Raw genomic sequence first — 71,499 nt, forward strand, 5'->3', positions numbered from 1 at the left:
CTTATGAGTCATACGATGAAGTTATGGGAGCGGGTAATCGAGCAAAGGCTTAGGAGATGTGTAGACATCTCGGAAAACCAATTTGGATTTATGCCCGGGAGATCGACTATGGATGCGATTTTTATCATGAGACAGTTGATGGAATACCATCGGGACAAGAAGAAGGACTTACATATGGTTTTTATTGACTTGGAAAAGGCATATGATAGGGTACCAAGAGAAGTACTTTGGTGGGCTTTGGCGAGAAAGGGTGTGTCGCGAAAATATATTGACCTCATAAAGGACATGTATGAGGGGGCTAGTGCAAGTGTTCGCACTAATGTTGGGAGAACGGAAGAATTTCCTATTACCATCGGGGTGCATCAAGGTTCCGCACTTAGTCCTTTTCTCTTTGCTATAGTTATGGATGAGTTGACAAGGGATATTCAGGACGACATCCCTTGGTGTATGATGTTTGCTGATGATATTGTGTTGATTGATGAGACAAAAGAGGGGGTGGAGAGAAAGTTGGAATTGTGGAGGCAGACTTTAGAGACTCGTGGGTTCAGGCTGAGCAGGAGTAAGACTGAGTATTTGAGGTGTCAGTTCACTAAGGTGGTGGGATTGAGATCGACAGAGGCGGAGAGTATTATTTTCGATGGGAATGTTGTTGAGGGTTCGGATTTCTTCAGATATCTAGGATCTATTATTCAAAAAGATGGAGAGTTAGACGGAGATGTGGTTCACAGAATTAAAGCGGGATGGTTGAAATAGAAGAGTGCTTCAGGGTTTCTATGCGATAAAGATATGCCCCAAAGATTAAAGGGGAAATTTTATCGCACGACAATTAGGCCTGCCCTACTTTACGGCTCCGAGTGTTGGGCCGTGAAGCATTGTCACATTCAAAAGATGAGTGTGGCGGAGATGCGCATGTTGAGGTGGATGTGCGGACATACAAGGAAATATCGGTTAAGGAATGAGGTGATTAGGGAAAAGGTAAAAGTGGCGCCAATAGAGGACAAGATGATGGAAAACCGATTAAGATGATTTGGCCATGTGAGAAGGAGACCTATGGACGCACCAGTTAGGAGGCTGGAGACTTGGAGAACAGAAAAGGTCCCTAGAGGCAGAGGAAGACCGAGACAGACATGGTTGAGAGTGATAGACCACAATATGAGAGTTCTGGGGCTTGAGGAGAGTATGGTGACGGAGAGGGCACAATGGAGGGAAATGATACATGTGATTTTTTAGTATTTGATGTTTTTTTGACAGATTTAATGTTTTTTTATTTAATTTAAAGAAATTAATTTATTTATTTTTCTCTCCTTTATTACACTTTTTTTTCACCGACCACTTTCTTATAGATTTTACCTGGTTCATTCCGGATCCTTAACTCTATTTCGGTTTTTAAAAATCGTTTTAATCTTTTCTCTCGATTTAAATTTTAAGTTTTTATAAAAGAAAGACGGAATTCGATTTTAAAACCCCTAAGTTCACCTTGACTTTTCATTACATTTTCGTTCTTCCTTTTTGTTTTTCATCTTCCCTTTTTTATTCGCATTTTGAGGCGTGCGTTCACCCATTGACGGTTCGAAAAGATGATTTATGTCAGCCGACCCCAAATCATTTTGGGATTAAGGCTCTGATGTTGTTGTTGTTGTTGTTGTTGTTGTTGTTGTAATCCCATTACAATAAGATATCAATATTCTCTCTCACAAGTAAATTGTTCACTTTTAAGGAATTGATTACCTTGTATCATCATAAATTAACCAATTTATCCATTAAGGGAATTGTTCTTTAGGTGTGACCTTAAGGGATCAACTGACCACCACCGTCACACGACAGTAATGTCAAACTCTAGTCAGCCAATCATTACCGATTAATGACGATCATTTGATTATATAATAAATCATCCCTCACGTATTCTTAATATGGTATTTTAATTATGATATTAAATCATGTGAGCGCACTATTGTCGAGGACACATTTCCCAACACGACCACCACAGCAGGCCATTATCACCAGCCCATAACCGCCAAGCGCCGACAACCACCGCGACGACACCAAAGCAGCAGCAGCCCGCATCTCTTCTCCTTTGAAGTTCCCTCGACATCAATGCAAATGTAAATGTTTCTCTATGCCGGCTCACCGGCAGCCGTCCTCCAACCGGCTGGCGCTACATTAATAATGCGGTCCAATTAATCATTTACTCGCTACCGGTCATGACCCCGGCAACCGGCCTACCGACATACAACACGCATCTCCATCTCGCATTAAAATCTTGTTCTCTATGTCGGTGCCCCGACAGCCGACAGGCCGGCTCCCACCACACCTATGCTAACCTCCTCTGTTTTCCTGAGAATCTCGCTACCGTGACTGGCTTGCCGGCAGGAGCCCCACTGCTCTGTTTTGCCTTGTTTTGACGATTGGATGTCGATGTTTGTTTGTCGACTGAATGATTTATCATTATTATTAAAATTAGAATTATCTTTATTAATTCAATTATAATTATTATTAGAATTAGTATTAGTTAGAATTATTATTATGATTAGAATTATTGTTATTGTAATTAGCCCAATTAGACTTGTAATTAGAGGGTGCTATATAAGGCTCATCTCTCATTTTTATTTAATCATCTCATCTTACATTAGACACTACATTAGATTAGATAATTAGTTTCTCTATTATTCCCTCAAATATGTAAGAACCCTAATTATTTTATCTAATCTATCAATTACTCCTTTAATCAAGTTTTAATCTTTATTTAATTAATCTTCAATTCCTCTTTATTTTATGCAAGTTCTACAATTATCAATAGTTTACATTTAGATTAGTGGGTTGTAATTTGAAGGGAGAAGAGATTCATCCTTATTATTTTCAATCAAGTTTCCTCGTTTAATTAAGATTGGTATAATCCTTCTCTTAATTCCTCTTCTTCTCAATTATTTACATGTTTATAGGTTGCTTAATTACTTGCTTTTACATCATGTTTGTTCTTTTTAATTTGTTCATCCTTTGTTTCTATTTCCATTAATATGTTTGAGTAATGTATTAGGGTAAGGAGGAAGCTCTTGTGGGATTAATGGGTTGAATTTGAGTCTTATTTAAATGCTAATTGTTATGGGTAACTTGTCTATAATCTCATGCATGTCAAGTGTTTGTAGAAATGCTTAAGTGAGAGTTCGAGTCTTCTACTCTCCATTTTGGCCATCCTTTGAAGCGGGAGCTTGAGATTGGTGAGTAGATTGCTTGTTTTTATTAGGAACCGGTCTAACAAAGGGGAAGAGCTCGCTAGACCCGACCTAAGGAATTTTTTAGACCGAGAGGTCAAGACTCTCCCTAGACAACCACCTATATTCTTAGCTTCTATATATCGACTTAGACTAGACCCCTCCTACTTGGGTGACCCCAACACCCTAGTCTCTTCTCATTGTGTTTAACTTCCTTGTTTATTTACTTGCTCATTTATTTCATGTTATTAGCTTAGAATTTAGCATATAAATCATTCCAATCTTCTTGACCGATTAGACTAAAGCAAAGACCGAGACTTATAACCCATTTCTATCACATCATCCTTGTGGATTCGACACTCTACTTCCCTACTACATAGTTTGGCTGTATGGTTAATTTGTTTGATAGGCTTAGGCGACAAAAGCTGCTATCAGGGATGGACGGTGAGTTGTGACTTTGTGTACTCCACTGATGCATGGCATATTCTTGTTCATGTGTCATGTCTCGAGTATTTGTATTATCGAAACTGGCGTGTGTTGATTGCGTGTAATTTGTCACCTGCTTTAATTGGGCTGGCCTATGTTGGAGCAGTTTGAGTACAACTTGCTTTTGTTGCCGAACAGGACATTGGGCCGAGCCACGAAGTTGAAGTCGAGATGCATAGTCATATGATAGATGATATAGCTTTAGTTGAGTTGTATCACATGTGATCACTTGTTTTATTCATCCATTTCATTTATTTGTTATGTAGTTCACTAAACATGTTATTTATACAAGATGTTAATTAATTTTAGTTCCGATTTCACCGCCTCGGAAAACCGAAATGGTGACATCTCTCGATTACCTTGGCCGGGTAAGAAGGGGGTGTTACATGACCTTATTTTAATTAGACATTGGATATAAATGACATGTTTTATTTGGGATAATGTGGGCAACAAAGTTATGAGATTATATGACTAAGAGTGATTTTTCTTGTTTTATATGACGTGTTTGTGTTTACTCTTTTTTGTTTTTTAAGACGAGTTGACATGACTTTAGAAGTAGCTGTAGCGATGTGGGAGAATTATTTCAGAATTGGGGGAAGGACTCGATGTGTGATGACAATTTGTTCGGATTTCTACAATGGATCACAATTATTTTTTTTTCCTTTTTTTAAAGATAAATAAATTAATTTTAAAGAAAGAAGTTTTTTTTTTTTTTTTTTTTTTTTTTTTTTTTTTTTTTGAGAATGAACAAAAAAAAATGTAAACTAAAATAAGGCCCTTAAAAAAATGAATTATACACAAAAAAGAAGACTTTTTTTTCTTCGAGAAAGCCGATAATAAGTTTACAGGGAAAAAAGTTAATTTTGCTTGCATGATTGTAGTATACACTAATATGCTAGAGCCTTCATGTCGATAAGCTGCTAGTTCACATGGACAATGCAATTTGTGTGGACTTAGTGCTGAAAGATCAATTGGCTAGCAATAGTATTCGCCCTCTTGTGATCCGGTGCAAAGACCTTATTCGCCTTCCAGGATGGCGAGTGCACATCGAGCATGTATTCAGAGAAGCTAATCGGGCAAGTGATTGGCTTGCTAATCAAGGCGTCAACGCTCCCACTGAAGTCACCTTCATTGACGATCCCCCGGATACTCTTAGGACTATTCTCCAGTTTCGGGCTTATAGCTCTCTTTTGTACCAAAAAAAAAATATGCTAGATTGTTGTTTACATGATACATATGAGGAAACTACCAAGTTAACTTACGATCAGATTTTTTTTTTTTTTCCAGGAAAATGTAAGCTCTTACGATTTTTAATTTTTTTTTTATTTTCTTCTATTTTATCTTTGGTCTGGGTGGGACTGAGGGAGTAATATAATTTCCTTTAGTATTTTATAATTTTTTAAAAAATAAATAAATTTAGTTAGATTAGAAGTTGAGTAAGGGAAAATAATATAGTGACAAAACGAGTTCTTAGACTCAACTTCGAGCCCAGCTGAGCAAGACCTTATTATCAATAAAAGCGAAAATTAAAAGTGATCGATCAATCAAGTGTCCGACTTCCGTCAACAGTATACTACTCTAGTTCATCAACCACCAAAAAATGAGCCGCTACGACTCTCGCAACGCCGACCCCGCTTCCTACCGCGACCGCCGCAGGTATTTCCCCCAATTCCCGTAAACCCTAATTAATCCCTCTTTTTTACTCTCTAATTTAAATTTAAATTTAAATTTAAATTCAAATTCAAATTACTCGCTGTTTTCAGCGATTATGGCGCGTCTTCCGCTGGCGCCGGCGGTGGTGGCGGACGAATTGGAGCTCCGGCGGCGAGAAGGGATTCCTCGCCGCAACGGAAGTTGGATTTGGAAGGATTGACGCCATTCGAGAAGAATTTCTATGTCGAATCTCCTTCTGTTGCTGCCATGTCGGAAAGCGAGGTTGAGGATTATCGTCTTTCTCGTGAAATTACTGTTGAAGGTCGTGATGTTCCGAAGCCGGTTCGTAGTTTTACTGATGTTGGATTTCCAGGTTTGATTGAGCTTTATTAGGTTAAATTTGGTTAGTTTATTGTAGTGTTTGGTAATGACTGTGGAGATTATTGTTTCGCCATTTTTGTAGCTTGCTAATTTTGTGTGTGGGTTCATGATTAGTCAAATTTGAATTTGTGATAGATAATAGGTTGTTGTGGACTTGTGGCTATGGATGTTCGCTATAATTTACGAGGGTAGTGGCGTAGCTAGCAAATTAGGGGAATTAGGTTGGAGTGTAAACTCGAGAACCATCAGCATCAGTGTATAGTGGGGTTTTACATGCCAAGATCACTCAAAATTTACGCGCTTGTATAAGATACAGGGAGAGTAAAAGAACTTGTGTGGTCTTGAGGCACTACTCTCCAAACCTACCTCAGCCGCTGCACTAGGGCTATGGCGTAGCTAGGAAATTAGGGGAATTAGGTTGGACGTTGGAGTGTAAACTCGAGAACCATCAGCATCAGTGTATAGTGGGGTTTTACTTGCCAAGATCACTCAAAATTACGCGCTTGTATAAGATACAGGGAGAGTAAAAGAACTCGTGTGGTTTTGAGGCACTACTCTCCAAACCTACCTCAGCCGCTGCACTAGGGCTATGGCGTTCACTAGGGATTTGGTGATAAGACTGATAACTTACTCTCGTAAAGGAGTTTTGTTTACCTTGTTGCTTAAGGAAGAATATGTTACTCTAGTAGAAGAATCCCATTTCCCTCGTTTTCTTGCAAATATGAACTATGTTACTCCGATACTTCACTTAGTTAACTGACGTGTCTCGTGTTCGACACGTGTCGGACGATACAACACGACTTAGACACTTCACTTTAGACCAAAAAATTGAAAAATTCACACGAAATAGCCGTATCCGACACTCCGTGTCGCACACCGTGTCGAAGAGTTTTGGGAACACAGAATATAAACAAAACAAGGGAAACAAGAAGGAAAAACTGTTTTCACCAAACCTAATGCACTACAGTGTTCACACATCCAGTTATACCTATTTGCTTATGGTGTTTTCCTATTGTTTTCCTGTTAGTGGTGTAGCTCATAATTGGTATGGATACTTGAAATGAAATCATACTCCGCAAGTTAACTCTATATTACTTGTAATATTCGTATTTCTTCTCAATTGCAGAGTACGTCCTAGAGGAGGTTAAAAAAGCCGGCTTTACTGAACCTACGGCCATTCAGGCTCAAGGATGGCCTATGGCATTAAAGGGTCGTGATCTTATTGGTATTGCTGAAACTGGATCCGGGAAAACCCTGGCGTACTTGCTACCTGCCATAGTCCATGTTAATGCTCAGCCAATTTTATGTGAGAATGGCACATCTTACTTTTACTTGCATGTCTTTGTTTAACTCAGTCATGGTGTACTCCCTTACTGCCTAAGATTGTGCTGTGTTTTACCCAAGTGCTCTAATTTGTGTCCATATCATTATTCAGCTCTTGGTGATGGTCCAATTGTGCTAGTTCTGGCTCCAACTAGGGAACTTGCTGTACAAATTCAACAAGAAGCCACGAAGTTTGGTGCTTCATCGAGGATTAAAAATACTTGCATATATGGTGGGGTCCCCAAGGGACCTCAAATTCGTGATCTTCAGAAAGGTAGGTGCTGCTTGAGTTTGAGATGACTTTGTCCATCAAAAGAGACACAAGGATATTTGAGATGCTTTGCTATCATGTTGCGACATTCGTCGTCTGCGCTTCTTGTTTTAGGTGGTACTCATATTCATGTTACATAATATAATTTGTATTCAGAATGTGACCACGTGATTTATCTGGGTTTTTTACATGTATTTTCTGCAGGTGTAGAGATAGTTATTGCAACACCCGGGAGATTGATTGATATGCTGGAATCTAACCATACAAATCTGCGTAGAGTGACCTATCTTGTTTTGGATGAGGCTGATCGGATGCTTGACATGGGATTTGAACCGCAGATTCGCAAAATTGTGTCTCAGGTACAGTATATTTGCTTTCAAAGTCCAGCCTTTCTCCTCTCTTGTGTGTGCACCCTCCGTCGCTTGTGCACATATTCATAAGCCTGCAATCAGATTTAGACATTTTGGCAATATCATTTGTAGGGATTGCTGGGATGACATGCCAGCCTTCCTTTGCCTTTTCTTATATTGAACATCTTAATCTCGTCCTAGCTTGATAGACCTCGTAGGTAGACTGCTTTTTCACTGCTCTTTTTTTCTCTCTGACATACAATGTATGCTACTTTTGCTGGACACAGATACGACCTGATCGTCAAACTCTGTACTGGAGTGCGACATGGCCGAAGGAGGTTGAACAACTTGCTAGGCAATCTCTTTTCAATCCGTATAAAGTAAGATTTAATTTCCCTGTTCTTTTTTGGGTGGGTTGGAGGTCTTTTCCCAAAATAGCCATTATAGAAAAACTATTTCCGATATTAACCATTGTTTATAACTATTTTCCAAATTAACCATTTTCTATAACTATTTTCCTAACTAGCCATAGTACATCATTAATCGTAAGAAATCAAAAAAGATTAGTAACCAGTAATCTTCACCCTCCCTGAAGTCCTGCTCTTGTTGCACTCATCTTCATTCATCCATTTCTCTTCTTGAGCCCCTTTCTACCAATAAACTAACATTCTCAGCAAAACCCTCATCCTGCCTCTTTCTCTTTCAAAACCAAACTAATTCATCGCCTTTCGATTCAATGGAGGTAGTGGTGTGATGATGGACTAAATTTTGATTATAAACCATTCTTAGGTCAGCCTGGATGACGATTATCATCGGTAATTTCTGTACTAAACGAGTACTCCGTTTGCTATTAAAGTGACGTTATTGATTAAGAAGGTTAGCCATTGGATGGTTTTGATTAGCACACAGCTACTATTCCCTTTTTATGCTACATTCTACCAGTAAAGACTAAAGAAGCAGAGGAAGAGAGCTAAAGAGCGGTTGGAGCCGTAGAGTTGTAGTAGAGGAAGGGAAGGTCTAAAAGAAAAGGATTTTTTTTTTTTAAAATAAAAAATTAATGATCTATTGTAAGTTACGGTTAACATGGTAAATAGTTACAGCAAATGGCTAATTTGGAAAATAATTTTGCCGCAATGGTCGTTTTGGCAAAAAAATCCTCTGCGGTGGGTGGGGGGACCTCTTTAATGCTTACCTTTATTATTTGCCTGTGGAAAGTGGAAGGCCCTTATGTAGCTCTTTATTGTAATTTTATAGGTAACTATTGGTTCCCCAGACTTAAAGGCCAATCATGCTATTCGCCAGATAGTGGAGATTCTTTCTGAAAATCAGAAATATAAGAAGTAAGTTATCCTTTTGTAAAACGTTTTACTCTTGTGCTGCTTGCCTTTTCCTAGAGTTTTCTGAAATTGAATTGTCGTGTTGTTCAGGCTGGTGGATTTGCTTGAGGATATTATGGATGGCAGCCGCATTCTGATATTTATGGACACTAAAAAGGGGTGTGATCAGATTACTCGGCAGCTTCGTATGGATGGTTGGCCTGCTCTTTCGATTCATGGGGATAAGAGCCAAGCGGAAAGGGATTGGGTGCTATCAGAGTTCAAATCGGGCAAGAGTCCGATAATGACTGCGACCGATGTTGCTGCTCGTGGTCTAGGTACGTATGCTTCGGATGTTATGTCAGACGCTGAGATCCAGCCATTAATGTTGCTTTCGCTTAGGGTGACTTTATTTCTTCATTCATTTCTGTGATACATATAGAATGCTGTTACCGACCATATTTAGGCAAAGAATAGAAAACACATAATAGTCTAGTATGAACATTGTTGAATGCTGAGGGATCCAACAGGCTGGATACATAGAGACAGAACTTTTCCCCTCTTGAGCGAGAAACTTTATCCCAATGACCCTTATGCCATAAGGAATAGTTTTTGTTTGTGGTTGTTCATTAGGCATAATTATTGGGTGTCGGGCCTCTTTGGGTCAGTTTCTGTTCGGGTTTGGGTCGGACAAATTGGGTTGTTTATTTTTATTTACCCTTTGTTATGATGAAAGGATTTAGAGGGAAAGGGAGGGATACCATTTCCCTTGTTTGGATAGCAAAACGAGTTGTAGGGAGAAAGGTAAAGGGATACACACGGATACATTTTCCCCCTCCCAAAAGACAAATAGAAATCCCTCAAATAAGGAAAAAATTAAAGGGAAAACCTACTTTGCTCCATCCCTCCTCCCGTCCTCCCTTTCCTTACCCTACACCCCTCCCTTCCCTTTCCCTCCTAAAAGATATTCAAACAGGTTATTTAAAATGGTGAAATTGAATTGCTTATGCCAGCTTCACATGGTGTGTTTTCTACTTGGGCACATTTCATCCACCATTGTAATCAAATTTGCATAAAAGTTTTAAAGCAAAAAAATAAGGTGCGAGAATACCAATTTGATAATGAAATTTTGATGAAAATTGGTCAAGATGAAGTTAGCTGAGTTGTGATTTCGTAGTTGATTTACTGTGACTTTGGAAGCTAGTTACCTATTTTCATTACTGCGATTGGCAGCCATATACTCATATCTGTTAATCTCCCTGTTCTATTGCAGATGTGAAAGATGTAATGTTTGTGATAAACTACGACTTCCCTGGATCACTTGAAGACTATGTTCACCGTATCGGTAGAACTGGGAGGGCTGGGGCCAAAGGAACTGCTTACACATTTTTCACCGCTGCCAATGCCAGATTCGCGAAGGAACTTATTGCCATCCTTGAGGAGGCTGGTCAGAAGGTCAGCCCTGATCTGGCCTCTATGGGTAGAGGCGCTCCACCTCCTTTGGCGGGTAAGTTTATTATCTGAAAATTCAATTGTCAGTAGCCAGTTGTGCCAAATCATTTAGATTTACCCTTTGAAAGTTTGGCTTCCAATATTAGGACGGAAGGGAAGTGAGAATGGTATTAGACTTTAGTGAAGGATTCAAATTCGCTTGTCCATCCAAAACAGTATGAATCTATTGGCAAATTAATGAGCAAGTGAGAAGGAACCCATGAGGGAAAAAAATTCGCCTTTTTAAAAAAAAAATATTACGGACTATTTTACTAGGTATAGAAAGGGCTCAATTATTTTAGGATGGACCAAAAACGAAACAGGGACAAGATAGATTAGATGGAGTGAATGTGAAACAGTTATGCTAGTCTCAAAACTACTAGCAAAATACTTGTTCAACAACGTTCCTTGGAAAAGTGCTCTGTATTGTTAACACTGTTTTGCTCCATCAGGTGGTCACCCCGAAAGAAGAAGCCGTTACAGTACTGGCCGGACATGGAGCTAGTCGAGTTGAAGTTCTGGATATAACATGCCGCTGTTGATAAGCCCTTATTTAAGTGGGGTGGGGGTCGAAGAGCTATTGTGGGATTGTATTATTGGATTTTGGTCTCCCACTTTTTTTTTTTTTTCTAGAGATCATGTAAGTCAGATGACTGATAGATTTATGAAAACTAGTTTTCTTTTCGGATTGCTAGAAACATGTTAAATGCAGTGGCGGAGCCAGGAATTTAAGTCAGCGGGGGCGAAACGATAATATTATAAGGGGGACTCAAAAAAATTCGGAAATTTTAACTAAAAATTTCGCAATTTTCAAATGCCAGCGGGGGCAACCGCCCCTGCTAGCCCCTCCCTGGCTCCACCACTGGTTAAATGGATCATGTATCTAGTCGGTCTATTTGAAGGGTTCCTGCTATCATTCAACCAGATTTCTTTAATCAAATTTATTTCCCAGCTGATTAATGTAATGCAATGGAATCTGGCTCCATCATATATACACGTTCTTTCCGATCCAGGTATTGATCAAGGGTTTTTGGTTATGAGGTGAATTGTGAATGAAGTAATGTGGGGAAATTATGAGGATCATGGTGGTTGTTTGGTTCCGAACCAAACAACCACCAAGCCACACCCTCTGTTACCAGCGCTGACGACATCCCTCTGTAGCTGGATGCCCCTACACGACAACACTCTTCTTCCTTTCTCCGCTTGTCCCAATTCCCATATTCAAAATTCTACTAGCTCAATGAAATTATCAAACCGTTTCTTTAAATGAATCATTCTCTTTCCAATACGTCAAAGTCGAATTGAATGAAAAAAAATAATCACACTTTTTCATAGTTATTAGATTACGAATCGCAACAAAAATTTATAACTCACGTATACGACTGACAATCCTATCTCCATTTACCATCCCTTCGTTTTAACTTATAACCGTTTATAAGTAAGACTAATCGAAAACCAAATTTTCACTTTTAGCAACCATACACCATACAGCACTTGCACATAAAGTAGACCGGACAGGTAAATCGGACCGACTGGTCCGGATACAATTCGGTCCAGTCTCCGGTCCGGTCCAAGCAAAAAAATCACCTTAAAAAATAGAAACGATCCGGTCCAAACCCAGAAAAAACTGGACCTAAAGGGTTCCTGCCTGGTCCGGTCCGGGTTCCCACCTAACCGGTCCGGTCTCCGGGTTTGGGATATAGGGTTGTCCGGTCTGCGGGTCATTGCAGTCCGATCCGGTTCTGAACAGGTAAACACAAATTCTCATTTGTGACGTGAGACAAAGAAGTAAGTGAAAGAACAAGTGGGAGAAGGCTGAGAAATCACAAGCTTGTCACGGTGACAAACCAGACTGACTGCAACCCAAACACAAAACCAAACTACCCACCCTATCCAACTCTTGTTTCATAAATTGATAACTCAAAAATTTCAAGAACGATAACACAAAAATGGCGTTAGCAACAAGTAGAGTAACAGTAAGAGCATCATGGGACACTCAACAAAGACTTCCTTACAATCGTAATTCCCCTCGCAAAACTCACAAACCTAAATCCCTTTTCCTGTCTCCTTCTCCTTCTAAAACTCAATCAATTAATAAAAGCTCTCAGTTACAAATTAATGTCGATGAACTTCTCAATTTCAATGCTATAGCTCCTCGCCAAGGTACTTAAGAAACCCTCCATTTTATTTTTCTTAGTTGGTTTTTAGAAGATTTAGTCATGTGGGTAGGGGGTCGAATTGTGTTTGCAATACAAAGAGACTATTTTCGAATTCCCATAAATGAAAATTGCGTCGATGTCGTTGTTCTGTCCAATTATTATTAATGTATTGGTGTCTTTTTTGTGATAATGTTTATGAATGTGTGTTGATTTAAGGTAATTTGAGTGGGTTTGGTTATAAAGTTTGTTAATTTCTGAAATTGTGTGCTATTAGTCTCCCTTAAGACGGTCTTAACTTCGCACGAGAATAATGTCACCATTTTATGATTAAAAATGATCATTTAATGATAAAAAGTGATAACTTAAATAAAAATGGTAACATTTTATCCGTCTGAAATGAGAATTTGTGTTTCAATGCATTTTATGTAGCGGAATGTGTTTTTTTTCCTCATTTGGTTAAAAGGGTAGAAGCATTTTCTATTGAATTTTTTTAGTTTAATGGTTAAAGGAATATGTAATGATATGTCATATGAGGATAAAAGGTTGTTTCTTTAAGGGATTTTGGATTTATTTGGTTATAAAATTGCATTATTTGTATGCAGTTTCATCTTTTGAAGTGATTTTCATGCTGTATTTACCAGTGGATAACTTTTGACTGCGCGGCAGTCGATTTTTTATTGGGGTTTTTCAATCTTGGTGTTTTAGGAGCTTAAATGATCAACTAGAAAGTATGAAAGTTGCTTGCTTGATGTAATAAATGTGATCATTGGGGCATATTAGTTTCTAGGGTGTGGTTTATTATCATGTCTTGGGAATTCTGGTGATGATAAATTGATTGCTATCTAAGTTTTTTTGATGGTTCTGCAAATCCGAATTTTAGAACCAGTGAACTTGGACGAGGAGACATACTTGGGTTATGATAGATGGTTGCCAAGACCTCCAAAGTCAGAGAAGCCACGGTCTTCACACAATGCAGCTGCTTTGGCATATATTGGAGATTGTATATACGAGGTATTCGTGTTTTGTTAATCTTTCTGTCGTCCTACTAATTCATCTGTTCATGTATGAATATATTTCTCGTCATGTGTGTTTTGTGTTGCCTGACTTGCATCTATTACCTTTTTTGTCATTCCATGAACTTAAATGTCGGTTTCTCAATGAGACCAGCCTACATGCATGCGACCAACCTTGGTTCCCACAGGTGGCGAAATTTGTAAAAGGCTGTTAGATGTCAATAGAGTAACACACAGAGAGCACACATGCCGCTGAGTGCTGAATAATCAGTAATGTGTTCAATTGGTAGGACGATAGGAACTGAAAAATTAATATGACATGTTCTTTTGAAGGATATACAAAGAATAAATTTCACGCATGATGAACTTTGCTGGTACATCGCCTAGTGATGTAAAAGACACATTACCAACCTGACTCCTGGCTTCCTGAGTGCCGCTCAGGCGCTCACACTTGTTCAATCTTGGACCTCCTTTGCATAAATATTCAAATTCTTTTGTAGGAACGGTGGGTGGATAACAAGTGTTAACAAGTAGCCATTTTTTTGGCCTTATTTTCTCCCTCAAAATGGGAGAATAGACAACGACTATTGTTCTTGCAAAGGGTTTTGATAGTTTTAAATGGTTATTTTTTACTGTTAAGAAAAAGGGCTCAAAATCTCATTGTTTTCAAGCACACTCAAGTTGACATAGCTAAGCTTAGATGAGGATTCTGTGCATAGCCAATATGTGTTCTACAATCTATAGTAATGAAATAAGACGCGTGCTGTAGTAATTAGTACTTTGGTCTGATCTTTATGTATAAGAACGCCAAAGTTAGCTACCAATAGAAGTATGTTAAGGCCATTACTAAATGCATCTCCTGCAGAGGCCAGTCGGTCAAGCTGTTCGTTTTAAACTGTGACCATATGTTATGTCTTGTGGACGAGCTAATCATCCACTAACATTCATTGTTTTCATTAAATGTGTTGTCACTAATTTTCTTCTAACATACACAGTTGTATGCTCGAAGACACTTTTTAGCTCCTGCGCTAAATATCGAGCAATATAATGATCGTGTTATGGCAGTGGTACGGTGTGAAGCACAGGTATGCTCTTGTTATAAATATGATTTTCATTATTGCAGTAGTTTCATGTAGTATGATAGAATGTAGGCCTGTGGCTTCCATTTTTTTTGCTTTTTGTGAGGGTATTGATTTATGAATGCTTTCATTCCATTATCATGATGAAAAGGTTCTCCCCTATAGAACCGTATGGACATAGTTTATGGTCGAGCTGTCTTAAAAAGAGGCAATCAGCCCAAAATTAGTAATCACTCATACATTCCCCACTCCTCACTCTACTGCCACCAACGCCCCGTAACAATCCTCTTCCCCTATTTGACCACCGTTCGCAGGCGACCTCACCACTGCACCACCTTTTTCATGCCACTTTCTTCTCCTATGGTCAGTTGTCACCCATCAATAAATTTCATTTGAGCTGTCTAGCTGTATTGCCTACTGCCACCCTATCCCCGTAATCTTGTATAAACGAAGTGTTCATTGTTTGATTTCTCCTCCATATTTTAATACACAATCAAGACCCCAATATGTGTAGAGTAGCATTGCCTTAGTTTACTCCGCACAACATCTACTATATTACATTCTTGACGATGTTCGTAAAGTTTAGTTTCTAGTCTGTTACTTGCCTGGAGATACTCTTTTTCAGACAATCATACACGCGTTTCGTTTCTTGTGCTTCAAAATTTTTCGGCTCATAGTCATTGTCTGCATGGTACATTCAGCTCCTGGTGTTTTAAGATGATTTGGCGTTGATGGTTTTATTTTCTTTTGACAGTAAGGTTGTTGATAACTTAAAACAGATCTGATATATTGTATCATGGTTTATACATGACAGGATGCTCTGCTTCAAAAGCTGCTCAGCGATAACTTCTTGTCAGCAGAAGAAAAGTACGAAACCATTCGTCTCTTTAGTGTTGCCAAAATCTTAGATAACTGTGCTTTAAATTTCCATGTTCTCACATGTACGGATTCGTTGTAATAGTACTAGTTAGCAAATTTCCGCATAATGGGTGGCTAAAACAGTGGAATTGTATTATAAAAGTATGTCCTTGAGGCCTAAACTAGTCAGCAAATTTCTGCGTAATAGGGAACTAGACACTTTCTTTGGAGATTAGGAGCAAAACACCAGTTTATTAGACCTATGTTTGAGATCTTCAGTTCGCTGCTTACTAATATAGTGCTTGTGTTTTGACATGATAGGGATGTCCTTCGGTGGGGAAAAAACATTGGATCGGCTAAAACACGGACTACAAAACGTGCTGGTGTTGCCGTGTACAATAGAGCTTCGTCGCTTGAAACACTGGTCAGTGGCTACAAAATCTTCTCCTTGCTTTAATATGTCAGTAACTTGAGACTGAGGGCCGGGGAGGCGGGGACAATAGGAATAGGGCACTGAAATCTAATTCCCTTCTCCTTTTTAATTGTATAGGCCGCGCACCTTGGATCACAGAAGTAAGAAAAAAAATGTAGCGAAACTGATCTTGTCATCAGCTTATTTTTCATATTTTTGTGAAAATAACTAAAATTTGACTCTGTGAGTCTGATAGGTACCGTGTAAGCAACATTTTCTTTACTGCTGGCAAAAATAATAAAAAATAAATAAAAAATAAAAAATAAAAAAATCGACTTGAGTTAAAATATGTACTCTTAGGCTCTTAGCACGTAGTTGTCCTGGGAAACATTTGATTCAGGGCTATTACGGCCGTCCGGGTCAGTTACAGTTCAGGTATAATTTCAATTATCACGTTCGGTTGGGTCATTTTGGGCTTTTGTATGTTTTGCCTGTCATTATTAAGATTTAAGGAGTAAGATCACTTTTTCGCCTTCAGGCCATCTAACCCGGGCAGGATCGTGTAAATTCGGGCTCGTTTGTTTCGGAAAGGGTTATGGGTCGTGTCAAGTGTGGTTGATGTTGATCGACCCGGGGTCAATTTTCCCAAGTCTAATTTCATATAGACTATTGACGGTTTTTATTTGTCCTTCTTGTAGATTGGTTACCTTTATCTGACAAACCCCCAGCGCTTGGAGGATATGATGTCCAGTTTGGGATTTTCGGTAAATATTTCAAACCAGACGATTCTGGAGGATCTGAACTGTAAGCATCAACTCTCTTAACTACATTCAATTATCGTATGATCTCAAAATCATTGATCGTTCGTTACCTTCTTGCATCTTTATATGAATATATGAATCTAAAACGAACACTTCTTTTGACAGTAGAGTTGCAGAAGGCGAAGCTAAAAAAAGTCGGAGATAAGGTGCCTCAGCCAACCTGACCAAAAACACCATCAAGCACACTATTGAAGCAATACAACTTTTTTGGCCCGAGACTAGAAAGAAAATACTTATTCCTCTAGGTCACGCAGAGAACAGATTGCTATCTTCGGACTATCGTTTCTAGCCGTGATTATGGGATCGGTCGCTGATATCCAAAATGCTTGGTGTAGCATTGAGTAAGATCTTTTGCAAATCCGGCGTTGCCTCTAGGCCAGTTTTTAATTACATGGTTCGAACTTTTTAGACTTTTTTTTAATGTAATAATAAATGTAGCGGTTAAACTACTTTTACGTCGACGTAGTCTTAGTCGAGGTAATCAGTGCCACACCATGTTCTAAATCATCTCTTGAGATCTGCGTTCTTGTTATCAGTATGGGTAAGGGTGTAGTTTTCCTAATGCTAACATTGCTCAGAATGTTGGTCCAAGAATGATAAAAATCATCGTATTTGAATACCGAAAATGTATATTGTAACATACGAGGATTTTATACTATCCGAAGACCCGTCTTAGGAAAACTCTTCGGATTTATAAAACGCTCGTATATTTTTATTTTAGCAATGTAATATTCTTATTATTTAGTTTTCAAATAAGGCGGTCTTATAATAAATAATAATTACATCGTCTCGGAAAATTAAAAAATAAAGGGTAAAATGGTCAAATAATAATAGTATGGAGTGTACAGGCGGCATAAAGGCAAACCTGACAATGCATAATTGGGTGTTCATTTGTTTGGTCAGAGATAAATGGACGGTTTGTGATCTAAGCTAAGTCGGTGCAGAAAGATGGCGAATCATTCCACTCTTTGCTTTATCACCTCTGTTTTTCTCTTTTTGTCTCTTTTCTTTGTCCCATTTTATTACTTCTTCCTGTTATTTGGATCCCGTAAAAAAAATTGTGGAGTTTGGAATTCGTGACTAAGAGATATGGTTACTCAAAGTTTGTTCGGCAAAAAAACATTAACGTACAAAAGCTTCTAGCCATGGGATCCAAATACAACAATTTATTTTTTCAAATCGTAATTCTCGGAAAGATAATCGATTTGAAAAAAAAAAATTATCACTTTCTGAACTCGTAGACACAAGTTATAGCCTCTTAAAGTTTTCCGGAACAAAAAACTGGGTATTTCGGACAAAATTTGAAATTTCAAGTACACTGCGTACATTTTCCCCATTTTTTTCCTCAAATAAATTTTGGTTGACCACCTCCTAAGGAGGAATTGCGAGGTCCTGGGTTCGATTCCCTAGATGAACACTTTCCTGGGGACCTGACGTCCGGAGAGGGAATAATCCCCGCGGAAAATAACTCACATGGTACAGGCGCCTAGCAGGGTGGGATCCTGTATCCGGGGAGGATCTAACCTCCTCGTCATCAAAAAAAAAAAAAAAAAAAAAAAATTGGTTGACCATATTAGTCACGAGTTTTAAACTCGACAAATTCTTTTTTTTTTTTCTCAATTCGTAGTATTAAAAAAGATGATCAATTTGAAAAAAAATAGTCATCACTTTTAGAACTCGTAAATACGTATTAATGTATTATAACTTTTAAAAGTTTTCCACATAAAAAAATTTTAATATTTTATACAAAATATCAAATTTCAGGAATATCGCGAGAATTTTCCATTTTTTTGGGTGTGAAATACAGAAATAGTATGGCCCCGTAATGTGTTGTCATAACGAAGGGTAACATAGTTTGTGGAGTAAGATGAAGTCAAGTATGAAATACAAAGAAATAAGTTTATATATCTGAAGACCTTTTCAGTATCAATTGTTTTGGAGTATATAGATTGTGTCATGCACTCACGTACCATGTTAGGTGTATTCTTCATAATCTTTACCCTAGAGTTGAAATTCTATATCTCATTTCCGAATTTCTTTTTCTTATCGCATTTCATTTATCTTACGATACATGTACTTGATATACAGAGTATATAAAACTCTATCTTTCATATACTCCATGATATAGAAATGATAGTCACAAGGAATAAGGAAACACGAGATGGAATATAAAATGAAACAGAGAATCCGCTTTTAAAATCGTAATAATTATTTTAACACGAAGTATTTGCAATGCCTTAGTGGGAAAATTGTAAGAAAAAACATTTCAAAAGTGTAGTTAAATTGGTAGTTACGATGCAAAGAATTGAACATCATAACAATGTTTATATAATGTGAGCTTGAGTTTATTTCAATTTTTTCCCGGTTTTAAAATCCATCTAATACATTATACAATAAATTAACACGTAGTTCTTAAACTAACATAAATATCGCAATTCCATAGTTCCAAGTTTTTGTTCAAAAGAAAATGCTAGTCGATAGATACACCCGAAGTTTTACCCAGTGCGCACTGAAGATAACGGCTGCATGGCCTCGTCACAAAAAAAAAAAAAAAAAAGACCTTACATCAAAAGAAAATGCTAGTCGATGGGTAGATGATAATCTAGAAGATGACTATAAAACGGTTTTAAAACTTGTTAAGAAAATAGGGTAGACTGTAGAGTACCTAATACGATATGTAAAATAGCCAAACTCAAATATTTTATTGATCAAAACTCAAAACACCTAAATTTTTAGGTATATTTTGTATCAGATAATATATTTTAAATCAATAATTTACACTTTTGAATTTAAAAATAACACCATTCAAATTTCAATAACTCTATAGCCGTATCTGAAATCACAAAATCCCAAAATTCTTAATCAAAGTCTTCAAAATTTGTTGGAGAGTGGAACCCCAGATTTGATTCAGAGGAGCATACTATATACCATGAATTAAACATTTTTTAATTCAAAATTCACCAACTACCAGTAGTATTTCTTCCCTAATTTACATTTATATTTACATTTATATACTTATAGACAAGAATCATCACCCTTTCTTTCACTATCTCTCTGTCATTTTCTCTCTCTAATTCCTCAATTTTGATCTTTGTCCCAAAAGGGTTCATTCAGATCACAATTATTTTCCACCAAACCCTAGAATTAATGGGTATTTCTCTTCCCTCTATATCATTGATTGATCCAATCTAACTGAATTTGGTATTTTACTTTAGTTATTGCCCAATTTATGGGTTTTTGCTTGGTTTAATTGGGGATTTATTGTGTTGTTTTGGATTTTGATTGTTTTTAGTTATTGGGTATTTTTTGTTTTTACCATTTGGGGTGATTTGGGGTTAGGAAATGTAGTTTCTGATCAGTAATTTTGTTTATAGCTTGTGAAAGTTGCAAACTTTGTGATGATATGCTGATTAATTTTGTTATATTCAGTATTTTGGATCTTGAAATGCGTGTTTTTGGTCAAATGTGTGGAAGAAAAAGGGAGAAGTTTTGATTTTCTGAGTTCAGGGATTTTACTGAGGTTTTAAGGGTTTGTAGATGGATAGTTTGGTGTTTGTATAGTTGAGTTTTGAGCTGTTTCTGGATGTGTAAGTTATGGTCAGGCCATAGCAGCTGCAGGAAGTCTGGTGTTTTATACCGATCTTGTGAGTTGCGACACTCGTTCCTAGGCTGGTAGTCAGGAAGCTTTGCTAAAATGTATGATCGAATAACGAAAATAAATTGGTATTGCTCAAAAAAGGATCTATGATGACTTGATGAGGGTTTGTTGGTGATTTGTGGATATAGTGTGTAGCTGAATTTGAACTGGCTTTTGGATTTGATGAAGATGAGGTTCGCTTATATACTCGTAATTTTAGTTATTAATTGGGGTTGCAGGAAGTGGGTTGTCATCTGTAATAGAAAGAGTTTTCTAGCTGGTTAGTAAAGTTTGTAGCTTGGCTGGAATCCAGGAGGACTGGTCATTGACTAAAATGAGTTGGAATGATGAATAAGGATTTCGTCTTTTGAGTTGGGATCTTTATACATACATACTAAGTTACTAACACACGTGGAAATGGAACACGTGCGAAGGTTGTATTTAGCTGAGTTTGAAGCTCCTTTTGGATGACATTGGTGATGGGGAGGCAGATTTTAGAAAACTTGTTTTTGTCTAATTGTATGATAAGGAGTCCAGAGTTGCATGTAATATGATGAGACTCGTGCTGCTTACAAGTTTGTTAATTGGTTCTGAATGATTTGCTCTAATGTACACTGAATGATTTGCTCTAATGTACACGGAAATGAGATGCAACATAGTTTTGTTTTCTTAAGCTATGCTTTTTGTTTCAAGATGTCTTCGTTGTACAATTAGTGTAGCCGAAGATGTAATGAAGCAGGGGCAGGATTGTATATATGTGACATTGTGTGCTTGTCCAGAAAGTTGTTTCGGTTGGCTACTTAGCGATTTTCTTGATTTCAATTCGTAAAAGGAAAAAGCAAGAAGCTAAACTTTTGTCCCTGAAATCCTGAATACTAGTTCTTTTGGAAGAAGTTCATTTAGAAATCCTATCTAAGTTGTTATCAAGGATTGTTTTATCTAGAAATGTTGTTTCTTCTTGTGCTTAAAGTGTTGATAATTTTTTTTGACTTTTAGTCATGAATATGCCTGTCTGACTTTCAGTTATGAGTTTATAAAAGTTTGCTGATATCTCTCTCTTAATTTTCTCAGAGAATGATGATGTATCCTGTTCTACACAACTGATTGATGGAGATGGAGAGTTCAATGTCACTGGAATTGAGAAGTTTTTGAAAGGAGTAAAATTGGCAGAATGCGGACTTTCATATGCCATAGTCTCCATCATGGGTCCGCAAAGCAGTGGTATGTAATATTTCTTTCCCCCTTTGTTCTGGCCAAGATATGGTTGCTTTTGATAGTTTTTTTTATGTCTACACACATTCACATTCTCCATCACACAAAACATGTCTACTATGGAATTGTAAACTATTGGCTTGGATGGAATTATGGACCTAAATGGAATGTGTAAACAATTAGCTGGAAGCCTGGAATAGAGGGAGTATTGTGTTGTGGCTTGTGAGTGGTTGCAAGACTAAGTATTGACGACCAGTCTTTTTATAAGACCCATCATATATCTCTTGCCAATTGCAGGGGTAGATTATTGTTGAAAGGCAATAGGGTGTGTGCTTGTATGCCCCCCCGCCCCTCTCTAAACTACCTGCTTCTTATACTCTCCAAATGCACTGCACAGCTGTAGTAGTATTCGGAGTTGAATGGGCTTGAGGCGGAATTGTTTCGCTTCTTTCTAAGTCTATTTCTTTTAGTATATTTTATCTACTGCGACTTGATTCTCTGCACTTTAACGGTAGATGACGAATATGTGAGTTATTGCTAGCTGATGCTCTTGTTTTGTGTTGATTTTCTTCTTTGCTCTTGCAGGAAAAAGTACTCTATTGAACAATTTATTTAGAACCAACTTCAGAGAGATGGATGCGTTCAAAGGAAGGTAATCGACTCATTTCGACTTTGATTCATTCTTAAAAAGTAAACGAGGAAACATTTGACAGCATTCTACTTTTCCAGGTCTCAAACCACCAAGGGCATTTGGCTGGCGAGATGTGTTGGAATTGAACCATGTACACTTGTAATGGATTTGGAGGGTACTGATGGCAGGGAAAGAGGAGAGGTGATTACCAAGCTTTGTATCTCGCTAGCTTTGTAAATCTCGAGCACTTCGTTTGTCTAGAAAGGCGACACAGTTATTTTAGTTCGTACATTTGTGGGGATCTACACCTTTGAGTCTTTGACACACTCTTCTATGTATTTCTCATACTCCCTCCTATTCACTAACATCTTTCACACTTCCTAAAACGGAAAATTCATAAAGATCTTCTACTTTCCTTATTTGTCTATCATTTGTGGTTAATATAACATGTAACCCCACATTCTCTCTCCTACTTTAATTTTCCTCCATATAATACCACTCCATTAAATATATGTCCAAAACCAATATGGAAGATCATATAGAATAGGAGGGAGTAGTATTTATTTTCTTGTGGTGAATTACAACCAAATGTTAGTTCATGTGTGTGGCCGTTAGCCAGTTATAGAATTCTTCTGTGGTGTGATATCATCAATGATAATGAAGGTCATTGGTTACTGGTTTGCTGTCATAAATGTAAACGGTGGCTGTTTATGTGTCAAAACTTAAGCTTCCATTGTTATGTGTCTGTGTTTCTTCTCATAGTAGAGGGGTTATAGTTCGGATTGATTTTCAGTATTCCAAAGGACACTGGAAGAATAGAATATTGGCTCAATCTGCATTATATTTATATTAATCCCAGCCATGAGAAAAACCAATGAGGGTAAATAACACACCCTGGCACCTATGGAAATGAAGCATTTTAGCCGATCCAGATTCAAATAAACCTATATAACTGCCATAAAGACTTTGCTAGTGTGTAAATTAGTTTATAACCGTTGCTTTATAAACTTAATCCTTATATTGCTGTTGCCTTACTTTTCAGGACGATACTGCTTTTGAAAAACAAAGTGCTCTCTTCGCTCTTGCTGTTTCCGATATAGTGCTTATAAACATGTAATTGAAGAACTATCTTTTTATCTTCTCTTTACACCTTTTTGATTCAACTCTTTGTTAACACTGATATGCGAATTTTGCCACGTAGGTGGTGTCATGATATAGGACGTGAACAGGCAGCCAATAAGCCTCTTTTGAAGACTGTATTTCAAGTAAATCTTCCTTTCTCTTAACATTTTTATCTTATATTATTTTTTTCTGGTGCAATGATGGTTCAGTTTTTGAAACCATGATAGTCATTTCTGTTGCTGTTTCTGTTTAGGTAATGATGCGATTGTTTAGCCCGCGTAAGACCACTTTGATGTTTGTAATTCGTGATAAGACACGGGTGAGGTTCTATTTTCGTCTCCCTACCTCTCTTTTTTGTGTCTTTGCTTATTATCTGGGAGTATTTTTATATCACTTTCAATACTCGTGACTTTTTTGTGAACTTGACTGTTGCACCTTTTGCTTTGTTCATATAGACACCTTTGGAAAATTTGGAACCTGTCCTGCGGGAAGATATTCAGAAGGTGAGGTTGGCTCTATACCACCTGATGTTGACTACTATATTGATTATATTTGACTGTTTACTCATTTTGTGACCATCAGATATGGGATTCCGTTCCTAAGCCACAAGCACATAAGGACACTCCTCTAAGTGAATTTTTCAATGTAAGATAGTCATTCTTACAGATGGCAGAATGTGGTTTATACCTGTTTGATTTGGTCGTTGAGGTTCCATTTTTAAATTTACTGTCAACTTTTTTCAGGTTGAGGTAGTTGCTCTTAACAGTTATGAAGAGAAGGAAGAGCTATTCAGAGAGCAGGTATGCTTGAGGTTTCTTTTTTCTCTTTTTCTACTTGATGTTCGATATTTTACGTTATGATGGTAGGTACCATCCACTTCATTCGTGTTTTACCCTGTGATTGGTACTATCTTTCAAATTCCATAGATCTTACTTAGGGCTGCAAATTGTTGTTTTTTGCCCTAGCATTATAATTTGGGGCCTCCGCATAATAACTGTGCTTTGCTTACCGTGGATGGATGAAGGTTGCTAATTTGAGGCAGCGATTCAACCACTCTATAGCTCCTGGTGGACTCGCTGGAGATCGACGAGGTGTTGTTCCTGCGTCAGGTTTTTCCTTTAGTGCTCAGCAAATTTGGAAAGTCATAAAGGAGAACAAGGACCTTGATCTTCCTGCACACAAGGTTAGTGCTATAATTAATAACTTAAAGAAGTGACACATTGGAATTGTTATTCATGCTGCAAATTTGTTACAGGTCATGGTGGCGACTGTTCGCTGTGAAGAAATTGCGAGTGAAAAATGTAGCGACTTTACCCAAAACCAGGTAAGATGGTCAATTATTGTGTATGTATTTGTGTGTATTCTTCCTTTATATCCCTAATTCTTTACTTATATGGCATGTGCGATAATGTGTTCCAAACTTTTGCAGGATTGGCTTCAATTGGAAGAGGCCTCACAATCTAGTCCTGTCCCAGGTTTTGGCAGAAAGCTCAGTTCAATTCTTGGAAGCTGTTTCTCCGAGTGAGTAACAACCACATATGTTAATCGGTTTTTATGTCATTATCGTTTGTGCGATTGTTCTAAATGCATAATAAATATGCAGTTCTACTACTGTTTGCTCTGGAAATGTGCTAATGGATTGAACTATATTGATTAGAGGAGCACCCTGTTATAACTTTAGATGATGTACATCTCTTTTGCCTAGTTCATCTTCCTACGGCTCCTTTGCATCCGTTAATATTAAAATGTTTATATTATGGCTTGTGTGGATCAAGTGAAGTATGCCCTAGTCTGGGTTAGTTTTAGATTAGCTTAAGAATAGAGTTAAAATGACTTTCTTCTCAAACAAAAAAATCAGTACTTAAATTCATTGTATCATATAAATTCTCTGTTAAATTTATTTTCTTCTTGCTTATATGTCTCTTTTGCATTTAAATGCTGGGTATTAAGTATAGAAATAGAAAGTTAAGTACTCCCTCCTTCCTTCTATGTTCTTTCCATTTCATACAGAAACATATTGAAAAACATAAAAGTTCAGTCATTGAAATTGAAAACATTAGTATTCATTATTCAAAAATCTTTCACAAAATAATATTTTTGAGGAAAAAGAAAAAAAAATCTATCATATAAATGGGAAAAAAAAAGATGGTCAAAGTGCTGTGTTGGAGACTGCGCAATTGTTTTCACAATGGGTATGTTTATGTGACTTACGACTGTTAACGAACTTAACGTGCTTCTCTATACAGGTACGATGCAGAGGCTATATATTTTGAAGAGGGTGTGAGAACTGCAAAGAGGAAGCATCTGGAAGAAAAATTACTGCAGGTATAGTCGTATGTTGTGTGGAAGCTTTGTAGTTATAAGGTCTTTGATCTAGCATCATCTCCTGCTTATATTCTTTTATTGTGGAACTGTTTTGGCAAACAAAAGCTTTGCTTTGTGTCACTGATGTCTTGTTTCACTTTGATTGTTCTTCACTTCTTCTGATAATGGATATTTTCCCTTCTTTTTTTATGCTCTATTGTATCAGGTTGTTCAACCTGCCTTTCAATCGATACTGGGACATGTGCGTTCTGAAGCTTTGGAAAAGTTCAAGGAAGCATTTGAGAAAGCTTTGAATGGGGGTGAAGGATTTTCTGATGCTGCTTGCAGGTGCAAGCAGTCTGCTTTAGATTTTTTCGATGTGGGATGTGCCGGTAATTTTTTTTTCTCCATGACCAAAACGAGAAGGATAAAACTTCTGTTTGTATAAGGGTCCTGTTAGGCATTTACTATATGCTCAACTCCTCTTGTATATGTTCGAATTTTTGACGGATTCAAGTAGTCTTGCAAATTCTTTTTGATAATTATCATGTGCAAGAGGCCTCTTTATTGGTGTCAGTATATACATGTAGTAGGATCTCATTTGTTTCAAGATAAAAAAATATTCTCTTATCGAGTTCATATTCTCCCTTGAAACTGTATTATTATATGGATTTTGCCATGTTGAGCCATTAGAAGCTTATCGGATGAGAGCTTTACTTTCCCTGCGCAGATGCTGTGGTCGAACAAGCAAATTGGGATACTTCTAAAGTGAGGTCGAAGCTTGTCCGTGATTTGGATGAACATATCGCCTCTGTTCGTGCTGCCAAGCTGGGTGAACTTACATCCCGTTATGAGGTATGTAACTATTGGTTCAGTGAGGAGTGTACCTTGATTGGTTCAGTGAGGAGTGTACCTTTTCCGTCTTCCTCTGACTGATGATGCATCTTGATTGTGTTTGTGGCACTAAAAAATGTTTGATGAGTGTCATGACAGACATTCATTTATTGTTTATTGGAATTTGGATGATATAAATGTGATTTAGTTGAAAAAAGAGAGTAAGTAATCTGTATTTGCTCAAAATCCTCAGAATGAAGCATAAAAATGCCCAAAAGTAATACTCGTTCTTGATTTCTGACAACTTTGAGTAAAATTGATAGGTGGCTTTTGCTACTTTCCTGGTTTACTAATTGTAAATCAGTTTTGGTCTGAAGAGCTCGAGAAATTTCTTTGCTGTTTAAAGTCTCTACCTATATATTCTCTTTGTTTTGAGCATGTGTCTCTGCAGTCTGCACCGTCAATCCGTCACCCTTCTATAAATATCCCCTTGTGTTTGAAAATTGAGTCAATAGGGTCCTTGTGTTTGAAAATTGAGTCAGAGTCTGACACTTGGCATATACCCTGTCCGACACCGGTATCAGAGTACTGGTAAAATTGCTCTTTGCCATTTACCAATTATTAAGTTAGACTCTTTCCTGTGTTACCATGTACCCCAATCCTCCTTTTATTGGCATAGATATTGATGACTATTTGTCGGTGTAGCACTATTCACTGTTATCAATAAACCATCTTATTTTGTTTTTATTCCTGAGCCATGAGCTGCTTTGGATGAACTTGCCCTCATGGATTAAAAGAGCCATTGACTGTGTACACCGCCACTTCACTACTTTGACATTGCTTTGAGAGTCATGACATGCATATTAGTTTCGGTTATGAGATGCGTATAGTGAAAACTACGTTAGATATTGCAATTTTGTTTGAGTGATTGTCAGGTAGTGAAGGTATAAGCCACATTACTCTTTAATTAACACTAAGAAAACTATGCAGGCAAAATTAAACGAAGCTCTTTCAGGGCCGGTCGAGGCTCTACTGGATAGTGCGAATAATGAAACATGGCCATCAATAAGAAACCTTCTTCAACGTGAATCTAAGTCAGCAGTTACTGGTCTTGCTAATGATCTGTCTGGTTTTAACTTGGATGAGCAAACCCAAGACAAAATGTTAGCAAAGCTAGAGGATTACGCAAGAGGCGTAGTTGAGGCAAAGGCCAAAGAAGAGGCAGGAAAGGTCTTGATGCGTATGAAAGACAGGTAGGAGTCCAAACTCCACATTATGTGCAAATACAAAGTGTAACTATTCATTTAATTTCAAGAGTACTAATTCCGTACTTTTCTATAGATTTACAGCATTGTTCAGTCGTGATTCTGACTCAATGCCACGGGTGTGGACGGGAAAAGAAGATCTTAAAGCAATTACAAAGTTTGCTCGTTCTTCGGTAGGATTATGAAGCTCAGTTAAATGTATATTATTGCTCTCAAGATTTTTTCCGCTCGGATATAAACTGATATTCATTGCTTTTGCAGTCTCTCAAATTGCTCTCAGTCTTGTCTGCCATTCGGTTGGATGTTGAATCAGATGATATTGACAGAACATTGACTCTTGCATTGGTGGAGAACAAAAATAATAGTACTAGTACTGACAGGAATTTGACCGTAACTGATCCCTTGGCATCGAGCACCTGGGAGAAGGTGAGTTTTGCTACTCCAAATAGCTTTCTTGTTTTCTGGTGCCACGTCAAGTCTTTCCTCAATGTATCTTCAGTTATAACTTCACGTGCATGGTAAATTCCTCGAGGAAGTACACGAGCTTAGGAATAAAAAGCTTTCTCTAGATCAAAACCTTTTGTAGTTACTCCCTCCATTCTAATAGGTAGTTTACGTTTTCCTTTTTAGGCAGTTCAATAGGTTGTTAACAATTTTATTCTAGGCTAGTATGTTCACAAAAAAACAATTTCGTCCCTGACCACCCATGTGGCCATGTGGGGAAGGGTTCCATTTTAATTATTAATCACAAGGGTGTGAAAATAATTCAATTGCAGAAGATTCCAGGACTCCTACTTCCATCTAGTCCTAAAAGTTTAAAACTCCGTTGCAAAAGCAAATGTGCGAATGTGAACTACGTGATAGAATGGAGTATGTTTCCGGAAAAGCTTCATTGCTTTTTTTTTTTTTTTTTGCAGGTCCCATCATCAAAAACATTAATAACTCCAGTGCAATGCAAATCTTTGTGGAGGCAATTCCAGATGGAGACGGAATATACTGTCAGCCAGGCCATAGCTGCTCAGGTAGAGTCTCGCCTTCTCGAGTGTTTTTTATTTAGGGACTGATTTTCTTGATCTATACCGTATTTGAATGGCCCGACATTGGAGCTTCTCTTAGTAGGCGTGTGTTTAATTTTTCAGGAAGCCAGCAGGCGTAGCAACAATTGGTTGCCACCTCCATGGGCAATTGCCGCCATGGTCATTTTAGGTTTTAACGAGTTTATGACGCTTTTAAGGTACGTTCTTTTTCTGGTTTCTATCTTTTGTTGTCCTGTATATTGACTTCATGTTGATGTCATTTACAAATCTCTATCTCGTGCAGGAATCCTCTTTATCTAGGCGTTCTCTTTGTTGGGTTTCTAGTAAGCAAAGCATTGTGGGTGCAGATGGATGTAGCTAATGAATTCAATCATGGCATTGTGAGCATCCTTTTTGTGTTTTAAGTTATCAACTTTGACTTAATGTTACCCTATTCTTGCAATGCTCTGACCTCGTAATATTTCATTCACAAAATCTCAGTCGAGACCTCTTAAGCTTAAGGCCGCCGCTTTCATGTTATGTGATCATTATATGCTAGCTTAAAACAAGCCTATAATGACTATATTGTAAGCTTAAGACGGTCTTAAGCAAGATTAACTCTTCAATTGCACGAGTATTATGGCTTGTACGAGTAAAAAGAAATTTCCACATAACAGAAGCTTTTTCACCTTATGATGAAAGCTACTAACTTTTTCTCCGTTTTTGTTTCCAATTTTTTTTGGATCTCCTAATTTTAATCCTCTGCATACAGCTTCCCGGACTTCTATCATTATGCGCAAGGTTTGTGCCAACTGTGATGACCTTGTTGAGTAAGTTGGCTGCTCAGGGAAATATACCAGCAACTAACGGTGGCCAACAAAACCCGCCTCCCCTAGCAGCAAATAGTTTCCGTGGTGGTGCGAGCTCTGGAGGTTTTTCCTCGACTGGTTCATCTCACGTAACAACAAATGAAAATGGAACCGAATATTCAAGCTCTTCAAAGGACGAGTAGATGGATGCACCTCACACCCATTTAGGTTCAAGAATGGTGTGAATCATACACACGTGTATATCGATAAACCAAACCCTATGAGAAGCTGATTGAGAATATGATTGGTCGATTGTCGAAGGCATTGGTTTTATCTATGTACCACATATGTGGGGGGGAATGAGTTCATTGTAAGAGCCACCCCTTTAATTTTTTTTTCCTTACCATTTCCTCATTTTGATATTCTTCTGAGGGTTGTCGGGTGATGTTGAAAGCGGTGGTTACGGATTTAGCTTGTCATTTTTGTATGACAAAGTGTTGTAGTTTTCGATGGTACAATTGTATGCCCCCAACATATGGTATTATTGATATTTGAGAACGATGAGCAAATATACGAGTGGATTGGTAAATTGGATTTAATGGACTTCTTATCAAAATGTACTTTGGTTCTTTCATGTCTCGGATTAGAAGTCAATTTTCGAGAATCGTTGCCTCTTTGTCCCTCGGTTGTGCCTCGGAATGATTCGGTTTGCTAAGCTGATTAAGACAACAATTGTTAATCGTCGACAATGATAATTAGTAACTGAACCGAGCTTGTTGAACCTACCCGACCCGACTCGAACATGACCCGTAACTGAATTGACCCGAAAATGACCCGATCCGAAACAACCTAACTCGAAAAGGACCCGACAAAACATAACTTTAATTGAACCGAAAGGACGTGAAATGACTTTTTCTCTCTTATTCATTGACCCGGTCCGAAATAACCCGATCCGCTTGATCCAAAACAGACCCGACCAGCAAACCCAAAACAACCCAAAATAACGCAACCCAAATTGGCCCAACCCAAATCCGACCCGATTAACCCATTTGCCAAGTATAATCCAGCCCATGATAGTTTGGAATCGATAAGGGAATCGGTAAGTAGGGAACCGAGTCACCGACTAACCAAGTAACTTTCCAAATTCGTTAAAAATAAGAATATAAAAACATACGCATCGCCTTCTAATCCAAATTCCCAACTCTTTCACTACAAAACCCGAAACCCTAACTTTTCCCCCAAATCAATTTCCCCAATTTCTTCAAACCTCAACCTCCGCAACAATGTCGATCAGTCTACGAAAGGCAAACACACGACTACCACCAGAAGTAAACCGCGTACTCTACGTACGTAATCTTCCATTCAACATAACAAGCGAAGAAATGTACGATATTTTCGGAAAATACGGAGCAATCCGTCAAATTCGGGTCGGTACTAACAAAGATACTCGCGGTACTGCTTTCGTCGTGTACGAAGATATCTACGATGCGAAAACCGCTGTTGATCATCTTTCTGGATTCAATGTCGCTAATCGGTATCTCATTGTGTTGTATTATCAGCCTACTAAGATGAATAAGAAGTTTGATCATAAGAAAAAGGAGGAGGAGATTACTAAATTGCAGGAGAAGTATGGTGTTTCGATTAATGATGATGATAAGTGAAGTTGCGGAACCAGGATTTACAGTTACGAGAGGCGGTTATTGCTGTGTTAGTAAGCTTTGAACTTCTAGTTTTCCGATGCTAGTTTCTTTAGTTCTGGAACTGATAACTGATATAATGTACTTAAATTTCTGTGTATTTGGAGGTTATTGTTGTGTTAGTAAGCTTTGATTGTTATGTTTTGTTGACGTTTGATCGGAATAATGTGTTGTTGTTAGGGTTTCGTATCGATTTGAATGTTTGCAGGAGCTTTTTCGGTGTTGTGTTTGTTGGAAAGTATGTGATAAGTGATATATGTACTCAAGCTTTTGTGTATTTGGAGTTACTGTTATGTTAGTAAGCTTTGATTGTTATGTTTTGTTGACGTTTGATTGTTGTATTGTGTTGTTGTTAGGGTTTCGTGTCGATTTGAATGTTTGCAGTAGCGTTTTCGGTGTTGTGTTTGATAGAAAGTATGTGTTTTTAGCTGAATGAAGTTGCAGATTGTGGTTTGTGAATTGTGATTGCCCTGTTGTTTGTGGCTTTTGGTTTGTTTAAGAGCTAACGTTTAACAAATACGGAGTACGAAGTATGATTGAATATAACAATATGGCTTATTTGCATGTCTATACTTTTGAAGTAAGGATTGGACAATGTAGCTTTGGGCGTAGTTTTCCTTATGGATCATACGAGTTAACCTGTTGGCTGTCAGTAAGGCTTCATACCCTTTACGCTACTGTAGGTGGGAGTGCCTCTAAGGCGCGGTAATGATGAAGTTGGAATCCTGCATATATGTTTTTAAGATTTTGTTCTTTGGAGATTAGATAGGGATTACGAGATTATTGATGAACCTACAGGGTGGAAGTTTTCTTTTGCTTTTTGTCTTAGGTTGTTTTCATGACATTGAAATCCATACGAATTGACACTTACATTGCTATTTACTTGAGAAACATGTAGGATGTAAAATTGTAAGGAATGTCTATTTCTCTGGTCATGTATGAAGTTGACCTACGTACGCAACCTCATACCCCTAGAATTGTTAGGTATGCAACATCATACCCCTAGAATTGTTGGGTACGCAACCTCGTATCCTTAGAAGCTATGCTCTCCACATAGTGGCTAGTGCCATCGTTATGAAGAATAGATTTCATGAGGATTTAAGCTTCATGTGCGCAGTTGAATAAGCACTTGGATGTTGTGGGTATAGTCTAGTATGAGATTAGCTAGCCAAGCCCGAAGTCGGAACTCATGCTTTTAGTTTTCTGTTGGGCGGGCAAGAATGATTTTGAGCGGTCTTTTGAGCCCTGTTTCAAGGTTTCCAGATTAGGCAGAGTTCTTGGATGGTTAGAAAGCTTAATTGTTTTTTTTTTTTTTTTTTTTGCAGCCGACATTGAAATATGTTTTTATTTTGTTGCTGGTATGCCAGTAAGAACTTCTCCTGTACTATTTTGTGGTATGATATATTGAACGTTACGATGTTTTATTTCTTCCTGTCACTAGAGTAAGGTGTAGATAATGTATTACTCCCTCCCATCCAGACCAAAAGAAAAATGGGTCCATGTTTCCTTTGATCTGGATGAGAGGGAGTATGATGCTTAAGGGATAGGGCGATAGGCCTAGTAAGTAGTATGTAGTATCTGTAGATTATGTAATTCTAAGATAACAGTTTGCGTGACTTGCGAAATTTCATCATAAGGTCTGATGTAAATTGGGTGGTAATTTTGGCGCCAGAGTGATTCCAAGGCTCAGCTGCTTTAGGTAACTAATGAGGCCTACACTCGTCTCCCTTACCCTACTATTTGCCCATTTGTCGGAGTCATTCGTGTTAAGTAATGTTGTTGTGGTTAGAAAACAATGCTCGAATGGAATGTGCGAGGTGTGCTGCAGTTGTATTGTCTGTGTTTTTTAATATCGTCGCTTACTAGAGTGCTATGTACAAAATCATTGGCATACTCGCTCTGTATTTTTCACTTAGCCGCATTTAACACAACAGAAGTGATATCGAGCCTTTTGGGCTTTGTTGAATCCGTGTCAAGAATCTCAAGATCAAACTAGGAACAGTAGCTGCACTGAAATAGGCTATGCTTGATCCATATTGATCTAGATCTTTTGCCTTTCTGTGCATCCATAACTTCGGTACTGTGCACGATCAATCACATGTCTGAATCTCGTCCTCGTTTATTCTACTGTCGTCCTGACTTTGGACACCAGATGAAAATCAAGGGAAGAAGTTGCGAACCAAATTCCTCATACCGGAGGGTTCAAAATGTAGACTTGCATATTTTTGAAGGACGATTTTATTCAAATAAGATCCTCAATTTTTTTTCTCTCCATTTTCTCTGACAAACCCATTTAATAATATTTTTCCATTTATCCTCGATTAATCCTTTAATTATATGCATAAATCTTTCACCGTTTGATGCAGGCAGAATGCAATCTCGACCGTTGAGAGGAAATGGACTCTCCATTTCTTTTTAGGAAATGGAGAGAATGTTGACTCGATTTTATTATACAGTTCGTAGAAAATTGGAACTGTGGCCTACGGTCATTCTTATTGTGTACTAACAAGTATGTCTCACGCTAATTTAGTATAAGACGGTTACTAGGAAGCAGTAGCGGGGTTGTATTTTATTTAAGTTTATCTTATAAATTAATTGTTCACCCTTGCTGGAATTTTTCGCCCCAAAACTATAAATTCTAGCTCCGCCCTGTTTGGAAGACTTGCTCTCCAAAGTAAATTTTGGTGAAAAGTTGATCAAAGCGTCTTGCTTGTGACGGACATTATCCGTCACAATCTGAAGACGGATAGTGCTCCTCTCACAATAAGGCCACTTGCCAAAGGAGCACTATCCGTCTTTAGATTGTGACGGATAGTGTCCGTCTTCAATGAGAATTTGTGAAAGTTGATAATAACCCCATGATCAGCTGTCATATAATAAGTGACTATAAATGTTGGTAGCAATTAACCAACCATGAAATCAGAAATTTATACCAACATGGTAAAGCATGGCTTTGCTTGACACCGTTTGAGTAATTAATGTAAAAGTATCCGAAAAAGGTAGCCATTTATTATTAACCATTCAAGTTAAAATTAATATTTACCGACACACCACCAGCTTCACCGTCAGACAATTCATTGTTCTATATAGTGTACGACATTATACGAGTACTACGTACGAGAAACAATGAATTTGTGATGAATTAATGTATTCGGTGACGGTAGCCCAGATTTATAGTTTGTGCGGTAAAATATTTAATCAAATTAATGATACAAAAGTAAACTCGAAAAATAGTTTAAAAGTCTTAACTAAACTGTTGTAGTTTTAATTTTCGGCAGGGACGAGCTCCCACCATTGAATAAGTTTTTGTAAAATAAATGTTGATGTACTCGGGTTATGAAAATTTATACCACCATTGATCTGTGCCTCCTAGGCCTGAGTAAAAAATCCGATTATCCAAACTGATCCAATATCCGATCTGAATCCGATCCGAATTTTTGGATATCTATCCGAAAGTTAAGTTTGGTTTGGATATCTGATCCGAAATCTTTGGTTTTGGTTTGAATATGGATATTAGAATTAAAACATTTGGATATCTAATCCGATCCGAAACTATAGTTTTCTAGTATAACTTCGAGAAAATAAAATTTTATTTGATACAACAACTTAATTAATGTTTAAAATATTAGAGAAATATCTAAGTGGTACTTAAATTTTATGTCGAGAACATTGGAGTAAGAACTAAGAATATTAAAGAAAATTATCATGTAAGACTATGAATATAATCGTATTTCAAACCTAAGTTTAAAGTAAATTCAAAAGTATGGATATCCGCATCCGATCCGATTATTTTGGATACCCGAACATTGGATATCCGAAATATTTGGTTTGGATATTAGATATCTAACTTCAGGATTTCTAATATGGATATCCAATCCAAACTAGCACTTTGAATTGGATAACCGATCTCTACTCTACCTAGTGCCTCCACATATTATCGTATAAATGGTGTACTCGTCCAAACCTGTACATAATTTGCATCTTTTGTGTATCAAATATTTATATTACTGACATTCATGCATTTATTCAAAGCATGTAACTTGTTAATCATGGAATCGAAATTCGACAATTCAATTCTATGGGTAAAATTTTATTGATTTTTAAGGTATAAGTTCTTGATTGCGTTAATGATTGTACGACTCAAATTTCTTGGCCGCGCCATTCGGTCAAGCTAACAATCATGTTATTTCAGGTGCATATCAGTTTAAGCTCGTGTTATTTCTGTTTAAACTTATTTCATTCTGAATGTTCACGACTTTACGAGTTGAGTCATTCTTATCAACATTTAAATGAAAATTGTTCGAGTTAATATTTATTACTCGTAATTAATACGAACACTAAAAATTATTCCATACACACTAAAAATTGTTCTATATTATATTACTCCGTATAAATTTGTGATTTGAAAGAAGCTCTAATCCAAGTAGTTGTAATAGGTTGCACCTAAAGTTTAATTTTCCTGCCAAAAAAAAGTTGTATTTGAGCTAAAATTAATGACCCAAATCTAGAGAACCGTTTTGCCAGCTGCCAAGTACACTGGTGTAACTATCATACTTCATACCCAAGTACCCAACCATATATAAGCTTGTGACGGATCAGAGAACTATAACCACTTTATGATAAAATGATAAAATGTAACTATTGTTTGATCAATATGAATTTAAGTTAAGGATGGTTATCTTTTATTATAAATGTCACATTTCCTCTGCCATAATTTGTGACATGTCACAAGGGACTAACGGAGACCAACTGGATAGATAATACTCCTGCAACAATTATGTAAAACGGATCTATTACATACAGATGGTGACCCTTTTAAATAAAAAAGTTGGTTACTTAAGGCCGGCTTACACAAAAATTTGTATCAGAATTAGCTAAATACACGGTTTTAAAATTATACTCATACTCAATTTTTTTTAACCATAGATGAGAATTTTTTTTTATCTATTTTACCTCTCACTTTGGGGATAATGGCGAATATTTATGGTTCTTATAATAATCGGTGTGTGTATATAATGAATCAGTTATATGTGATAGTCTTTAAATCATTTCTATCAGGATGATGCATTTTTTAACTTAAAAAGACATTGTTTTAGACCAAATTGATTGGCAAATGTTTGAAAGTGAGAGCCTAAGGTAAACTTTTTTTTTTTTTTTTTTTTTTTGGGACGAAAGGAACAAGGTTAAATAAAAGTCAGAAAAAGAGTTAAAGTTTACATCACGGGGGCGGGTCGGGGGAAAGAGGCACGCAGGCCAAAACAGAGTCTAAAGTACAAAGATAAGGTAAACTTTCATCTTCAATAATTTTGCCTAAACAATAACTTTCATTTAGATCCATCTATTATAGACTAAAACTTTCTGAATTGAACAAAATTCACTTAAAAAAACTGAACCAATGAACTCAACTTATATTAAAGTAACTTAACTTAATTTAGTTTTTAACAAAATAATTTAAATTAACTAAACTTAACTACTCTGTATAACTTTAATTGACTACTTAACCTAATTGAAATGAGCTTAATAAAATTACGGTTTTGATACATACAACCCATAGGGCTGTATATAAGCATTAAATTTTCCTGGTAATTAAAGCTAATTTAAACTTTTAAGAGAATCTAACTTAATACTTATTATACTAATTAAATGCTAATTTAAACTTTCAAGAGAATCTAACTTAACACTTATTGTAAATAACATGTAAGATTCCAATTTACATGGAAAACATAAGAGAATTTTAATAAAATTTAATGCTTATATACCGCCCTTATCAAAACCGATAAAATTAAACCGAAATTAAATCTAAAAGAACAAAACTTTGCATTCATTACTCTCACACTTCTAAAACAATTTAACATAAGATTAACTAAATAAAACGAGAAAAGAAAGAAACAAGATTAAGAGGTCATCATCAAACAACCAAAATTAAATGATCCAATAATAATGAAGAAGAAGAAGAAGAAGAGTTAATACCATATTAATAACAATAGATGCGTCTATGTGGTCACACATACACAAACTACTTACGGAGTTACGGAGTATAAGCCATGCCACTTGGTCAATAAATTGGCTACTTCAAACGAAAATACCTTAGCTTTTTTGTGGCTACCAATTATTTTGGGTCATGTAATTCAATTGATGTAAGAGTGTCAAGTTTTTTCCTTTTACCCAAAATCTATTAGTAATACTCCGTAATATAGATGTAGATGTTAGCTAATTTGGATGTTAAAGTTATAAGAAATGACACTTATAATTTGGGTTTAATCTCATCAGTAACATATTGCCCTTATGTGGCTTCCTTTGCATTAAAAAACATTCTGTTAGCAATGAGTTGGAAACAATCACTTAATCAGGCTACAATAATCCGTAATGGTCTTAACAAATTATGGAGTATTTCAAAAGACTGAGAGAAATTTAAACCGATATTTAAAGTCATGTATGTATGCGACTTTTAAGTAACAATAAATAGCCCGTTTAATAGTTGTATTGTACTCCAAATACATGGGGTATCTACTAGGGCATTAGTAATAGACGAACCCTAAATGATGTATCTACTATCTAATACCACATCAGTCAATACTCAACTCATAAACCTATCTAAGAACAAATCTCTATATAACAATAGAAAACCCTCATAAAAATTTGCTTTTAATTTATTAGGTCGATTATCACTCACAATTCACAAGGCACGACTAAAACACAACCCTGTATACAAAGTTTTAACCTTTCTATTTCATTCTTGAACTTATGAACCATTATTCAGCAATAAAGAGATTTGTCTATAAATCCCTCAAATAGTTGATAAATGTCTTTAACAAACATATATTGCTAACAGTTAGTCTTGCTATAGACGGATATATTTGAAGACGGGTCAAATAGCTTGAAAGTGGTGACATTTTTTGCTCCCACCACCACACTTGTTGCTTGTCCTATTAAGAATGTGATATTGTATTTGACCGTCTTTAGTTATAGACGGATATGTGCCGTCTATAATGAGATTTTGTGTATGGCTAATGCCCTTAAGACTAGTTTTTGGTAGGTTGTTGGTCATTTTTTTTTGTTTTTTCTCATTACAAAACTGAAATTGTCCAAACAGTCTAATTCTTGGACTATGTAATCAAGAAGGGGTCTATTTTTCATAATAACATTGTGGGTGTGGTGAGGTCAATTCAGAATTTGATATTAGGTGTTACAAAAATAACCAAGTAAAATATTTTAGAATAATAGGGTGATTTTTTTAAAAAAATAAAGTAGAAAATTTCAACCAAAAACTTGTCACATATTAAGCTGAGTTCAGTTCAGCTCTATTTATCTCTCAATTAATTTTGATTCAGTTCAACTTTATTTAGCTTATTTTACTTCAATTCAGCTTAATTTTATTCAGTTCAGTTCCATTCAGCCCAAAAATCAGGCATAAGTGCTAGCTTGTCATGCATATTATTTCATAACTATATAGGAGTGCATAGATTAATAAAAACTTGTCACATTACAACTATTATAGGAATCACAAAATCTCATTATAAACGGAAACTATCCGTCTATAACTAAAGACAGGTCAAGTAACATACCACATTACGCATAAGACAAACAACAACTTGCGTGATGGGGCCGAAAAATGTCACCATTTTAAGGGTATTTGACCCGTCTTTTGCTATAGACGGATATATCCGTCTAATAGGTTAGTAATAAGTGTCATTTAAATTTGAAAGTCAAGCCTAAGATATAGTACTAATCATTTGTTACTAGCTAGCTAATCTTTCATTAGTCAATACTAACTAACTTCCCTCCCAACTCTCTTACTCTCACCAATCACCATCTTCTCTAGTAGGTGTACTTTAAGAGTTATTTTGACTTTACACAACTTTTTGTTTAATTAGTTGATCTACATAATAGACTAATTTTTTTTACATCACTTTTTTTCCATATTTATTTATTTTCTCGTTGTGAATTATGTTGGTGGATCCCTTAAGCTAATGTAAGGTAGTTTACTTGTGCACCACCCTACTACGTATGTTGTTTTTATTTCTACAAATAACTCTACATTTAAAATATTGTCATCTATACATGTATGAGTGAGCCGTGGGGATCCTCTGTCCCACTTTTGTGTCACATTGTGTGTATCATACCACATACATTTCGACATATCACTTGTGGCAAAATAAAATATTACAATATATATATATATATATATATATATATATATATATATATATATATTAATTTGTTGAGGTGTTGGAAGCTAAGTAGTGTGGCACACACAATGTGACATCAAATGGGACAGAAAATCTTCACTGGTGTGTGAGGGAGCCACGTAAAAATTATTTACTATTTTCACTCCAGGCGGAATCGGGATTTCCAGTTAAGGGGGTGAAAAATTTCAACGGGGAACAAGTAATGCCTTAATCGATTGAAAAAAAAAGTCGAAATTTTAACTACAATGTGTCAAATTTCCACTTTTTAACGAGAATGTGCCCTTATCGGCCCTCTCTTCGGTCTCCACCACTGATTCTGCACAGTGGTGGAGCTAGGTGGTTAGCACTCTTAGCAGGGGGCGCTCGCCCCTGCTGACGGATGAAAATCGAAACTAAATTATTAACTATTTTCACCTATTCGCTCCCGTTGAAAATTTTCACCTTCGCTTAATTCAATTTCTGACTTCACCACTGTTTTATACGAAGTACGTTATACGGAGTATTTCTTTCTACTACGCGATACATAAGAAATTCATATATCTACTATACTTCCTACTCCAACTGTAACATTCATTGCAACATTTAACATCTCCGCATTTCTTTATGCTTTCGCATATTTATTACTAAGGCCAACCTCTTCTATGTACTCCTCTTTCATGTTTTTTAAACTATACACGTTAGAGTATTATAGTTAAGCAAAATGAGCAACACAAATAAAAAGTTTTAAGCTTTCTTGCTTAACCATTTGGAAGACTTTTATACGTATCTTAAATTGGTAGTAAGTAGCTCAAATGGGCCCACAAAAAAAATCTACCAATTAAAACAACACTTAAATATTTTTAATTTTTTTATTTTATAGGTAAAATAAGTAAATGTATTAATTAAAAGAGTATTGTGGAAGGTAGTTGACATATGGTGTATTTAAACCACAACAGTATTTTGTAGCTTAAAAATATTCTAGCTTGAAAATCTTATGTAAGTGTAAAAGTAAGTAAAGTAAGAACTGCAATTTGTGAATCTTCTTAATAGTATTATTATTATTATTATTATAATATTATTATTATAAAAGATGAATATGTACACGAGAATACAAATATAAAACCGCTTTACATGATACTAACTCGTATGGGATAAAAATAAAAAACACTACGGTTTAGCTGGATTTGGAACTCGTCAGCTTTAATTTGGTGGTTTATCTCTTAGTTGATGTCAACTTCATCACATGCTACAATTTAATGCAAAAGTATTTCTCATTTTCAGTTAGTTTGCTTTTACTGGTCTAGCTTCCTCCACCCTTATCAAAAATTGAATATGTACCTATTTTAGACGTAAACTATATAAAATCGGCCGCTGTATATGCTCCCTTCGTCTCAGTTAATAATTTACTATTATTTTTTTTACCTTTATAAAATAAAAATAAATATAAACTATTTACTGAAATAGAAGAAATATATAACAAGTCTCTTTTCTTCTTGTATTTTACGTATCCGTACAATTAGACCTGTACTCGGGTCGGGCTGGCCAGGGGGCGGGCCAGGCTCTCCTGGTCAGACCCGGGCCAGCCAGGGGGAAGGGCGGGCTTGGCCGGGCTGGGATTTTAGGACCAGCCCCGGGGCCAGTACGAGCCATGATCGGGCCGGGCCAAGTCATGCCAAGTTGCATAAAATAACGGGCCAATACGGATCGGGTTCGGTCCGGGCCGGGTCAGCCCGTGCTGATGGCCAGCTCTACGTACAATAGTACAACATAATTACACAAGATTATTGCCTTGTTTAATACTGATCAACCACATGTGTACAGTGTACTATAGCCTAACATGAATATTTTGACCTACACGGACAAGCAACAAGCAAGAATAACCTAGTATAGTTGAGACATACTAGCACACACCGACCTGTTTGATCACATGCATGTACATTTAGGGTTACTGAATTCGCTCGGGTACCCTTACATATATTCAATAATTCATTTTATACTTACTCATATATACTTAATACTAATAACTAATAACTAATAAGTCGAGTATTTCAATCCAACGACGATACATTCCGTTCATGGACAACTCTATTTTCATTTATGACTGAAGTAGACCCGGTAAAATTTACCCGGCCCAATTCTAACCTATTCAACCTGACCAAAATATTTATTATCGCATACATACTAACTATATCCCAAAAATATTGATAACTCACCCAAAAATGACCTGACCCAACCCTACCCGGTTCAAATTATTGCAAACCAAACTTAAATTGACTTGATCCAAACCCGATTCAATTGACCCGTTTACGAGATCCATTAGAAGCACATGAACCACACACTTGGGCTAGGGTGAACACAACTACTTACACACTAGTCACATCATCTCAAAGGATGCACATAACTCATACACATACATATTTATAAATAGAGTGAAGAGAGTTGGCTAATAAGAGAGAGCCACAAGTCATAATTTTTCTCATTTTTATTTTCTCCTCATTTGTTATCTCTCTTCATTGAGTTATCCATATCATATTTCATAGTCACTTATACTTATTTCTAGGCTTTATATTAAAATTATAATATGGCCTTTGTTTCTCTAACAAAGTTTATGAAGCTATACATCATTTTTCTTTCTTGTATTCTCCTCTTCTTCAACTTCTTGGCATTTGCTATTTCCACTGCTTGTTCCCAAGGTCAGTTCCCTTCTTTAATCACATACGGAGTAATTTTTATACAAATGAACCGTCTTACACAATAATTACTGTTTACTCCTTATTTAACCTACTACTGTTTTAAAACAATAGAGTAATTTTGTTTTCAAAACTTACACTTGTACAAAAGTTAAGTCAGTAAACACAATGTTAACAACTAACTGCATTAAATTATCATAAGGCCTATGTTACTATTTGTTACTTATGGCCTCTTTATTTGTTGAAGTAGGTAGGAGTGTAGTACTATAGTAAAGCTCTAGAAGCTTTCTTCAATTCTATCTAAGGTAAAAAAATAATAAAATTATTTTAGTTCATTAACTTATTTTTTTCATCATTGTTTGAATTTTTTTTTATTATTGTTTTAATTTCCTTATTATGGCCTTTTGTAAATTTTATCCCTTTTAATGTCAAACATAATAAAAATTTACTACAAATTGTAATATGAGTTTATAACATTTTTTTTTCATTGGGGTATTAGGTACTATATAACAAATTCTCATACAAATATGAATTTTATCCTTTTTTTTGTTAAAATTATAATTTTTCGAAAGATACTAGTAACCTTGTATATTTGTCAAATATATAAGGTTAAAGTTGTTGACCTTAAAAAGTCAAACAGAAAGATAATAGTGAAATGGAGGAAGTATTAATTTTATTTTATTTACTATTTTATTACATTATCAGTTCATCCTTAATATTAATTAATTTAATAAAAATTCAGGTAGTTCTTCATCATCGGATCAATTCAAATACCCGTTTATCAAACGAGCTAGTACATTTTCATCATCGGGTGGCTTACCGGAAGGCGGATACGACTACATAATAGTAGGGGGTGGCACGGCAGGATGTCCATTAGCAGCAACATTATCACAAAAATATAAAGTATTAGTATTAGAAAGAGGAGATGTACCATTTGGTAATTATAACGTGAGTTACATGCAAAATTTTCACATTTCTTTGGCTGATACTTCACCTACTTCTGCCTCTCAACAATTCATTTCTACTGATCGAGTTTTTAATTCAAGAGCTAGGGTTTTAGGTGGTGGTACTTGCATTAATGCTGGTTTTTACTCTAGGGCTAGCTCAAGGTATGTTCATTCTTTTTAATTCACAAATTCTTGTTTAACACGGTCAGGTCAAATAGGATATACTCCGTAAAAGACAAAAACGGAATGTCTATGTACTATCAAAATATTTGTATTATCTTTTTACATGGGAGTCTGATTGACCTGTTTTAATCTTAAAATAAATATTTGTTTTTAATTTTATGTTTTATTTTTCTTTTTTAAAAAAAGTTATATGGAATTGGTTTGTTTTAACTTTCTTTTTTCTTAGAGAACGAATTTATTAATAGAACAGCATAATGCATAAACTGTCCATAAAAAAATTAATAATTAGATATGTTTGTTATATGTCATTTTCAAATATCGATTATATGTGACTAAAATCTCGATTGTATTTAATTTTTATTTATTTGTATAGATTATTTTGTGATTTTAATTAATGGGATATGTGTTAAAGTTAGTAAGAATAAAGGATGAGTTGGTTTACCCTACATTGAATATGACATTACGTTACATGTCACACTTTAGAGTAATGTTATCTCTGATTTTACAAGTACAATGTCGTGGCAGAGTGAAAAGGGTTTACTTGTAATTTGACCATAAAAAATTCATAAATTGCTAAATATTACTCCTATAAATTTAATATTATATATTGCTCAAAATAAAAAATTTAAAAGTGTGTTTTATTTCTAACTCTCTAATTGATGCTACAAATTGTTAGTTAGATGTGTATTAGGTACGAATAAGACGTTGATTATTCTGTGACGTAATTATCATTAGTCAACTTATTTTAAGCCGGAATTGATAAGTGGTATTTTTGTACATGTTTACTTGGCTTTTAGAAAATTAGATTTCCTAATAGTTAAATTATTATTACTATTTAACTCGTTTTAAGTTATAAGAGGATATGTCCATCTTAAAAAAGTAGACTAACTGATATGTGATCGTGATACAATGTCGCAGTCAGTCTAGTACTGATCTCGACATGATGATTTAAGGGTGTACCATATCACCATACATCCTAACTAACAATAAACCTCTTTTTCTGTTCTGTTTAGATTTTGCTTAGTTGTTTACGGCTAATATTAATTAATTCAATTCTCTTATTGGTTGGGGTATACTCCTGAGTCCCGACGGACATAATTATTTCTTGTGAAAAAAATAATAAAAATAAATAAAATAACAGCTAATAAAATTGCCATTTATATATAGGACTTCGGTGAGCTTTAATTACAAAGTTCCCTAATATAGGAAGGATCACGAGGGGTATATAGAAATTAATATATAAATATATAGTCCTTAAATTAAGTACATGTTCAATTCTTTGATGACAATTTACAACCTTTATCAACAACCACCTCTTCAATTTTTTGTACAGCTTGTACTACCACCTTGCTACAATTTAATTGTGAGGCCCACATATATGTAACAATATTATATACTACTTGGAGAAATAGAGAGAGACGATATTATATCGCGGTGAGTACTATAATACGACATGGTGTGTCGATATTGGTCCAGTCTCGTCCGAACTACCTAGCTGCATATGTTTATGCTAGAAATTGAACTCGGCCTTGAGCGAGCGAGCCAAGATAAGGTTTCAAAGTCGAGTATTATTACTTTTTTTTTTTTTTTGATGACGAGGGGGTTGAATTCCCCTGGGCCCATGCATTCCCGCACCACCACATGGACCATGTAAGTCACCCCTTTGGGGGGCTGCAGTGGCCAAGTGATCATCGCCCCAGCTAGTAGTCGAACACAGGACCTCTCAACTCTTGCATTTCTGCAAGTTTCAAGGTTTAACCCGGCTACCACTGGAATAACACCACTTGGTTTGAGTATTATTACTTATATTATTACTCCCTCTGTCCCGGTCATTTGTTGTCCTTTTCCATATTGGGGTGTCTCAGTTATTTGTTGTCCTTTCTATTTTAAGAATGAACTTGATGAGTAATTTGATCATTCTCATTCAATTTGTTCCACTTGTCATTTAGTTATTGACCCTCTCCTCTTTCCTTGTTCTTTGTGCCAAAACGAAAGGACAACAATTGACCGGGACGGAGGGAGTACTATTTATTAATATGCTAGAAATTGACCTCGAGCTTGAGTGAACCAAGATAAGGTTTCAAACGTATAACCTAATTTAATTTGCTAATCCCTTTATATTATGTTTTTGTTTTATCCATCTTATTTATTTGACCTATTTTAAGTAATTTTGTTTTAGACATTTGTTTGTCAAGAATTGATATCATTCAACCACTATATACTCTTTTGTCCTTTATCACTTTTCAATTGTCGTCCAACCACAGATTCCTACTACATCACTAGTTTGTCTAGAAACTTAATTTCGTTAAGATGGTTAACTACACAACAAAACAAAAAAAAGGATGATGTGATATGCCTTTAAGATTTGATAAATCCAACTACTATTTACACTATTTAACCTAATGCTTTAATGTCAATATGTCTTGTTGTTTAGATTTGCTTATCATTGTCCCCCTAAAAATAGTACAAATTAAGTGTCGGATTCGGCTAATTTAATAGATCATTTTCGTGGGAGTTTGGGGAGAAGGAGAGGATGTTGTTCCTTGTTACATGTTGGGTTTTATGGGAGAGGAGGAATAGGTTGGTTTTTGAGGGGGGGAGATGGGATGTGGGAGGGATTATGAGGAGGATTTGGGGTATTGTCTGGGAGATGGAGGCGGTGCATGACGATAGGACGTCGAGTATTGTGGAAGGGAGTCGACTGGGGAGTTGGGAGCCGCCGATTAGTGGTGTGTCTAAGATCAACACGGATGCAGGGGTCGTGGAGGGGGTGGGAGTGGGGTTGGGGGCGGTTAGTCGGAACTGGAAGGGTGAGGTTGAGTGGGCGGTGGTGATGGAGCGTGGCTCGGGGTGTGGAGTAGATTTGGCGGAAGCTGAAGCGATATTGTTGGGTCTGCGCGAAGCAAGAAGGATGCAATCGAGAAAAGTTGTTATCGAGAGCGATTGCCTGATCGTGGTTGATGATTTGACGAGGAATAGACGTCGTAGAAGTGAATTATTTGCGATTTATGAGGAAATTAGACAACTTAGTTTATTTTTTGAGTCGATTGTTTTTAAGTATATTAGTAGGAATTTAAATAAGTTAGCACATATGTTAGCACATGCTATGCCATGGTTTCATGGTAGTCGTTTTTGGACGTCTGATTTGCCAGCTGAGTTTGGTGTTGTAGCTGTCAATGATATTAGCAATATAATTTAAAGCCTTTATGGTTTTTTACAAAAAAAAAATAGATCATTTTCGTGGTCTTAACCTTAAACAAGCATCCGATATATCTCAATTGAATAATTATTTATAATTCATTTTTCAATAACACGAAGATTTAGCTTTTACATTAACCCCAATTTGGCAATGTCAAAGTAGGTTAATTGGTATAGTCATGAGCTGTGATAATCATGACATGTGTTCGAATCCCATTAGCATCAATATCTGTGACTCACGTAACATTAAAAAAATTAAAGGTAAACAAATGATTGAAATAAATCGAGTAATCAATTGTTTTTCTAAACCATTTACATTAGCATGATTATTAAACCATACTGATATAATTATGTAAATAATATATGCAGTTTTGTGAGAAGGGCAGGGTGGGATGAGAAGCTAGTGAATGAGTCTTTCCCATGGATTGAGAAACAGATAGTTTACGAGCCGAAACTAGGAGAATGGCAAACAACAGTAAGGGATGCACTTTTGGATGTTGGAATTTCTCCTTTCAATGGATTTACGTATGATCATAAGTTTGGCACTAAGGTTGGTGGCACTATTTTCGAGGACAATGGTCGTCGTCACTCTGCTGCCGAGCTCTTAGCATCCGCCAACCCGGCTACGCTTGATGTCCTTGTCCATGCCACTGTCCAAAGAATCACTTTCAACAGTGAAGGTATACATATGTATGATTATTATAAACTCAATGTCAAGTTGGTAATCTGGTGAGTTGGGTACGGTTTAGGCCGTGTCAATGCGAGTTTAGTCGTATTGGTTCAGGTTTTTTCGGGTCAGTATCACCACTTCACCCATTTGTTTGGGAAATAGGTCAAATGTTGTACCAGGCTTCGGTCGAGTCAGTCATCAGTCTAGCCTTGACATTTCACTTTAGACAAAAAAAGGATATTCTACGTGGTAACTTCATTTTCACCAAAAACGCCTTTGAGTGGCCATAACTCACAGCCCCGAGTTCCGAAAGCGACGATTTGTTTTCCAAATCAAAGATATCATTAACGCGGTCAATTTGAAAAAAAAATGTCGCATTCGGAACACGCTACAAAGAGGTACGGTCAGTCAAAGTTTAAAGTTTGACTGGCCGTAATTCTTGCCACAAGTTCAGAAACTGAATTTTTTTTTTCTAGATTAAAGATCTCGCAAAGCGGGTCAATTTGAGGAAAAAAAATCGCCGCTTTCAGAAGTTTTGATCGTGAATTATGGTCAGTTAAATGCGTTTTGTTAAAAACGAGGTTACCATGTAGAAAAAAAAAACACGAGGTTATCACGTAGAATATCCAAAAAAAAATCTGAATTTACAGCCGAGTCAGAGTAACATGGTTTCAGGCAGGTCGAGTTAGCATCACAGTAGCAATCAATCTCCAATATTGGCTAATGACTTTGTTTTAATTTCGCCAGGACGGAGAAAGCCAAAGGCGAAGGGAGTGATCTTCAAAGACGAGAACGGGAGAAGACATGAAGCATTACTATCACAAAGAAGAGGAAGTGAAATAATAGTTTCAAGTGGTGCAATAGGTAGTACACAGTTGCTACTTCTTAGTGGTATTGGACCTAAGAAAGACCTGCAAAAGTTGAACATTCCTGTAGTTGTTGATAATCATTTGGTTGGTAAAGGTATGCAAGATAATCCTCTCAATACCATCTTTGTTCCTTTCAAGAAGTTTCAAGGACAGTCTTTGATTCAGACTGTCGGGATTACGAAGAAGGGTGTGTATATTGAAGCTAGTAATGGGTTCGGTCAGTCTACTAGTAGTATTCTTCGTCACCATGGGATCGCTTCTGCTGAGGTTGGTGTCTATAGCTCTGTTATTCTGATCATTTTGTATTTAGCCTGTAATGATTTATTCCACCCGAATGACCCGCTTTTCGAGTCTACTCTGACTCGGCTGGAAAAATTGACCAGGCCCGAATAACTCGACCTGAATGTTTATTGTTGCATACTGATTACCATCCATATATAGCTTGATAATAGTTCACCAGAAAATGATCTGAACAGGAAATGACCGGCCTGACCCGTCCTGACCTGAATTTTTGCAAACCCTAAATTGACCCGACTTGGATGACCCGTCGGTCTAGACTCAGTTGCAAATCGATAATTTCTGTGATCTTGTATTTAGCCTGTTAGGGCTGGGCATTATCCGGTCCGAACCGGAAAAATAGACCGGTCCGTACCGGAATATAGTGGACCGGAACCGGAATTAAAAATTCCGGTCCGGTCTCCGGTCCACCATTTTCCAAGATTCCTGTTTCCGGTCCGGACCGGTTTGGTCCGGAATGCCCGGAATTTTTGTTATTTGCATTTTTTTTCTTAAAATTGTGTTTTAATTCCGGTCCGATCCGGTTCAATAGACCGGAATTTTTGAACCGGAATTTGAAAAAGTGGGTAATTCCGGTCCAACCGGTCCGGTCTGGTCCCGGTCCATGAATTTTGTCGATTCCGGTTCCGGTCCGGTCTGGTTTTGGACCGGTGCCCAGCCCTATAGCCTGTAATGATTCCACCCGAATGACCCGCTTTTCGAGTCTACTCTAACTTGACTAGACTGGCAAAATTGACCAAGCCCGAATAACTCGACCCGAATGTTTATTGTTGCAAATTGGTTACTATCCATAGATAGCTTGATAATAGTTTACCTGAAAATGATCCAAACCCGAAATGACCGGCCTGACCTGTCCTGACCTGAATTCTTGCAAACCCTAAATTGACCTGGCCTGGATGACCCGTTTGCCAGGTCTAGACTCGACTGCGAATAATTAATTTCACTGATATTGTCTTTGATTTGGGCAGATTGGTCAGCTGTCAACAATCCCTCCAAGACTGAGAACACACAAGGCAATCCAAGACTACAAAGACAGGAAACAGGACTTACCCTTTGAGGTATTCAATGGAGGATTCATCTTAGGAAAGATAGCGAGACCAAGATCCATAGGACATCTAAAGCTGATTGACACGAATGTCGACAATAATCCCGCTGTCACCTTCAACTACTTCAGTCACCCACATGATCTAAGAAAATGTGTCGAAAGCATAAGGATAATTGAGAAATTAGTCAAATCCAAGCATTTTGTAGATTACACTGGAACTGATGAAGAAATCACTCAGAAGTTGCTGAATATGAGTGTGCAGGCAAATGTTAATCTCATTCCGAAACAAACTAATGATACTCAGTCTTTAGAACAGTTCTGTAAGGACACTGTCATCACCATTTGGCATTATCATGGAGGTTGCCAAGTTGGCAGGGTAGTTAATCATGATTATCGGGTTCTTGGTGTTGATAGGATTCGAGTCATTGACGGGTCTACCTTTACTGAGTCCCCTGGAACCAATCCTCAAGCTACTGTCATGATGATGGGAAGGTAACTAAATATACTGTCTGTACTCTGTACGATCATGAGTTCGTGACCTGTGTTTGAATCCCGTCAGCATCAAATTTCTTCAGCTAGTTTATTTATGATGTGCAGGTACATGGGAGTGAAGATCCTGAGAGAAAGACTTGGAAAAGGAGCTAATGTATAGGGAGTTTTCTGCCAATGATTAGTTGTTACAGATGATGAACTAAGTAGATTTTGTGTGATCTTTGTTTATTAATTTATTAATGTCTTATCTTTTTTATTAATTTTATAATTAATTATTGTCAAGTAATTGTAGAGAAATAGGGTAGCCAAAATGGTAAATGTATTGGTTGTGACTTGTTGTGTTAGAAAACAATTCGCTTTTCTTCATTATGGACCATCAGTAGACGAACCCTGTCTATTTTAAAAAATCGACTAGGGCTTGTCTGCTGAGATAGTTAGAACAAAGACTTGCAATCATCAGCAGATTTGCGATTTTCATTATGGATCATCAGCAGACGAACCCTATCTATTTTAAAACTGTTTTCATTTACTACCGAACATCATTGTGATAGTCAGATAATGCAGTTGTTGACTGTATACTTCTGAACCGCCTCGTGAGACTCATGCTCTGTAAGTATGTAGTTTATAGTTAGAAAACAGTTCAGTTTTCCTACTGAACTGTACGGTGATGGCATACGAGATAACTTGCGACGAGATCATGCATGCTTGATTCGATCTCTAAAATGCGAAAAAACATATTATAAATCACGCAATAGTTTACTCAAAACCTAACAGATGTTATATAGATGAAAGTGTGACTTGCACATACCTACAAGGCTACAATGCCACTCGCCTCAAATTTGCTACCTACACGATCGCTAAGAAACGGACGGATCGTTTTTTTACCGATAGAAGGTTCCGTCCCCGTTGCCTTTTTTTTTTTTTTTTTTTTTTTTACATTCATAAAGAATTTTACATAGACTAGTCTGTTGACCGCCCTTGCTCAATAGTTGAGCAATGAATATTTCAATTTCAAACATGAGATCAGAATTTCGAACCTAGCCCTGGTATATAGAGTTCTCTCAATGAGATTCTTGCCAAAGACGTTCGCGCATGCTACCTTTATAAAATCTTCCCAATCTCAGCCAAAATGGTCTTTTCCTCGAGAGGACCGACTTTGCATTTCTGTTCTCATTTTCGATATCTTCAAATTGGGCTGATGCACTCACCAAATCCACTGCTGATAATGATATCTTGGCGTCAGGACACGATTCATACCCAAATGCAGGATATGGACCTCCAAGAAACTCTCGGAATTCACTTACAGGATCCATTATCATTTCTAAACCCTCATTGCTTGCGAGGAGTAGCTAAATGAGCGGATTGTCTTTAAGAGTAATATTCAAGATGATTTTTACGTAATAGACAATGGCTAAATTTGTATCCTCTAGTTTATGGGGAGCATTTACTGTCGAATGTGTATATTACTCACCGGCTGATTTAACACATATGGTAAAAAAATCCATGTAGGCCTTTAGGGGCCTTTTATAACTTCAGCTAGTCTTGCTTGTGACGGGTTAATCCCGTCACAAGCTTGTGACCTCTCACAAAAAGGGAGAGGGGATAAGGTGGGACACCCTTCATGTGCTTCCCACTCATCTATCAATGGGTATTTTGTGAGAGGAAACGGTATCTATCACAAGCTTGTGACGGATATCGTCCGTCTTCAATGAGATTTTGTGTTATGACTTACGCTGTAGGAATATTTACGACTAAATTCAGTGTGGAGTGATCGTATAGATGTGTTCTAACTTTTCAAATCCCATGAATTGGCTATTTGGTTGGATTTATTTTCTCTTTAGACCCCGATGTGTTTCAAGATTCTATGATCCAACGAAAAAATCAAAGAAACAAATGACTTGGTCCACCAAATTCGCTGCCATATTTGAAAAGTTGGGAAGCACATTTGTTGAAAAAACCATTTCTCTAAGCAATCAAAGATTATATCTCCTCCCAAATCTGATGCCACAATCCATGTCACCGTGACATGAAAGAAAATCACTGGTCTAATTAATTAAGGAAGATGACCAGAATATTGGGGTTGAAAATGAAGATGGAATCCATGAAGGTGTTGGTAAATTTAATGAACATGATATGTTTAACAATAGTCTTGACCCATTGTTCTTATCACATGATACAAATGAGAAAATCGTCAAAATCATTGGCGATAACTTGAGGAAAACGAAGATGACAAGCCCATTCTTATATCAAGCTTGTTTCAAACAAAGAAATCAGGTTCGAGGAAAAAAAAAACGATCTCTACAACAGTCAAGGTAAATGTTGCATCTGGTACTTTATCAATTGGCTAGTGATACCATGAAGTCTCATGATGAACTTGAGAAATTTCGAATTTTTAATGGAGAATTTTTGGAGCGTAGGCAAACATTTGAGGGGAAAAGTCACAAGGATATTGATGATGCTTGATTAACCCCATTTCTAGCCCACTTATCCATTACCCTAACCCATTACCCATAATCTTAACCCTTTTTGGATTAATGTTCATCAAATTCTTTTGCAAACCATACTTATTTTATTTGTTGAACCTAGCCTTGTTGTTATTAAAGTAATGTCAATGTCAAATTGTGTTCGTCACTATATTTATCATTCCTTGATAATGTCAAGAGGTGGAAGTAGTATAATTATGTTGCATAGATCTGCTGTATTTCTTGTGAACTTACAATTCATTAAGTTTCTCAAGTTTGTACTTAATAGCTCTTACTTGTGTTAGTATATAACCAAGTAAAGGAGAAATTTTTTAAAAGGTAAACCTAATTCACCCCCTCCCCTCTTAACTCTTCACACCATCATCCACCAAAAAAGTGTTGGTTTGGATGGATTTATATTTTCGTTGTAAATTATTCCTGTTATCAACGGATATAAATAAGAATTTGTGATAAGACATACTTTTTGTCAACATTTTTTTTTAAAAATAAAATATACTCCATATTGTGTGATAGATACGAATAGATGTTGTCATTTTATACTCTTAGTACTTGCGAGAATCCATGGATTATATTCGAGCCGTTCACATATTTGATACACGTTCTCTATGCTTTATATTACTCATCTCGCCCTCACAAGTCACACCGTTCTCTCAAACGGTTTCAATCTCATTGCACTTCCTTTTGAGTCACTGTTTTTATTGCACGATAGAGTGGTGTTGCATACATCGGAGTCTTTCGGGATGGCCGGTTTTAAGGCGAAAATTAAAGGCAATGAGAACATGTTGCATATATACTCCCTCTGTCCCGGTTATTTGTTGCATACATCGGAGTCTTTCGGAGTACAATTTTGAACTTTGAAGACGGACTATTTGAAACGTTATTCGTCATGTTTTGAGATGAGCAAATAAAAATACACACATCTTTGTATTGAAAGTGCTCCTGCTTCATGTTTTGAGATGAGCAAATAAAAGTACACACATTAGTAATATACATAATAATCACTATGTATATTAACGAAGTGTGATAGCGCGATGGTGATCAAAACATGTTTCAATTGCCCAAGCCACCCGGTCGAGCCTTGTCCTAACCATTTTTATTTATTTTGTTTGTTTTATATGCTCTCTTTTGAAAAAAAAATATCTAAAGCATCTCGGAAAATTTTGAGGGCCTCCGTTTTCATTTTGCACGGGCCTCCGAATTATTCGAGACGTACCTGTTAGTTTGGGAAAATGTTTTCAACAAGCACGACGAAGAAAGAGTAGGATAATAGAATCCGTTTCTAAAATGAGCGATTTTCACTAATTATTTAACTAATAGGTCGATTCCCAAAATAATCGTCGAAAATGGGTCCACGTAGGCTTGGAATTTACGAAGCTATGGTCAAGGGTCAAATCGCCACGGCGCTTGGCGACTTATTTCGAAGACATATTTCCGCGACTCCCCTCCCCTTCCCGGTTTCATAGCCCCAAATTAGGAAAAAAAAATTTAGGCCAAGTAGCTAGCCCCATGGCTACTTTAGGCCAAATCGCCACCCCATGGCTACTTGAATCGAGACATACTCGGCTATTTCGTCAAAATTGGCCCAAACACTGCCCATTCAAGTCGCCAAGGTGCATGACGACTTTAGGCCAAGTCGCCAGGCCCCATGACGATTTTATGCTCAATTATCATAACAGCAAAATTTAGGTTTGGTTGCAATTTGGGTATGGTCGCCGGCCGAGATGGCGATTTAAATACAAATCTAGGTTTGGGTATGACGTGGATCCATTTTGGATAATTAATTTCAATTTCGTTAAATAATTAGTCAAAATCGCCCATTTTAGCAAAAAATTCAGGATAATAATATAAACAAGTAGAACGTAAATAGAAATTAAAACATTGGCCTTTATATTTTATTATAGCAGAAATTAAAAAGGATATGACAATGAGTCTACGAATATGAGGTCGATATATAACGAACACCCACATTAGGTAGCTAACTCAAAGTCTGGGATTGAACCATAAAAGAACATAACATAACATCAGACTCGGAAACTATATATCCTTAGTAGCATAAAGGCCAGTTAGTATGTACGATGCATTTTACACGAGGCATGAAGCGTCATCTCCGTCTATTGTGGCCTATATAACACCAATAAAATTATATATCAGTACAAGTATTAGCTTAATATATATAATTATATATATATATATATAGAGAAGAGATCAACTAAGGTCCACCTTTATTTTGAGTCCATAAGTTCTATTATGAGCCATTGGATGGAGGGAAATGGAGGGATGAGATCAACCCCAAAAAGTGTGTTTATAAAGCTAATCTCACCATCTCTCTCCTCCTTCACTAATCCACTCTAATTAATCACTAATTTACTTTATAATTCTTTTCCACTCATCCATTTCTCTTTCATCTTACACATTTCATTTCTCTCTTCTCTCAAACTCCAAAAAAAAACCCAAATAAATAAAAAAAAACCCAAAAATCCAAATAAATAAAAAACCCAAAAATCCAAAAAAAAATCAAAAAACTCAAATAAATCATTCATTCCTCTCTTCCTCATTCACCACCACCCACCACCACCCCACCCGACACCAAGTAACCACCCACCACCCCACCGCCGCCACCCCACCGCCGCCGCCCACCGCCACTTTTTTTTTTTTTTTTTTTTTTTTTTTTTTTTTTTTTACTTTTTTTTTTTTTTTTTTTTTTTTTTTTTCGTTTTGTATTAATTTGTATGTTTTTAGATGTTTTTTCCATTTATTATTTTTTTTGTCTTTTATTTTATTTTAGTTGTCTTTTATTTTGTTATTTATCATTTTTTAGTCATTTTCTTAAATCAAATAACAATAAAAAAAATGTATAACTCTAGTCATACAATGTATAACTCTAGTCACAATTTGTATAACTCTAGTCATACAATGTATAACTCTAGTCACTTTGGTTCATTTTTGTATAACTTTAGTCCAATTTTTGTATAACTTTAGTCCATAGTTGTATAACTTTAGTCCATAATTGTATAACTTTAGTCCATTTTTGTATAACTCTAGTCCTTCATATGTATAACTTTAGTCCATATTTGTAAAACTTTAGTCCAAAATTGTATAACTTTAGTCATATAATGTATAACTCTATGCATATGATGTATAACTCTAGGCATATAATGTATAACTCTAGGCATTTAATGTATAACTCTAGTCACAGTATTTATAATTCTAGTCAAAAGATGTAAAACTCTAGTCACAATCTGTATAACTCTAGACATACAATGTATAACTCTAGACATTTGATGTATAACTCTAGTCAAAAAAAAAAAAATAACAACAAAAAAACAAAAAAAATAATATGAAAAATCTAAAACAAATCTAAAAATCTAAGGTCCATTATATATTTGAGTCCATATTTTTGTATAACTTTAGTCCATAGTTGTATAACTTTAGTCCATTTTTGTATAACTCTAGTCCTTCATATGTATAACTTTAGTCCATATTTGTAAAACTTTAGTCCAAAATTGTATAACTTTAGTCATATAATGTATAACTCTAGTCACAATTTGTATAACTCTAGTCATACAATGTATAACTCTAGTCACTTTGGTTCATTTTTGTATAACTTTAGTCCAATTTTTGTATAACTTTAGTCATACAATGTATAACTCTAGTCACAGTTTGTATAACTCTAGTCACAGTTTGTATAACTCTAGTCACACTTTGGTTCATTTTTGTATAACTTTAGTCCAATTTTTGTATAACTCTAGTCATACAATGTATAACTCTAGTCACAGTTTGTATAACTCTACTCATACAATGTATAACTCTAGTCACTTTGGTTCATTTTTGTATAACTTTAGTCCAATTTTTGTATAACTTTAGTCCATAGTTGTATAACTTTAGTCCATAATTGTATAACTTTAGTCCATTTTTGTATAACTCTAGTCCTTCATATGTATAACTTTAGTCCATATTTGTAAAACTTTAGTCCAAAATTGTATAACTTTAGTCATATAATGTATAACTCTATGCATATGATGTATAACTCTAGGCATATAATGTATAACTCTACGCATTTAATGTATAACTCTAGTCACAGTATTTATAATTCTAGTCAAAAGATGTAAAACTCTAGTCACAATCTGTATAACTCTAGGCATTTGATGTATAACTCTAGTCAAAAAAAAAAAATAACAACAAAAAGACAAAAAAAAATATGAAAAATCTAAAACAAATCTAACAATCTAAGGTCCATTATATATTTGAGTCCATATTTTTGTATAACTTTAGTCCATAGTTGTATAACTTTAGTCCATTTTTGTATAACTCTAGTCCTTCATATGTATAACTTTAGTCCATATTTGTAAAACTTTAGTCCAAAATTGTATAACTTTAGTCATATAATGTATAACTCTATGCATATGATGTATAACTCTAGGCATATAATGTATAACTCTAGGCATTTAATGTATAACTCTAGTCACGGTATTTATAATTCTAGTCAAAAGATGTAAAACTCTAGTCACAAATCGTATAACTCTAGACATACAATGTATAACTCTAGACATTTTTGTATAACTCTAGTTTTTTTTGTATAACTTTGGTCATAAAATGTATAACTTTAGTCATAAAATGTATAACTTTAGTCATAAAATGTATAACTTTTGTCGTAAATAGTAAAATAATCAAACAATAAATATGAAAAATATGAAAAAAAAAATAACAAAAACCAAAAAAACTCATAATAACAAAAACAAAAAACCAAATAGCAATAATAAAACCAAAAAACCAACAACCCAACCCAACCCGAAATCAAAATAAACCAAATAACATTAAAAAAAACCAAATTTAAATATCGTGTGTATAACTCTAATGCACGCAGTGTATAACTTTAATAGACAAGATGTATAACTTTAGTCCAAAAAATCAAATAACAATAACAACCAAATAAAAAAATAAAAAATCAAAACAAAGAACAAAAACACCACAACTCAAGATGAAAATAAAAAAAATACCAAATCTGAAAAGAAAAAAAAAAACGACATTCACCAATACCCAAAAACAAGATCTGGAAAAAATAAAAACCACCCACAACCAAGATTTATTTCAGATTTTACCACTACCAACAACAACAATCGTCCATTTTCCTTTTAAACCCGAGACATTACCACTACCAACAACAACAAACCAAGATTTATTAAACAAAGAAAAAGATTTATTTCAGATTTTAAACCAAAATTTATTAAACCAAAATTTATTTCAGATTTTAAAAGGAAAATGGACGATTGGTGACAACAACAACTTCAACGAACCAAAATTTATTAAAAAAAAAAAAAAACGATTTTAAAGATCTCGAAAAAATGGTGAAAAAAAGAAAAGGCGGTGGCGGTCGGTTGAAGCAGGTGCGTCGTGGTCGTGGTCGGTCGTCGTGGTCGGTCTCAGTTAAAGTCGGCATTGTTGTTGGTTGTTGTTGCTGTCGCAGATTTGGCGACGAAGTTGGTGGTGGTATGGTGGTGTTTAGGCGGCAGTAAATATGGAGAAAGGTGGTGCGGCGTTGAGGTCGTGAGTGTGGTTGTTGATGTCGGTGGTGTGAGTGAAGGTTGTTGCGATGGGTGTGTGGTTGTGTGCGGTGTTGCTTTTGTGGTTGTGGGGAAACCGGAGAAATGAGAGGAAGGAGAAGGGGAGGAGGAAGGCGGTGGCGCGGTGGTCAGTGAAGGTTGCCGGATTTGGTAGGGAGGGTTGGGTTGGGTTGTGTTGGTGAACCGTGAGGATGAGAGAGTGTTTTTTATTTTTTTTGGTTTTTTTTTGTTGGTAATTTTAGAGAGAAATGAGATATAGAGAGAGAGTAGGTGGGTGGGATAATGAGAGGAGGTTAGGATAGGTCAGTGTTTAAGGGAGTTTGAGTGATTAAGGAAGATAATTAGCTGAGATGAAATTGTAGCCTTTCATTTAGATACAATCTCATCCCTCCATCCCTTCCATCCAAGGGTTCTTATAAGGACTTAGGGCCTTATATGGTATCAAGGCCTTATAAGAACCCTTCTCTATATATATATATATATATATATATATATATATATATATATATATATAGCTAAAAACTAAAGTAATAGTTGAAATGAGGTCGACAAGTAAATCAGTAATCATACCTGAGTGGGTGGACCTGGCCAATGCGGAGAAGCGGGCTTCAAGTTATCCATTGGGAAAAAGGAGGCCATTCTAGTAATCAAGGTTTTCGTATATTACACTATTGTTGATTGAAAGGAGAAGATTATTGTATGATTATATGATTTGTTGGTGGTATGACTCCGTTACTTAGCCCTATATTTATAGAGGATTCACCAACATACACGTACATAAATCATACTCAGCTTAATTGTATTGTTTAATTGATTCATTCCGACAACGAGAATCTCATTGGAAACTGTTGTGTGTAACGTGAAATCGTGCATGCAATGCACGTCTTATCTTCGTGAGGTGGAGTCTTGTGTTGGGTTGTGTGGAAGCATAAATATCTTGTGTTGACTTACATGTTGTATTTGTGTTCACAATTCAACATAGTACGAAATTGCCCGCTTTGGGCTAAGTCTTTCTGGTTTACTTTCTTGTCTTTCCTTCCCAAAAGGTCTCGTACTATTATATTCTTTGGACACTTATAAAGATGATCTTTCATCTTTATTCTACCGATGTGGAACATGAGTTTGCACCCTGACACTACGGGTTCTATTCTTGCAATATGTATTTTCAGTGTTTTTTTTTTTTTTTTTCGAGGATGTAACAAAATTACCCCATAATTTATGTACTATGTGCAAATTAACCAGTTAAATTTCACTTGAAATAATTCAGCCCCATAAGTTTTCAAAAATGTGCAATTAAGCACAAATCAAGTTTTCTATCATTTTTTTAACTAAAACCTATTATTTTCTATTATAAAAATCATTTGAAATATATGTATTAAAAATTAAATACAATATTTACATATTCAACGAAAAATATGAACCAAATATAGCGAAAAATGTAGGCACGTATCTTTTCATTGTAACTTCACTAAACATTCTCATATTAGGAATATTTTTTCACCAAAATGAAAAAAAAAAATAGCATTCTAATAGCTAGGAATTTTAGAATTAATATTTGATCAATAATTTTGATGTTCAATAATAGTAAAATATTTAATTTAATATATTCATTTTTAAAAATAAGATATGTGGTTAATTGCATATGGAGAGAAATTTATGGGGCCAATTTGCTACATTTATAAGTTAAGGAACTTAATTGTACATAGTATCAAACTTATTATTGGGGTAATTTGCTATATTTCCCGTTTTTTTAACCATAATGTATTTAATGCCTTTTTTTTCAACCTTAATATATATAATTAATGTATAGGTTTTTTATGTAATTATTTGATTACAATGCCCAAACATGTAATCTTCCAAAAACATTTTGCATCAAAAATCCTAAACATTTTTTAAAGTAATAATCTTTTGTAAAATTTTGAGACGTATTTTAAGAATAGAAAACCCGTGTTAAAAAATTGAGAGATATCATAGAACATTTTCGATATTTTATGTTGATGACTAGACTTCTATTTTACCAAATAACTCGTTTAGGATAACTTATATGAAATAAAAACCATTAGATTGTCTTAAAAGTATCTTTATATGAGTATAAATAATTTTAAACATCTTACTCATATTTTCTTAGAAAATCTTAATATCATGTACTACCTCGTATTTTCTTCTCATTTTGTTTTCCACGGTCTTCAATGCCACATTTGACCGTCTTTGTCTCCATCTATATATTATTGTTTCCGTCGAAATTATTATCTTGTAAAAGATTTTTCAATAATAAATACGAATATCTTAGTTTGATTTACCAAAATTTTACACAAATAGTATTATACATCCAGTTGTACCATAAGCATTGTACAACCAAGCTATAAGAATCTGAGCTTATATGTATTCTTTCTGAGCTAATTCAAAATTCATGTTTTTAATGTGTAAATGGATGAGTTCAATACTTTCTAATAAAGCTCATATTCTTTAACATAAAGCTCGGATACTTAATTACAAAAGTCGATTCTACATCGTACAACATATACAATCGATTGTATATTCCATGAATTGAAACTTTTAACTCTCCGACATATATAACCGCTTAAAGTTCTCTTATTTGACCCAAAATGTGAAATGACAAGAAATTAGGTAAGTCTCCCAAGAGACGTTCTTAGAATTAGAGCTGGCCATCAGCACGGGCTGATCCGGCCCGTCTTAGTTCGTTATTTTATGCAGCCTGGCCTGAACCGGCCCGGCCTTAGCCCGCCGTTAACCCTGGCCTGGTGTAATACTCCGTATTTATATGTCTTGGGGTACTCTATCGAGTAGCCCTTACTCTGTCGAGTATGAGCAAGTTGCGAAATAAAATAGTTTTTGACCTGTTGGGTACTCGATCGAGTAGTTGGGGTACTCGATCGAGTAAGGGGGTACTCGATCGAGTACCTTGGGTACTCGATCGAGTGTCCGGTTTTACGGGGAGTTTTCTCGGGTTTTGTTAATTATGCGATTAAGGTATTTAAACATATTCGTCATTGTTTTAATTCACTTTTACAAAACCTAAAAACCCGTTTAAGAAAGAAAGCAGTACCGCTTCATCTTCCTAATCGCATTCTTAGCAATTCCGGAGTTCGGACGGTCGGTTCGTGTCGTAGTTCGTATCGTTGGATTCCTTGCGTCGAGGGTAAGCTTTTAATACAATTTTTATAATGTTTTGTTGGGATTGATTAAACCCTAATTTAGAGATTGGGGGTTTTTATGAGTAGTAAGTGATTGGTAGTCTTTATGTGCTATATGATAGGAGGAGGATTCGTAGAAGAGGCGTTTTGATACAGCTGTAGATACCGTCTGCTTGTTGTGCTTTCCAGGTAGGATTTCCTACTCAGTATTAGTCCCATAATGGGATATTGGTGATGTGTTGTAGTTAGTTGTTTGATATGATGATTGTGATTGTGATTGGTTGTCTATGGTTCTCGAGATGTGTTCTCGGCTGAGTGGGGTCACTTGCGGGAGTGACTTCACGCCCTAGTTTCGCCCTTCGTGGAACCCGCCACGGAAGGGGATGTGCACATTAATGGACAGGGTTATCGCTCGTACGATGAGCGGGGCTTAGATGGGAACGGCTGCGGTCCCCCACTGGCGGTAAAATGGTCCAAAGGATCGGTCGATTGAGATGATGGGAGTTGGTGGTGTGTGTGTGTGTGTGTGATGAGTTCAAATTGCATGCATTATCTTATTATTGTTATCTATATTGATTGTGTGATTAGTGATCGACCCGGTGTTGTTTTGTAAACTGCGGTGATCCATTCGGGATGGTGAGCGGATATTGAGCGAGTATTGAGATGAGTCTTTGGGATAGGCGGGGATGCCACGACGATGATAGGAGTCTTCCATTGTAGCCTTAGTTTATTTTACATTTCGATTTAGAACCGTCGTTTGAGAATCTTGTATCGTACTTTGGTTTGGTTTTGAGGATTGTATTTATTCATTAAACTATTTATAATAAATGTTGTTTCTGTTTTGTCTATTTGATTATCATACCTCGGGCGACCGAGATGGTGATGTCTTCATACCCGAGTGGTCCTGGTAAGGCACTTGGAGTATGGGGTGTTACCAATGGTATCGAGCGACGATCCCGAAACCTGTAACCAATGAACTTAATGAACATAGGGAGTCAATTAAAATGAACCCGGGGTAAAAGTTGTAGGAGCTAGTGCAAAGGCTTGGGAGACGTCCTAAAGTCGCGGGGGTCGCCCTACAACTTTGAACCGGTCACATGGGAAAGTGTTTGTCGAGTCATATGTGTGCTTGGTTAACTTGTTAACAATGTGATGAAGTGTGTGATTGTTGGATGTTGAAGGAGAAGTTGAGAATGTGAAAGAAAAGTAATATATGTGTAGACTTGATGTTGGAATAACATGTTGGATGTTTACAATGTGGCTTTAATAGCATGATGAATTGATCTTGTTGATAGTAGAATAGATGCGTAGCATATTTATTATGATATCATGTGGTTTTATAAAGTTTAGCATGTTAGTATATGACGTAATATGCGGGTAGCTCTTACGTATTAGTGGTACTCGATCGAGTGAGACTGACTCGATCGGGTGGGTTTTTGGCGATTTTGAGTCCAGAATCGAGTTTTGGGGCACTCGATCGAGTAACTAGGGGTACTCGATCGAGTAGGGGGTAACTCGATCGAGTAGCCTAGATACTCGATCGAGTAGGTAGGAGATCAGAAGGTCTGTTTGGTTCTGGAGTTTGGGTACTCGATCGAGTACGTGGGGCACTCGATCGAGTAGCCCGTTACTCGATCGAGTGTGTTTGGGAACTCGATCGAGTGGGTTCTGGGCATCGTGTTTTCGTGTTTTGAGGTTTAGTACGTGTGTTTATGTTTACCCTTTCTTATATAGCTTCGAGATGCCGCCCAAGAGAACTGTTTTGTATGCGAGAGCTGAGCTTATGACCACGGATGACATCGTTAAGATGTTAGAGCACCAGGATGCTCTTACTGAGACCCTGAAGAGAGTGAATGAGGACAAGGATAAGAGTAAGGAGAAGGAGGTTGATCATTCAAAGATCAGCCTCTACATTGCGAGGTTTAACCCGAAAGAATACAAGGGAGTTGGGGAGCCTAATCTGCTGGATAGTTGGCTGAGAGAGATGGAGAACATCTTTGACTTGGTTCATTGCCCTGATGAGATGAGAGTGGAACAGGCTGCGTTCTATCTGAGGGAGGCGGCGAGGCAAGTGGTGGGATTCAGTGAAGGTGAGTGCTAAGGAGATATACACCAACCAAGGCTTACCCGCTATACCTTGGGAGGAGTTTCGTAGGGGGTTTGAGAGAAGTAGTTTGTACCGGAGCATGTGAGGAGTAAGTTGAGGAAGAGTTTGATAAGTTTAAGATGACACGAGATGTCGGTGGCCGAGTACTACGAGACGTTCAATGAGAAGTCCAGGTATCTTTGAGGATATGGGTTTGAGTGAGGAGAACTCCGCGTTGAGGTTTGAGAGAGGGTTGACTACCACGATTATGGATAAGTTACCCGTGGGAATCCTTACCGATGTTAAGGAAGCTTATGAGAGGGCTGGAAGAGCTGAGAGGTTGGTGGAGATGGCTCAGGAGAGGTCAGGTGGTGAGAAGAGGAAGTCTGAGAGCGAGGGTGGGGGCCAATCGAATCACAAGAAAGGCAACCACAATCAGACTAAGGGATTTTCTTCTGGGTCTGGGTTTAGTGCTGGGGCGTCCTTTGGGCGTGGCCGTGGGAGTGTGAGTAATAGGCCGGGAGTGACTGCTTTGGTTGTGGTGGCGTAGGCCACAAGAGACATGAGTGCACGAGTGCACCGGATCTTTCGAGAGACTGCGCGAGCTTCGCGAGCAAATGCCGGCTGGATCATGGCCAAACCGGGAAGTCGAGTTACCAGTGTGGAGGCAACCGCAACGGCGATAATTCTTATCAGAAGACACCGACGAACAACAACAACAATCAAGGGTCGGGTGCTAAGCCGACCGCATCAGCCAGTACTGTCCAGGGAGGTGGGCAGAAGACCAGTGGCAAGTTGTTCATGATGGAGAAGAAGGCAGCTGAGGAGGATGCGCACGTTATCACCGGTACATTCCTTGTTAACGGTATTCCTACGTTTGTTTTGTTTGATTCGGGGGCTTCTCAGTCGTTTGTGTCTTCGAGTCATGTAAAACAGTTGGGTTTGAGGGTATATGAGTCTGTTAGGGAGCAAGTTTTCATACCTTCGGGTGAGTCTGTATCGTGTGGGAGGTTGTTTAGAGATGTATCTTTGATAGTTGGGCAAGTTGATTTCCCTGTAGACTTGCTAGAGTTTCCTTTTAATGGTTTTGAGATGATAGTTGGGATGGATTGGTTAGGAAAGTATAAGGCTAAGATAGACTGTCATCAAAAGAAAGTGTCCCTAAGAGGTCCTAAGGGTGTTAGTGTGTCTTACCGTGGGTTTCTAGTCAAACCCAAAGTTAAGTTGATTGCAGCTGTCACCTTGAAGTCGTATCTGAGGAAGGGATGTCCTCTGATTTTGTGCCATGTGAGAGATGACCGGATAGAGAGCCCGGCAGTTGACGAGATACCAGTGGTGGGAGAGTTTGCAGATGTTTTCCCGGAGGAGATTCCGGGGTTGCCACCGAAGAGGGAGATAGATTTCACCGTAGAATTGAAGCCAGGGACGGGGCCAATCTCTAAGGCACCGTACCGTATGGGTCCTAAGGAAATCGAGGAACTTAGGAAGCAGTTGGATGATTTGATAGAGAAGGGATACATTAGACCAAGTGTTTCGCCTTGGGGAGCACCAGTTCTTTTCGTGAAGAAGAAAGATGGGAGCTTGAGGCTGTGCATAGATTACAGGGAGCTGAACCGTGTGACGATAAAGAACAAGTATCCTTTGCCAAGGATAGATGACCTGTTTGATCGGTTTGAGCGGTGCAACGTCTTTTCTAAGATTGATTTGAGGTCGGGGTACCATCAGGTGAAGATTAGAGAGGTGGACATACCGAAGACAGCTTTCACGTCAAGGTATGGCCATTATGAGTATGTGGTGATGCCGTTTGGGTTGTCTAATGCGCCGGCGGTGTTTATGGATTTGATGAATAGAATCTTCCGACAGTTCTTGGATCAGTTTGTAGTAGTGTTTATCCTTCAGCCTTTCCTTCAGTGAGAGGTAGCCTTCAGAGTTTAGCCTTCAGAAGTGTTAAGAAGTTTCTTCAGAATCCCTGTGACCCCTAATGCCTTCAGACACCAAGTTATCTTCAGACCAAAGAGTTTTGTCGAAGCGTCTTCAGTCCCGTTTCACCCAGGGGTATCTCAGGTATGGTCTCTTCTTATGGCTGGCGAGCTTCCTTACGTAGTCTAATGGACTTTAAACGACCCTCCCGATAGTCGACAGACTCTAAAATGTTCCCGACGACAGTCCTTGGCTCAGACCCCTTGAGCCGCCTCGCGTCGCCATAGTCGTCAAGTTGTAATCTTCGATTTACCTGATGGCTATACTTTGACTTTCGCCTTGTCCAAGCCTCGGTCAAAGTGGGGGCTCTGAGACACCTCGTTTCGCACCTCCCGCAAACCACCCAGTGATGATTGGGCCGCATGTTTGATTCGCGGAACGATTTGTGACAATTCGTAAGATTATCGTCAAGTGATTGCTCAAATATTAATGTCAACCTCTTAGTTGTCATCTACGTCCCGATACGGTCGTTTTGGCGTAATTAGAGTACATTCGAGTCCGGGTCAAAAACCGTCTCCATTTTCTCGATAACCGTTAAATCCCGAGTCGAATGTTCGGAATGTTCCGGATATTTCTATTCCATATTTCTCAAATTTTATCTTTTGGCAAATAATATCCCGTAATATTTACATAAGATATTAAAGATAATCGAATTAATTCCGTCCTACCATAACTTAAACACGGAAATCTTTCTTAAACAGAGGAAACCTCCAGGAATAGACGCAAGCAGTCTTTGCGCCTCTTCCAAGAGACGCAGTGGCTGCTGCGCCTCTTCCCAGGCCCTTCTTTGCATGATTTACGTATCTTTTTTATATCTTTCCGAGATTCACTTCCAAAGAGTCTCCGAAACCCTATTCCTTCACGTGATTAGTATAAATAGGAGCTTTCGTTCCTCATATTTCTCACGCGAGTGTCCGCCCTTCTCTTCTCCCTTTGCATTCTAGACTTCGTTCTTACCAATTGGCGCCTACGTGCTTGGACTTCCGACCACGTAAGCTCGGATCCTTCCGGGTACCAGCCTCTCCGTTGCATGACCGACCAATTTGACCACTACACTCAATCAATCTAATTAATCAACTTGTTAAATCGTTTTCCTCTTACGAGGGCACTCTTTCCTTGCATTCGCGTCGAGCATCACTAATCGATCTTCTTAGTTCTTCTCGTTCCGTCAACATGTAAGTCTGAGGGTGTATTAATTCCTCTTTTATTTATTGTATTTTATTTTTTCGTATAACAATTGTAAGATTTATGTCGAATACACCATTAAAACCGATTTCTAAAACCGTCTTTAAAACCTTTTTCGCGGATTTCCAGTAGACAGACGTCGAGAAAAGACGCAAAGAATCGCTGCGCCTCTTGAAGGAGCGCGAGCACTGTTGCGCCTCTTCGTGAGGCTGCCGCAGTTCCTGCTTCTTTTCTTCTTCCTCCGTCCTCTGTAATTCGTGTTTGTTTGATTTATTTGTTTCCTTTTGTGCATTAATTTTTCGTCATAATAACATATCAATTCACATGTATATAATTAATCATCATCATTAATATGTTTTATTCATTGTTAATCCGACTTAGATCCTAAATAATCGATATTTACGGGTTTTTTGTCGTTACATTCAAATCTGGGTTTTAGAGATTCAATCTGTCCATATTGAGTTTCTGAGATTCGTCATTGATATATTTGCATCCATATTCATTGTTAATTCGTCATGTTTAGTTTGTTTCATTCACCGATGTCACTAATTAATCATTCATTAACATCGACCCTTCACATAATTAATTCGTTTGCATCCGTATTATCCATGTTTTACTGTTTTATGACCTTAATCATATGTAAATAATTCATTAAATCACTTTCATCCGAGTCTAATATCTCAATCAATCCATTAAATTACCAATTGATATTAACGGTTTGCAGTTCCGGCTTCACAGCCAGAACTCACCCTTGGAACAGACGCAAGAATCGCGCGCTCTTCCAAAGGGCGCGATGCCTCTCTGCGCTGTTCGAGATGAGCTCTGTCTCTGAACTCCTTTTCTGCCTTGACGTAGTTTAATTAGTTTACGTATTAATCAATTATTAACCGTGTTATCACCTTCTGATCTGTCGTGTTTTATTCTTTTATTCCTTTTTCTCAAATTGTCCGTTTTAGAGGTATTTTCGACATAAATCGCCTATCCCAATGTAATCGTTGTAATTTTCTATCATTGTAATCTTTATTTTCTTTTATCATTTGTATGCTTCATATGTAATTGAACATTAAATCCTACTTTGACATTAATTCTATGCTAAATTAATTGTTCACCGACTTAGTTAATCTTCACATGTTAGGATTAAAACTTGGATGTTGCATTGCATGCATATAGCCGACGATATATCAAGTACGAATAAGCTCCCTAATCATTAGTAGAGGCCGCTATCGAGGCGGGCGGGATTAGGTGTTCGATCAAAAGAGCTTCCTAATACGTACCCTCACCCCTTACTCCAGATCTCCGTGAGCACCCGTGTTCATTGGCATCCACGAGAGTCATTCTAGACATAGAATGCTAAGGGTAACGATTGCTTAGTGTTCATGTCACTACTTTGTGTCTTGACATGACACGAGGTATTCGAACGGTTCCAATTTCCCATAAAAATTGGTGGCGACTCCTTACAAAATTCAAACGCTTGTTTTCGAGCCCCTTCACCAAGCGCCCCCGTGGGCGGCTGTCCACGCTTTGGCGACTCATTGGGATAATACACTTACGTGTAGCAAGGGTGAAACTTGAACAAGGTTAGGGAATAAGTTTGTACAAGACAATTGTCGGTTTTCATAACTCGGTCTTCCTAGACCGTTTTATTCGGCCTTCCTAGGCCCAACCCAACCCATTCGACCAATCGTCCCGTCTAAACGGTCCTAATTCTTATTTGGGCCTAAGGATGGATAGCGATTGACGTCATCCATACCATGATGCTTACTCTTGTTTGTATCAAGGGCCTTCACTACTTGAGGAAATGGACTAGGAATCGGCCTTACTCTTGTTTGGCACGAGCCTCTCCACAGACTTCGGGTTTGATGGTTCGGTATGGCAACCCACCCTTTAAACCAAAACCCTTTTAAATGCACTCAGCATCCCGTTATAATGCCTGTATGAATGTGTAAACCTTACGTGATCACCATTTCTAAACGAAACCATGACGATTTTGCAAAAATCAAAACCTTTTCTTTTAATAAATATTTTCGAAATAGGCCCTGATTAGCGCAAAACCCAGTCAAAACTCTGTCCGTTTGTCGAGTCAAACTTCGGGCCTAAAACCCATTTCAAAACTAAAAAAAAAATAAAAAAAAAATAAAAAAAAAATAAAAAAAAAATAAAAAAAAAACAAAAAAAAAAGTCCAAAAAAAACAAAAGGTCCGAAAAAAAATAAAAAAAAAACAAAAAAAAAGTCCAAAAAAAAACAAAAAGGTCCGAAAAAAAAAAGAAAAAAAAAAGAAAAAAAAAATAAAAAAAAAAAAGAAAAAAGAAAAACAAAAAAAACGTTTTGTTCAAAATATTTTCAAAACATGTAAATGTAAGTATGTAAATTCAATTGGGCTAAGTTAGAGTCGAAGTTCAAACCGACTACGTCCTGGTCGGAACTCTCTCGAGTCATAAACCCGTCTTCCTTTACATTTTGGGTCTTTTCAAAATTCGAGTCAAGTCCTAAGGCGTCACGCCATCATTTTGGACCCCCTACCCCAATTCAGTTAGGATCTAAACACTCGAGTCACACGTTTCAAGGCTCAACACACGAGTCTTAATGGGCCTCATATTTGAGTCTAAACTACAACAGTCTTCTTAACAACTATAAGCAAACCTCGAGTCCAGAATCAACATGTGTCATCAATCCCGTCAATAAGGTCAATCATATAAGGGTCACTCCGTCAAAGTCAACACTCGAGTCCAAAGGTCAAGGTCAAACACCGTGAATTCAAACACGAGAAGTCGCTCACGACATTTCACGAATTCACAAGTCAAGTCTAGATTTTTCATCTTATCCCTTCCTTTGTTGTTTGCCTTAGTATGCGTGATCCCATGTCAAATCAAGTTATAATGCGCGTCATTTCTGTCGAGTAGGAATCCAACAAGTTCCGTCAATCAGCAAGGTCACGAAGCGGTTCAAGCCACAATCACCATGTCTCTCCAGGACGTTTATGCCGTGGTCCTACGAGTTCAAGCTGCAATGGAAGATTTGAGCATTCGCGTCCTCACCCTTGAAAATGGAATGGTGGAAAAGAACATCCCACCTAGAGAAACCTCTAGTCTAGGTCGTCCAAAGCTTTCCTCTTGCAATAACCATCGTCTTAGAAAGCCAAAAATAGCTGAAAGGAAGCCTGGGAGGCATCAAAGGGTGCTTACTGATTTAGGCATGTCTTATGCCGATGCTTTGAAGAGACTTTCTGCCCAAGGTAAGCTACATCCAATAGGTCCGACTCCGGATCCACCTTTAGAGAAACAAGTGAACCTCTGGAAGGGAAACAAATACTGCTTATATCACCAAGGTAGAGGCCATGATATTGAAGAGTGTTTTCTCTTGAAACACACCATTCAGGATATGATCGAGGATGGCAAGCTTCCAACGCCACCATTTGTGGAGCAATTCGATGGGACCGACCCTCCTGGGTCTAATAGCACTAAATACGATGAAGGATCGTTCCTAGACACTTCTCATCTTCTCAATCCTCGTGATGACAAAGTGTAGACACCTCGTTTCTGCACCTCTCGCAAACCACCCGGTGATGATTGGGCCGCATGTTTGGTCCGCGGAACGATTTGTGACAGTTCGTAAGATTATCGTCAAGTGATTGCTCAAATATTAATGTCAACCTCTTAGTTGTCATCTACGTCCTGATACGGTCGTTTTGGCAGTAATTAGAGTACATTCGGAGTCCGGGTCAAAAACCGTCTCCATTTTCTGATAGCTGTTAAATCCCGAGTCAGAATGTTCTGGAATGTTCCGGATAATTCTATTCCATATTTCTCAAATTTTATCTTTTGGCAAATAATATCCCGTAATATTCAAAAGATAATCGAATCAAATCCGTCCTACCATAACTTAAACACGGAAATCTTTCTTAAACAGGAGGAAACCTCCTGGGAATAGACGCAGCAGGTGCTGCGCCTCTTCCAAGAGACGCAGTGGCTGCTGCGCCTCTTCCAAGAGACGCAGTGGCTGCTGCGCCTCTTCCCAGGCCCTTCTTTGCATGATTTACGTATCTTTTTTATATCTTTCCGAGATTCACTTCCAAAGAGTCTCCGAAACCCTAAACCTCCGCGTGATTAGTATAAATAGGAGCCTTCGTTCCTCATATTTCTCACGCGAGTGTCCGCCCTTCTCTTCTCCCTTTGCATTCTAGACTTCGTTCTTACTAATTGGCGCCTACGTGCTTGAACCTTCGACCACGTAAGCTCGGATCCTTCCGGGTACCAGCCTCTCCGTTGCATGACCGACCAATTTGACCACTACACTCAATCAATCTAATTAATCAATTTGTTAAATCGTTTTCCTCTCACGAGGGCATTCTTTCCTTACGTTCGCGTCGAGCATCGCTAATCGATTTTCTTAGTTCATCTCGTTCCGTCAACATGTAAGTCTGAGGGTGTAATAATCCTTATTTTATTTATTGTTATTTATTTCATCGTATCATCATTGTAAGGTTTACGTTAAAACACCATTAAAACCGATTTCTAAAACCGTCTTTAAAACCTTTTTGCGGATTTCCGAAGAGAGATGCGTCGAGAAAAGACGCAAAGAATCGCTGCGCCTCTTGAAGGGACGCAGCACTGCTTTGCGCCTCTTCGTGAGGCCGCCAGCTTCTCGCTTCTTTTCTTCTTCCTTCGTCCTCTGTAATTCGTCTTTCTTTTATTTGTTTTCTCTTGTTCTTGTTAATTCTTCGATATCATAATCTTCATTAATAATCATATGTATATTATTCATTCATTAATTCACATGTTTAATTGCCATAAATCCGATTTAAATCCCTTATAATTCATATTTGCGGGTTTTCGTCATTAATATTCAATCCGAGTTTTAGGGATTCAATTCGTTCATATTGAGTTTAAGAGTTCGTAATTGATACATTCTAATCTGTCTTGCACCATGTTCATCGTTAATTCGTCACATTCATCATGTTTAGTTTAATTAATCAATTAATTAGTTTGTTTAGTTGTTTATTAATATCATTCATTAATCTTGTATCATAATTAATCCGCTTAATCCGTCTAAATTTCATGTTTTACTGTTTTTATGACTTTAATCGCATGTAAATAATCCATTAATCACTTTCATCCGAGTCAAATAATTTAATCAATCATTA

General features: G+C 37.0%; 5 protein-coding genes across 6 annotated transcripts; all 5 read left to right on the forward strand.

Annotated features, from left to right (window-relative positions):
* Positions 1-5,173: 5,173 nt before the first annotated feature.
* On the forward strand, positions 5,174-11,441 carry LOC141591674 (DEAD-box ATP-dependent RNA helicase 20). Its single transcript, XM_074412079.1, has 10 exons — positions 5,174-5,351; positions 5,459-5,721; positions 6,856-7,035; positions 7,165-7,326; positions 7,528-7,682; positions 7,961-8,053; positions 8,928-9,013; positions 9,101-9,327; positions 10,263-10,496; positions 10,933-11,441. Exons 1-10 carry the CDS (start codon positions 5,296-5,298, stop codon positions 10,983-10,985), a joined length of 1,509 nt encoding a protein of 502 aa, XP_074268180.1. The 5' UTR covers positions 5,174-5,295; the 3' UTR covers positions 10,986-11,441.
* A 904-nt stretch (positions 11,442-12,345) lies between these two features.
* LOC141591675 (uncharacterized) lies at positions 12,346-17,448 on the forward strand. Of its 2 annotated transcripts, none has more exons than XM_074412080.1 (7): positions 12,346-12,643; positions 13,520-13,650; positions 14,648-14,737; positions 15,546-15,598; positions 15,911-16,013; positions 16,700-16,805; positions 16,928-17,448. In XM_074412080.1, the coding sequence occupies exons 1-7, from the start codon at positions 12,430-12,432 to the stop codon at positions 16,984-16,986; spliced, it is 756 nt and encodes a 251-aa protein (XP_074268181.1). In that variant the 5' UTR covers positions 12,346-12,429; the 3' UTR covers positions 16,987-17,448. The 2 variants fall into 2 exon arrangements, with proteins under 2 accessions (XP_074268181.1, XP_074268182.1); XM_074412081.1 differs by having other exon boundaries at positions 16,931-17,448.
* Positions 17,449-19,533: 2,085 nt separating this feature from the next.
* Positions 19,534-30,241, forward strand: LOC141591676 (protein ROOT HAIR DEFECTIVE 3-like). Its single transcript, XM_074412082.1, has 23 exons — positions 19,534-19,973; positions 21,531-21,680; positions 22,257-22,323; positions 22,401-22,503; positions 23,345-23,415; positions 23,504-23,567; positions 23,678-23,743; positions 23,880-23,927; positions 24,007-24,069; positions 24,168-24,224; positions 24,449-24,607; positions 24,680-24,748; positions 24,854-24,945; positions 25,671-25,749; positions 25,955-26,120; positions 26,459-26,583; positions 27,553-27,815; positions 27,904-28,000; positions 28,089-28,253; positions 28,745-28,849; positions 28,967-29,061; positions 29,148-29,244; positions 29,616-30,241. Exons 1-23 carry the CDS (start codon positions 19,970-19,972, stop codon positions 29,853-29,855), a joined length of 2,445 nt encoding a protein of 814 aa, XP_074268183.1. The 5' UTR covers positions 19,534-19,969; the 3' UTR covers positions 29,856-30,241.
* A 559-nt stretch (positions 30,242-30,800) lies between these two features.
* On the forward strand, positions 30,801-31,675 carry LOC141591664 (splicing factor 3B subunit 6-like protein). Its single transcript, XM_074412069.1, has one exon. It carries the CDS (start codon positions 30,936-30,938, stop codon positions 31,311-31,313), a length of 378 nt encoding a protein of 125 aa, XP_074268170.1. The 5' UTR covers positions 30,801-30,935; the 3' UTR covers positions 31,314-31,675.
* A 10,235-nt stretch (positions 31,676-41,910) lies between these two features.
* LOC141591665 (protein HOTHEAD) lies at positions 41,911-50,274 on the forward strand. Its single transcript, XM_074412070.1, has 6 exons — positions 41,911-42,210; positions 42,950-43,316; positions 46,905-47,215; positions 47,953-48,341; positions 49,340-49,908; positions 50,014-50,274. The coding sequence occupies exons 1-6, from the start codon at positions 42,099-42,101 to the stop codon at positions 50,066-50,068; spliced, it is 1,803 nt and encodes a 600-aa protein (XP_074268171.1). The 5' UTR covers positions 41,911-42,098; the 3' UTR covers positions 50,069-50,274.
* Positions 50,275-71,499: the final 21,225 nt, after the last annotated feature.

Source organism: Silene latifolia, chromosome 7 (assembly GCF_048544455.1).
Source record: "Silene latifolia isolate original U9 population chromosome 7, ASM4854445v1, whole genome shotgun sequence".
Classification (NCBI taxonomy): domain Eukaryota; kingdom Viridiplantae; phylum Streptophyta; class Magnoliopsida; order Caryophyllales; family Caryophyllaceae; genus Silene; species Silene latifolia.

Excerpts from the sequence above, each read along its gene's own strand:
- LOC141591675 (XM_074412080.1), top strand. The coding sequence starts at position 12,430 with ATGGCGTTAGCAACAAGTAGAGTAACAGTAAGAGCATCATGGGACACT. Across the intron at positions 12,644-13,519 it reads TGCTATAGCTCCTCGCCAAG|AACCAGTGAACTTGGACGAG; the intron begins GTACTTAAGAAA and ends TCCGAATTTTAG. Across the intron at positions 14,738-15,545 it reads TGGTACGGTGTGAAGCACAG|GATGCTCTGCTTCAAAAGCT; the intron begins GTATGCTCTTGT and ends TATACATGACAG.
- LOC141591676 (XM_074412082.1), top strand. Across the intron at positions 24,608-24,679 it reads TTGATCTTCCTGCACACAAG|GTCATGGTGGCGACTGTTCG; the intron begins GTTAGTGCTATA and ends AATTTGTTACAG. Across the intron at positions 26,121-26,458 it reads TTTCGATGTGGGATGTGCCG|ATGCTGTGGTCGAACAAGCA; the intron begins GTAATTTTTTTT and ends TTCCCTGCGCAG.
- LOC141591664 (XM_074412069.1), top strand. The coding sequence starts at position 30,936 with ATGTCGATCAGTCTACGAAAGGCAAACACACGACTACCACCAGAAGTA.
- LOC141591674 (XM_074412079.1), top strand. The coding sequence starts at position 5,296 with ATGAGCCGCTACGACTCTCGCAACGCCGACCCCGCTTCCTACCGCGAC. Across the intron at positions 5,352-5,458 it reads TCCTACCGCGACCGCCGCAG|CGATTATGGCGCGTCTTCCG; the intron begins GTATTTCCCCCA and ends CGCTGTTTTCAG. Across the intron at positions 7,683-7,960 it reads TTCGCAAAATTGTGTCTCAG|ATACGACCTGATCGTCAAAC; the intron begins GTACAGTATATT and ends TGCTGGACACAG.
- LOC141591665 (XM_074412070.1), top strand. The coding sequence starts at position 42,099 with ATGGCCTTTGTTTCTCTAACAAAGTTTATGAAGCTATACATCATTTTT. Across the intron at positions 42,211-42,949 it reads TTCCACTGCTTGTTCCCAAG|GTAGTTCTTCATCATCGGAT; the intron begins GTCAGTTCCCTT and ends ATAAAAATTCAG. Across the intron at positions 48,342-49,339 it reads ATGGGATCGCTTCTGCTGAG|ATTGGTCAGCTGTCAACAAT; the intron begins GTTGGTGTCTAT and ends TGATTTGGGCAG.